The sequence below is a fragment of the Mobula hypostoma genome, chromosome 8 (assembly GCF_963921235.1).
Source record: "Mobula hypostoma chromosome 8, sMobHyp1.1, whole genome shotgun sequence".
Lineage (NCBI taxonomy): Eukaryota > Metazoa > Chordata > Chondrichthyes > Myliobatiformes > Myliobatidae > Mobula > Mobula hypostoma.
In genome coordinates this window covers 136,342,365-136,414,453 of record NC_086104.1, presented here as the reverse complement: position 1 = coordinate 136,414,453, position 72,089 = coordinate 136,342,365, and positions in this window count along the sequence as shown.

The window sequence follows — 72,089 nt, the reverse complement described above, 5'->3', positions numbered from 1 at the left end:
CAAATTCCAAATGTCATACATCTGCCGTCATGCTTTCTTCCTGATTAAATCAAAATGTTTTGTCCAGGATAGTTCTTCAATAAGGTGACACATGGGAACTTGAAATTACTCATCTTTTCCACGCTTAGGTCCTGATCCGAATTGGTCTGTGTTCCGTCGACTTTCTGAAGTGCACAATTAAAGCCTTACTTCTTTTACGATGAGTCAGAGTTGTTGCTATGATATTAAATATCCAGCCAATATCTGTCACTCATGGACGCCTCGTCGACTCCTTGAGTCATCGTCGTAATTATAGTTTTCGTTTGTGCTGTGACCTGCTACACGGTAGTGGATTTACTGAGAGTAGATCAGTGGGTTGGAGGGGTGGTGATACGTCTCTACCACAGATGGTGAAATGCATTCCTTGTTTCTGCTATCTAGCGGGTTAGAATTTGAAAGACGTAACAACTACATAGCTTCCTGAGCCCCAATAATGGTCACCAGAAACAGATGGTGGATGGTAGTTTCAGCAGTTGCAACCCCTGGTTAAGCCGCTGCTGAAGGCAGGCTGACAATATCTGCAGAATATTGATATTGACCAGTGTCACCAGTCTTTTGAAGGCACTATCGTAAAGGAGTCAATGGCAAAACAATTCGACAGCAAAAAAAAAATAGCAGGAACAATAATTGCCATGAGTCCATGATCGCCTACTTCATTGGACGCGGCACATAATAATTCAACATATGTATACAATGCTGGAGGTAATCAGCAGGCCGGACATTTATGGAAAATATTACAGTCGACGTTTACGGTCGAAACCCCGATGTACTCTTTCGCATAGATGCTGCCTGACCTGCTGAGTTGCTCCAGTGTTTTGCGTTTGTTGTTCAGATTTCCAGCATCTGCAGATTTTCTCTTGTTTGCGATGGCACATAATGCTGATGATCAGAACAGCGGGAAAGCATGCATCCTGGAGTTGTGCCAGGGATGATTGTCAGCGAAAGGGAAATTTAATTTCCTCTCCACAAAGATGTTTGTCTTTTGATGAGGAAACTAACGATCTTGTTACAGAGGGCGGTACTGAGGGCAGGATTCGAAGTTTGTTTTAACAGTATTGAAGATATGATGGTGCTGAACTCTGACCTAGAATCATAAACGGCAGTCTGCCAGAGGTACTGCTATTTGCCAGGTGATTAATAGACGAATAAAGAACATCCACTGTAGATCGATTTCGGCAGTAAGACATTTGTATCTGATTACTTCTAACCCTAATCCTCACTCTACACTTCAATTTTGTCTTGTACTCAATGCGAAGGAAAGGGTGCAAATGGGATTAGTTTTAGAAAATGATATCAAACTGTATTTGGGTCAATAATCTCCATTACGTGACTGTCGTGTCAGTTATCGAGTATATGCCCTACACCCTCCCCATTCCTGAAATTAATAAGTCGGATAACAACGATATATTTATTGATAATGTCAGAGGCCATGCAGGCGAAACAACTATGCAGACATTACAAAGCAAGAATCTTCTCTAAGATAATATATGACACTATCCTTTCACCAGTTTACGACAGATAGCTAACCTCATTTTACGCAATTGGCTCTCGATGAAGCGTATTTATCAGTGATCATACCACGGACCTCAGAGTTCCCAAGTAAACAGAAGTAGCACTCAAATCCAGAAATCTTCAACTTCGATTTAATTGCCGTTTTAATGACTTTCCCTACATTAAGACTCATAAGGTTTATAAAGACAAGAACACAGCGCTACATCACTCACTTGCGCGCTCTGCAGACTTACTGGATTTCGACTGCTCAGATAATAACTTTAAGTCCTTGTACTGAGGCATTGCTTAACAAAACTGCCTTATCACATCATTTCTATATATTTCGTCTTACGGTTTGATTTCATTTATTTTTTGCCAACAGAGCCGCCCGACTTACTCGGCCTCCTGCATGCCCCATACTTTTGATACAATATGTATCCTTTGGACGTTACGCTCCCAGCTATTATATTGTTTTAGCAACAATTCAATGCTGCAAACAACGGCTTGTAATGATGTTACATGATCATCTATCTCAGGGGTGTCAAACTCATTTTACGTCACGGGCCGGATTGGGTAAAATGAGACTTCATGCGGGCCGGATAAGCTGTGCACGTGCGCGTGCTCCCACAGCTTTTGTTGCCTGTGTTTTTTTCAACCATGCTGTCATGTGTCTCAGTCTCTGCTCTTACTGAAAAGTGTTTCACTTTCGGAATTTCCTTTCTTATGAAGACGATTGCCTAGGAAACATTATTTTTATGATTGGTATTAACTTACAGTCGTAGGCTACAAGAAAGTCGTGATGAGAGAGAGAAAAACGATGCTATTTTGGCTAAGATTGTTTTGGGAGCCACTGCCTTACCATTAATAAACCATTTGAATTCGAACATTAGCAGACACAAATGTACACCTAACGAAACAAATTGTAAATGTAGGCTATACAATTGCACCTATTTTTTTATTAGCCTGATTCCAACAATCAAACTGAGACAATGAACACAGTTAGCCTCTATTTTTTTTTATTGAAGTGATCACATTTACAATAATAGAATAGTCAGAAAATGAATGCATGACAATATTATAAGACACAATATTTCATAATGCATGCTGCTTACATGTCGCAGTGCATCAAACAGAGTCACTCATTTTACACTTGCTGCTGCCAGACACCTGGTATCTCTTGGATTTAAACAATCTGTCAATATCATGGACCATATTTTGGGCAGTTGTGATTTTTATAATGTCATTTAGACGCCTATCTGTCAGCTTCGAGCGCAGTTTCGATTTGTTACTTTTCATTTTGGAGAACGCCTGCTCGCAGAGATATGTTGTCTCGAACACGCAAACGATCTTTGAGGCAAATTATGTCATCTTGGTGTACACCTGTACCAGGTATTGATAAATGATTTCAGACCCACAGTCTCAAATTTATATTTTAAAGCCGAGTTACACTGAATTTCAATTAGTTCCATTTGAAGTTTGTCCGGAACATCTGATGCTGCATTCACGGCAAACGGCGAGCAAAATAGTGAGAATTTCTTCTCGATCTGAGTGAAGACTTGGAAACGATTCTGAAACTCACTTTTCAGCCGTGATACTTTGTCCTTGTACCTGTCCAATTTGTCATTATTCCCATGAGCGACACCCACAGACTGCAAAGAGGGGAAATGAGCTGGCTTGCTCCGGGTAGTTGCATCTCTCACAGGCCTAATTTCATTGGAAAGGCACGAATGCTGCCGTAGTATTCCGTCACAAGTTTGTTGCCGCCTTCCATGTTAACATTAAGCACAATTAAGTGCTCTGTTATATCCAGCAAAAATGCAAGATCATGATGACAGTGTGAGTCATCCACCTCTGCCACTGACTTCCCTTTCTCCTTCATGACTAGTCCAATTTCCGCACGAAATTGAAAAAAAAAACACAAACGTTTCAGCACAATCCCTCTGCTCAACCGGTGGACATCAGTGTGGTAGGGTAGGCAGTGTCCGGTATTACTTTCGCACAAAAGAGTGTCAAATTGCCGAAGTTTGAGTCCCTTGGCTCTAATAATATTAACCGTTTTGGTTAATAAATCCATGACATTGTCCATTTTCAGGCTCCTGCTACATAACGACTCCCTGGTGTATAATACAATGTAAATTCCCGAATTCCTACCCTGGATTCTCTGTTTGAACTTTCTGTCTGAGTTTCGCAACAACACCTGCCTTTTTGCCGAGCATAGACGGTGCGCCATCTGTTGCCAAGCTGACAGAGTGACTCCAGTCCACCCCCCCCCCCCCCCCCCCCCCCCAATTTGTCCAAGGCCTCGACGAGGCTGGAGAAAACGTCGTTCGCCGTCCTGGTGTTTGTCATGAACACCATCACCACATCCTCCTCGGTGATGGTCAAAGATATTTCAGCACCACGAATAAATATTCTTAATTGAGCTACATCAGTCACGTCGGTGCTCTCATCAATTGCACGAGAGAAGGCAACGAAATACTTCACTTTGTCTTTTAGTTGACTGTTCAAATCTCCTGCAAGGTCCCTGATTCTACTGCCACAGTATTTCTTGACAAGCTGATATTACCAAAAGCCTGTCTCTTCTCAGGGCAAACCAGCTCAGCCGCCGTCAGCATGTATGCTTTGAGTATTCCCCCTCTGAGTATGGCTTCGAAGCAGCAGCTATTTTGCTGGCAATAATACAGTTGGCCTTGACAGCTCCATCATAGGTCTCTCGACTTTTGGTGAACACTGAGTGCTGTTTTTTTTTCAGAGCTATCTCAAGCTCGTTTACATTTTGCTTTGAGTCGTCCTGCGTCCTTGGCATATTTTTCACCGTGTGACGTCTCATAGTGTCGTTTCATATTGTACTCTGTTGCCACAGCCACATGTTGCGAGCATATCAGACACACAGGTCTGCCGGTGACCTCACAGAAAGATAAAAAAAAACGATTTTTCCAATTGTCGTTGAATATCCGACCTTCGATGCCAACTTTTCTTTTCTAGGAAAGCATTTTCAACCGCATCAACAAACAGTTTCAGCCTTGGGACAGGTGTTACTTACCTGAGTACTCTGTGTGTTTATATTGTGTCTGACGACGTAAGTGAGGCCCTCGTGCTCTTCAGTGCAGGGTGGTAGGTGCTTATGCACAGCGGGTTGTTAACTGCCGCCTATTGTTTTTCAACACTGTACACACAACAAGCTGCCGGCGCAGCAGGTTGCACAGACAGTGGTGAGAGAGAGCGCGGCGAGGGAGAGAGAGCGGCTGCCGTACAGATACATTATAAATGGTCGTGAATATACTTTAACTTTCCCCAAATCTTCCGCGGGCCGGATTGGACCCGGATGCGGCCCGTGAATCGGTAGTTTGACACCCCTGATCTACCTCATTTCGCATGCTGTGTGCATTGAAATATAACACACTCAGATTTAACCTGTCATCTTTTTGGATTTTTCTCCATGTATATTGCAACATATTCTGTTCACTTCCATTTTTGACCTATTGTCAGCCTCTTTTTTCTTGCTGTCTAACTAGGCATTGCTCTGTTGTAAACCAACTACCCATTTTCAGCCCCAGCACTTCGGTTTCTATCCAGCTGCCAAATGAATTAAAACCCTCCTGAACTATTTTTTTTTATCAACCAGCCCGCAACGTCATTGGACCCCTACTGTTGAGGTTTAAAAAACTCCCCTTTCTACAGATCGTAGCTTCCCTAGAGGAGATCACAATAATACAGTAATTCTGAAGCCCTGATACGTGCACTAGTTTATCAGTCACGCAGTCATATGTAAGGTCACTCAAGGGGTGGGTGGCCAATCAGCCATTTCGAGATTACTGCCAAGGTTCCACCTAGAAGCCTACAATATCGCTTAAGGTCACCCTTACCTTTCCTCCGTATACGGTTGATGCATTACGTACGAAACATTCTGGCTGCTCACTTTCTCATTTAACAATAACAATACCGTGGACCTGATCCGGGACATCCCTGATTGTAGCACAAGGAAGTAACTTCCCATCCGTGTTCTAATTGCGTCCATAGAATCTTGTTTTTATTCACGTGACAATGTAATCATCTATCACTACTGCAGTCCTCTTCACTTCTCTTCGGAGCCAGAGCAGCAGACTCCATGTCAGAGACCTGATCGGTACAGCTCCCCGGGTAGCTGATTCCCCCGTAAACGTATCCAAAGTGACGCAGCTATTATTGAAAATAACAGATACAGTGTTACTCTGCACGGGCTGCCCGAATTCCTTCCTTCTTCTGACAGTGACCTGCTTCTTGCAACTTAAGGGAGGCTATTCCCTGTAGCTCCTATCTATTCTTACTCAGATTTCCCTGTAGCCGAAGGGTATTAATTTGCATCTTGTTGCAAATCTGTTTACGAGACTGTGGGTATTCCAGAGTTCCCATATAGCACACGCAAAATCAGCACAGTCCATGCAGCTATTCACACTGCACTAATTGTGCCGTAATAGAGAGGGAATGAAAAGTAAAGAAGAAGAAGACACTTAGCAGGCACTTGACGCGCTCAAGTCCGATCTCGCTTAAGCCTTTGACAGTGCCAAGCACTTCAGCTGGGAAAACACAAATGCGACTATTCGGATGATATAGGTGTTCCATGTGAAGATTCATAAGAAAGACTTAAAATGACGATTTACGTTTTGAGTCCTGGTATATAAAATCGATCACGTATTTCATTTGCCAACAGAAACCGGCATGTTGCAAGGTTTGGAGAGCGTACCTTATGAGCATAGGCTGAGTGTACCTGGTCTTTTATCCTTGGTGCGACGGAGGATGAGAGGTGACCTGGTAGCGGTGTATAAGATGAAGAGAGACATTGATCGTGTCGATAGGCAGAGACCTTTCCCCAGGGCTGAAGTGGCTAACACGAGGTGGCATAGTTTTAAGGGTCCTGGAAATGTGTACCGAGAGGATGTGATTGGTATTTTTTTTTGAAACAGAGAATGGTGCTTGTGTAGAATGCACTGCCGGCGGTGGTGGTGGAATCCGTCAAAGTATGTTCTTTTATTAGGCTCTTAGATAAGTACAAGGAGTTTAAGAAATAGAGCGCAATGCGCTAGGGAAGTTCCCAGCAGGTTTTAGAATAGATTTTATGGTCGGCACAACAATATGGGCCCAACGATCTGTAATGTCCAGTAAAGTTCTAAGATCGATGTTCCGTGTTCTATGCTCTATGATCCTATCATCGAAAGAAAATGTCTAAGAAGGGTAAAGTTATAGCCAGTCTTGCTCTTTATCACTTAGTTGCAGTAAAGTGCGAATACTTTTATTAATTTCGTCATTAGAGGTGTCATTCAACCGAATTGTGGCAGCACGAATTAGAGACGTGCCCACACCCAGCCCCCAACAAATATGATGGACACTGTCAAACGTTTTCATTTTGTGACCAGTCCATTATTAGATGAAAATAGTGGAAGTTAATTAAAATTAATTGTGTATTACTGTCATCGGGTAAGTTTACTAATAAAATTTGAGTGTTGACTGAAGGGCAGCTGATTAGAACTTCAGTAAAGAGCAAAGACTTGAATGCAATGCATGAGATGCTTGAATGGCGAAAGATGCGTTCGATTGAGTTAAACAAGCAAGGAAAGCGGGGGCATACTGCCACAACACTTAGGAAAGAAGGAAAATCATAAAGGACCAGAAGAAGTATATCCAACAGGCGATAATAAAACGGGCAATTTAGTTGGAAATAGTAAATCACAATACATTCTGGATATTAGACTTGCATTGAAGTAGGAGGGCAAGTGGATAACTAAGGAGAGCATAGAATCATATATCTATTTCATTGAGAATATATTCTTGAAAATGGAAGGTGCCACGAGGTAAAAAAAAAATCCTGTTTCCTGGTTATTCTCAAAGAATAAGAACATGGATGAAACATCATTTTTGGTCTTACTCATGTGCTAGGGAATTTTGTAAATAAAGTATGATTTGATGGAGAATCTCTGAACTATGCTTGCCTTCAATAGGCAGGACAGTAAGGCTAAGAATAAAATAGGTTGCAGATGTGCAAAATAATGGTTTGGATTAACTTGCATTTTTTGTTCATTCCATTGGAACAAATACGTGAAAGCTACAGTACAGACTTCCACGGAAGCAGACTGGGTGGAAGAGTGTGTGCTTTAAGTAGGTATGAACAAAATTGGTTTCCAATATGTAGACCAGAAGTGACCCCTGATAAATGTATAAAATTACGATAGCCATAGGTGGTGAACAGATTAGGAATCATGGTCAAGAAAGGTACATATTTCAGTTGAGAGGCCAAAGCTTAATGGCGGCGTGAGGGTCAGTCTTTTTTTGTTCTTTTGAGAAGGAGATAGAAAGTTTCCTGAGAGGTACTGGCATATGAAGTGGCAGGAATATGTAATACTCAAGGGCTCCTAGCTACGGCGTTTTCCATGTTATGATATCATGTCTTCTGCAGACAATGCTGATAATTTTGAGAAATCAAAACTTGACATGTGAAGTGTATTTTGGGTATAGCATTTGGAACATAGAACATAAAACAGTACAGCACACTGTAGGCCGTTAGGCCCACAATGTTCTGATGACCCTTTAACCCTGCCTGCCATATAACCCTCCACATTCAATTCCTCCATACACCTGTCCAGTAGTCTCTTAAATGTCACTAGTGTACCTGCCCCACCACTGACTCAGGCGGTGCATTACTTCACCCTACCATTCTTTATCTTCCTCACTGGGACAGTTTTATCTCTAATATGCTGCATGTTAACCCTAAACATCGACCACATGTCCATAGTACATTTCTCTGCAAAAACTTCATCCCAATTCACACCCACAAGTTCTAGAATTATAGCCTTATAATTTGCCCTTCCCCAATAAAAAAAAATTGTCCTGTCCTCTCTGATTATATCCTTCTCCATGATAATGTTAAAGGCCAGGGAACGGTGGTGACTCTCCCCCAGATACTTACCCACTAAGAGATCTGTGACCTAATCCTGTTAGTTATCTAAAGCTAGATCTAGTATGGCATTTCCCCTGGTCGGCTTGTCAGCATACTTTGACCGGAATACGTTATGGACATACTTAACACTTAGTTAGAAACTAAACTACACTGTAACTTGTAAATTCACTTTCTGAAATACACATCTACTACAAACGTTGGCCCATTTTCATTTATCTGTTTTGTCGCCTTTTCGAAAACTGAAACTGGGCTTCTGAAAAATAAAGGTATTGGAGAGGTGTCTTAGGAGGACACTTGAAGAGCGTTTGGCGAAGTATAACCGTATTAAATATAGCAGCATGGCTCACAAAAATGACCTCATCATGATGCCTAATTTGGAACGTCCAGCGAAGCAGTGACATAAGTGTCGTAAAACTGAATACGCGTCATGCTTCAAATGTTTCTGACACTTGAGCAAATATCACCTCTGCTCGTTCATATGAACATCACGAACATCATAGTATTATTTCAAGTTGAGAGGAATGGGTCTTCATGGTATTCTGACAAAATGATTAAAACAACTTGAGACGTATTCGCATTATAGTGCATTTGCCGAAGTTCCTGTGCAGAACGTTTTTATTTACATGGTGTGAATGTGTGCAGGATTGATCCAGGCCATTTTTGATCAAAAACAATTACCGCGGCAGCATCGTTATCTGTACTAATCTCGTTCGTCTGCATGGTTTCCATGTCATTCTATACTTCACTCATAATAGCTAGACTACAGGGCCAACACTACGAAGATTAAGCTCACATGACAAAGAAAAGGAAAACAATGATAACTACAGAAAATAATAAATCGTAATCAGGAAATGCGGTGCCAGGCTACAGTCGCGGAAAGCGCGGCGCTTTTACAGCACGGACACTGGAGTTCAGATTGGATTTCCGACTAAATCCTTCAGGAGTCTGTACGTCCTCCCCGTGGAGTGCATCGATCTGCTCCGGGTGATCCACTTTGCTCCAACAATCCAAAGACGTACTGGTTGCTTTGTTGATTGACCATTGTAAATTTTACTGTGGTGAACGAATGGTTGAACCGATTGTTTCTGTGACGACACGCCTACTATCCTATCACATATCTTCCCACTTCCCGTGAAATGCATTATAACTGTAGATACTAGTTAAACTTTGTATGGAAACTTCACCGTACGAATCATCTTTACACCACTATAAAATCTACTTAAAAAAAACCCTTTAGCTATAAGCAGTCAACACATGGAAATGTACTATGGATATGTAGTCGATATTTAGAGATCTCTTGCGGGATGTAACGGATAAATTTGTCTCGGTGAGGAAGATAAATAATGGTAGAGTGAAGGAACCATGGGTGACAAGTAAGGTGGAAAATCTAGGCAGGTGGAAGAAGGCAGCATACATGAGGTTTAGGAAGCAAGGATCAGATGGGTCTATTGATGAATATAGGGAAGTAAGAAAGGAACTTAAGAAGGGGCTGAGAAGAGCAATAAGGGGGCATGAGAAGGCCTTGGCAAGTAGGGTAAAGGAAAACCCCAAGGCATTCTAAATTATGTGAAGAAAAAAAGGATGACAGGAGTGAAAATAGGACCAATTAGAGATAAAGGTGCAAAGATGTGCCTGGAGGTTGTGGAAGTGAGCGAGGTTCTCAATGAATACTTCTCTTCAGTATTCACCAATGAGAGGGAACTTGATAATGGTGAGGACAATATGAGTGAGGTTGATGTTCTGGAGCATGTTGATATTAAGGGAGAGGAGGTGTTGGAGTTGTTAAAATACATTAGGACAGATAAGTCCCAGGGGCCTGATGGAATATTCTCCAGGCTGCTCCACGCGGCGAGAATAGAGATTGCTGAGCCTCTGGCTAGGATCTTTATGTCCTCGTTGATAACGGGAATAGTACTGGAGGATTGGGGGGAGGCGAATAGGATTTATAGGCATTTAGAGAATCATCTTCTGATCAGGGACAGTCTGCATGGCTTTGTGAAGGGCAGATCGTGCCTAACAAGCCTGAGAGAGTTCTTTGAGGAGGTGACCAGGCTTATAGATGAGGGTAGTGCAGTGGATGTGATCTATATGGATTTTAGAAAGGCATTTGACAAGGTTCCACACGGTAGGCTTATTCAGAAAGTTAGAAGACATGGGATCCAGGGAAGTTTGGCCAGGTGGATTCAGAATTGGCTTGGCTGCAGAAGTCAGAGGGTGGTGGTGGAGGGAGTACATTCAGATTGGAAGATTGTGACCAGTGGTGTCCCACAAGAATCTGTTCTGGGACCTCTACTTCTCGAGATTTTTATTAACGACCTTGATGTGGGGGTAGAAGGGGTGGAGGGTTGGCAAGTTTGCAGACGACACAAAGGTTGCTGGTGTTGTAGATTGTGTAGAGGATTGTTAAAAATTGCAGAGAGACATTGATAAGATGCAAAAGTGGGCTGAGAAGTGGCAGCTGGAGTTCAACCCGGAGAAGTGTGAGGTGGTAAACTTTGGAAGGACAAACTCCAAGGCAGAGTACAAAGTAAACGTCAGGATACTTGATAGTGTGGAGGAGCAGAGGGACCTCGGGGTACATGTCCATCGATCCCTGAAAGTTGCCTCACAGGTGGATAGGGTAGTTAAGAAAGCTTATGGGGTGTTAGCTTTCATTAGTCGAGGGATAGTGTTTAAGAGTCGCGATATAATGGTGCAGGTCTATAAAACTCTGGTCGGGCCACACTTGGAGTACTGTGTCCAGTTCTGGTCACCTCACTATAGGGAGGATGTGCCAGCATTGGAAAGGGTACAGAGGAGATTTACCAGGATGCTGCCTGGTTTAGAAAGTATGCATTACGATCGGAGATTAATGGAGCTAGGGCTTTACTCTTTGGAGAGAAGGAAGATGAGAGGAGACATTATAGACGTGTACAAGATAATAAGAGGAATAGATAGAGTGGATAGCCAGAGCCTCTTCCCCAGGGCACCACTGTTCGATACAATAGGACATGGTTTTAAAGTAAGGGGTGGGAAGTTCAAGGGGGATATTAGAGGAAGGTATTTTTACTCAGAGAGTGGTTGGTGCGTGGAATGCACTGCCTGAGTCAGTGGTGGAGGCAGATACACTAGTGAAGTTTAGGAGACTACTAGACAGGTATATGGAGGGATCGAAGGTGGGGGCTTATATGTCAGGCAGGGTTTGAAGGTCAGCACAACATTGTGGGCCGAAGGGCCTGTACTCTGCTGTACTATTCTATGTTCTATGTTCTAAAATGGGACCTGAGCCGGGCTGCTCGGCCGAGCTCCCGACAGGCCCGTAATTGGGGTGGCGGGGGTAAGGTCGGGGGTGGGGAAGGAATAGAGCTGGGTCCGGTAATGTAATTGGTGGAAACCCACATGATTGGCAACCACAGACATCAAGTTATTTTAAGAAGATATTATGACGTAATTACGTAATTACGTGAAGTAATTTTACTGTCTTTTGCTGCTGTGGTTCGAATACAATAGCTGCATTATTACTTTTTTCCTCAACATAAAGTGCCTCCATCATTTCTGTTTATGAAAGACTGGCTCGTCCGGAAAGATAGGCTGTACTTTTCCACAAATGCTGCCTGGCCTGCTGAGTTCCACCTGCACTTTGGGTATGTTGTTTGGATTTCCAGCATCTGCCGATTTTTTCTTTTATTTTTGTTTCAATCGAAAAGGATTAACATCAGGTTTCCTTCAATTCATCTTGGCAGGTACCACCTTCCGTCAAAACGACGGATTCGGCAGCGCTGTAGATACGATTATTGCGCTTGTGATTTTGCACATGTCAGCTAATTATTATTTAATCTTGATAGCATTTCAGTCCATACATGTCTTCGTAGTGCTTGTCGAGACATGGACATAGACACGGACATAGACACAGCATCACTTCGCTTCCTGCATTCCGTCGTGCCTGATTCAGGACCGCAGTTCATTTCCCGCTTTTGGAAGGCTTTCTGCTCTCTTGTTGGAGCCACTTCGAGTCTCTCGTCTGGCTTCCATCCCAATCAGATGGCCAGAGTGACAGAGTGAACCAGAAGTTGGAAATATCCCTGCGCGGTCCTGTCTCTTCCAGCCCCACGTCTTGGAGCTCCCAATTGATTTGGGCAGAGATCGCTCACAACAGCCTCCAGTCGTCCTCCACTAGCATGTCTCCCTTTGAAAGCTAAAAGGAGTTCCAGCACCCGCTCTTCCCTGTTCAAAAGATCGACGTAGGAGTTCCTGCTGCTGAACAGCTGATCTAGTGCTGCAAGCGCAACTTGAGACGAGACAGGGGTTCTCTCCGGCGTGCCCAAAAAACAACACTCCCGGCAGGTTGATCGGCACCCTCGATAGGTAAGGCCATTCAAGCCAGAAGAGGAGGTCTGGCTGGCATCAAGGGTTATTCCTCTGAAAGTCGAAAAGCGGAAATTGGTACCGCTCTACGTAGGGCAGTTTGTAGTGAGAAAGGCTTTTAACAAGGTCTCCTATAGATTGCAACTACCAGCATCACTGAGGAATCCCTCAGTATTCCATGTTTCCCAGCTCAAGCCGGTTACTACCTCTCCCCTGGCCTCAGTCTCCCCAGCTCCCCCTCCTCTTCGCCTGGTAGATGGATTCCGTGTGCATACTGTGCGGTGCCTCCTGGCATCTCGCCGGGTACGTGGTAAGGTCCAGAACCATGTGGACTGGGAAGATTAAGGCCCGGAAGGACGAACGTAGGTCCAGCGAAGGACATGTTTGACAAGATGCTGATCCTGGACTTCCAGCGGGCACAGGTATGTGACGCCTCAGGGGCTGCGCCAACAGAGCGGCGCCCGGGCACAGCCGCGGATCCTTCAGCGCAGTAGATACGACAATCGTGCTTGTGAATTTGCAAGTGTCAGCAAATTATTATTTAATCTTGATATTATTTAACTCCAAAATAGTCGTCGTTGTGCTTTTCGAGATTTGGGCATGGACACAGCAGCACTTCGCATTCCGACTTGCCTGATAAATTGAAGATGAAGACTAGAGATAGTCGTTTAATTCTCAGTTGTTCTTTTCAGCCGCAGAATAAACTTCGTATTCCATTTGAGAGTTTTTAGTCAACGACCCTGTTTGTCCTAGCGTTTATAGTTTTATTTCCCTGTATTGCTGTTCAATTAAAGTCTGGACTATCGAGCGGCGTCAGTGTCTCTCACCCGCACCTGGGTCGTGTCCGAACCTGGTGACACCATCAGTATGGGAAATTGTAACCGCTGGTTGAACCCAAGGAGCAGGGAGAAGCTAATAGACAATATTTACCGACTTCGAAAGCAACTGGTTCGATGCTGAGTCGAGGGTCGAAGCGTCGAAAAAGTTGGTGCGAGGTCGAGGCATATTCGAGACAAGGTCGGGCGAGCGTTGCAGACGAAATTCATGTCGGAGGAGAGACATATTCGTGGTCCATCCATCTAAGCTGAGTTTTGGTCGATCGAAGCACGAGGCTGACTTGGAAAGATCGGGTACAGGCCGAAATCTGGCGGCCCGTCCAGGCTCAAAGCGTATCGATTCGAGGGAGCACAGGCCTTAGAACAAGGAACATACCGATGTTCAGACGGTTTAACCGCCAGGCAAGATGGATTGAAAAGTCAAGGTGCTGGGTCTCATCCATCATTTAGAGGGCTGTAACCACCTCTATCACCGTTTGCTTTCCACCACCTCCTCACTCTCCAGTTTCAGCTTCCAGCGAGTGGTACACTCGGCTGATAGATTTCTTGGTTCTCTGCCACAGACAAAAAATAAATTTTGTTCACTTGAGCGAAGAAAAGAGATGAAAAAAATTACTGCCGACTCCAACTGCCCCAGCGGTGAGATAGTCACCAAATGCGATTTGAGAGACGCTATATGTCATTCACAACCAGGACTAAACCTCTTCTCCAAAACGTCCTTCCTGCAGCTACCGTGCTTCTCAACTCAACTCATTTAATTGTAATACCCTCAGTGTACCAGCACGGCATCGGTTAAATTGTCTCTGATGCTCTCCGAGTTCTATTGATAATTATTGAGTCTGTTCATATGTTCAAATTTATTTAAGATTAGCTGTTGATGTTTGCGCATGTGACTATCTGTTAATATTGGTTACTTATGGATGTTTGTACTATTGTCATCTACATTTTTTTTGCTGTTATGGTATTGTCCTGTGGCCTTTTTTTTTTGCTCAGTACCTACTACAATCAAATGTTGTATGTACTGTATAATCCACATACTAGCAATGAACTAATTTTGATATAATCACGAGGGGTATGGGGAGAAAATATCGATTTTCAGGGCATAACCTCAAGGCGCTGGTGGTTGTGAAGGTGGTGTAGTTGGAGACACTGGATGCAGCTAGTATAGAAATTTTTGAAAAAGCCTTTAGACTGCAATATGAAAAGAGGGAATAAACCATGTAGCAAATTGTAATTAATTTAAATTAGCATTATTACCGTCATTGACAATGATTTTTAGGTATTATTGTCCATAAGCATCGACATAGAATTCTGCATATTTTAGACTTCTTTTCACCTGAAGTCGCCCTGTTATTTATTGTTGTTACGGTCTAAAATATAAATACTTCTCAAATAACAGTATGTATACCTCAAGCAAGAGTAATTTTGGTGTATTTCCTTAAAGTATATGCACGATATTTTATAACAGCAAGCGGTATATGTTTCCAAACAACCCCTTACGTTCACCTTTGAGGGAGTATGTCAGCAATTCACTTTCATGAAGAGCAATTCAACTCAGAATTTCATTCCATACTAGTTGATCATTTATTTTGTTTCAAGATACAGCTCGGAATAGCTCCCTCGCCCCGACTCAGCGGCACCACCAGTAAACCAGAACAGCTCCGATTTGATCTTAACCAAATTAGGGAACAAATTGCAATGACCAATTAACCTGTCTGATATGCCTTTGGAATTTGGGATAAAAGCGGGGACCCCGAGAAAACACACATATTCTGCGGGAAGGATGCACGGAGATTTCTTCCAGAACATGTCGCGATTAAACTCCGAACCGAACTTTAATCATGCCGCGCTAACCAGTACGCTAACGCTGCTCCATTGTTTTAATAATTACGCTCTCTGCTTTATTTCTTGGGCATACAGTCCCATACAAGTGGATCTGTAACGACACATGAGCAGTGTGGTAACCAAGGAATACAACATGAGTTCCTTTATCACGGGCAACGTGCATAATTATTGGAAGTAGTCTTGTAGCTGTATAAAACTTTGAGTAGTCTACAATTGGAGTACCACTTTCGTTTCTGGTTGCTTCCTCTCAAAACGGATATGGAAGCATTAAAGAGAGTGAAAACAACTTTCACAAGGATGTTCTACAGTACTACTTCCAGTGAAAATCTGTACAACGATAAATTGTATCATTGAAGCATAGGAGGATGAAGGGTGACCTAGTTGAACATATTGAGAAACTTGGGAAGAGTAGGTGTTCAAAGGGAAATTCCAAACACTACAGAGCTAGAGTAAAAAGAAAGAAAGAAAGTTTAACTTAGTTTAATGAGGCAAACATATCAGTACAATACGAATTTGCAGAGACGTTAGAAAGTGGCTACAACATGCTGCCACAAGCTGTGTTTTAACAACGATGAATTAGATATGCTTAACATTCAATTGGAAAGAATTATGTGTATGCATGGAATCGTGAAAATTAATTTGTATTGCATTCAATTTGTATGGCGTTAACGAGATCCAAGTGTAATCTTGGTGCAGACGTCGTGGGAGTTACGATCTGTTCCTGTGACTTATGTGTTCGATGATATAATCATGTCCAAATACAAACGAGTTTTCAACAATGAATGAGTGACCGAGACACGGTTCATCCGAGAAAAGAGTAGTAAAATAAATATGCCATTTTATTAACAGCGCACACAAAGGGCTGGTGGAACGCAGTAGGTCCGGGAGCAGCTATTGGAAGAGGTACAGTCGACGTTTCGGGCCGAGACCCTTCGTCAGGACAAACTGAAAGAAGAGTTAGAAAGATATTTGAAAGTGGGAAGGGGAAGGGAAGATCCGAAATGGTAGGAGAAGACGGCGGGGGGGGGGGCGGGGGAATGGAGCTAAGAGCTGGAAAGTTGATTGGAAAAAGGGATAAAAGGCTGGAGAAGGGAGACGATCACCGGACGGGAAGCCTAGGCAGAAAGAAAGGGGGAGGGGTGTCATGATCCGGTCCATGAAATCCGCGTTCCGGTTCACGGTCCGGTCCGTGGACTCGGGACTTCGGGTCTTCCATCCGTCCATGTTTCAGTTGGGCTTAATCCTAGGCACCTGATGATCGTCTTGGGTCTCGGAAAATAAGTGGCCCTGGGTTCAAGTGTGGGTGCTGGCTCGACTCGTCAGTATCCCGTCCTCGCTTCAGTGGGGTAAGTCAGCCACCTTGCCGTTACCCTGCGTTAGAACTGCCCTTTCCTGTACTTGCCTCCGTTGGGTAAGCCAGGTCGTCCTTGCTGTTACCCTAAGGCTCGACTGTTCCCTTCCTTTCCCCTTCCTTCTGGAGCCTTGCCTGCAACCTGTGTCTGGAGCCTTGCGCGCAACCTGTGTCTGAAGCCTTGCCTGCAACCTGTGTCTGAAGCCTTGCCTTCAACTTGTGTCTGGAGCCTTGCCTGTAACCTGTATCTAGAGCCTTGTCTGCAACCTGTGTTTGGAGCCTTGCCTGCAACCTGTGTCTGGAGCCTTGTCTGCAACCTGTTTCTGGAGCTTTGTCTGTAACCTGTGTCTGGAGCCTTGTCTGCGTCCTGTGTCTGGAGCCTTACCTGTAACCTGTGTCTGGAGCATTGCCTGAAACCTGTGTTTGAAGCCTTGCCTGCAACCTGTGTCTGAAGCCTTGCTTGCAACCTGTGTCTGGAGCCTTGCCTGCAACCTGTGTCTGGAGCCTTGTCTGCAACTTGTGTCTGGAGCCTTGCCTGCAACCTGTGTCTAGAGCCTTGTCTGCAACCTGTGTCTGGAGCCTTGCCTGTAACCTGTGTCTGGAGCCTTGTCTGCAACCTGTGTCTGGAGCCTTGCCTGTAACCTGTGTCTGGAGCCTTGTCTGCAACTTGTGTCTGGAGCCTTGCCTGCAACCTGTGTCTGGAGCGTTGCCCACAACCTTGTGAAGTTCAACCACCCGAGCGAGACCGGAGCCTTACTGTGTCAAGATAAAGAACTGTCTATCGTGGAGTCGGAAATGTCTCTATGTCCAGGCCTTCAATAGGCAGGTCCGTCCGTTTGTTGCTACCTAGTGTTAGAAACCGTCTGGTCGTGTTCAGCATTTCGTGTGGAACGCCGGCCCGAAGTCGTATTCCCAAAGAGGGGTCCTGGGTCTGTGTTCTATGACCCTGTGTTCCTGTCTCTCAAGTCCAAGGCTCAGCGTCCACGTGCTCTAGACCAAGGCTTTGTGTTCCTGTCCTTCCCAAGAACAAAGCTCTGTGTTTTGCGTTGCTGTCGTCCCAAGTCCAAGGTTCCATGGTTTTGTCAACCCAAGTCCAAGGCTCGGCTGCTCCTGAGTATCAAGTCAAGGCTTCGTTTTGTCGTCCTGTCCATTTTCTTCGTCCTGTGTTGGACATCCCTCGTCCTGTACTGGAGTTCCCTCGGGTTGCCCAGGAGTCTCTCATTCTGTCCTGTAGACTTGCCTAGCCTTGTCTCCCAAGACCACGTCATGTCTTCGCCTAGTTCTGGAGTACGAACTCTTGTCAAGACCCAGGTTCTGGGTCCTTGTCCAGTCTCTGGATCGGAGTTCGAACACAAGCCTCGCCATGTCCTCGCTTTCGAAGAACACAAGCCATGTCCAGTCCTGTAGCCACGTCATTTCCTTGCCTAGTTCCCGGGTCCGAGCCCTAGTCAAGACCCAGTTTCTGTGTCTTTGTCTAGTCACCCTCTCGGAGTCTAAGCCCAGGTTCCTAGTTCACAGTTCCTTGTCTTGGTCCAACTTGCCTCGCCAATGTCCTAGCCCAAGTCTGTATTCTTATCCCCGCTCTCTAGTCAAGACCGGTTCCTACTACTTCAGTGACTCTGTCTTGCACTTGGGTCCGCCACCAGCGCCCTCTGTTATGACAAGGGGAGCCCAGAGGAAGATGGAGAGCAGCAAGGGGTTATAGTCAGAGGGACAGAGGAAGAAAAAAAAAGAGAGAGAAAAGGAGGGGAACATAAATAAATAAGGGGTGGAGTAAGAATGGGAGGTGGGGCATTAACGGATGTTAGAGAAGTCAGTGTTCATGCTATCAGGTTTCAAGCTACCCAGACGAAATATAAGGTGTTGTTCCTCCAACCTGAGTGTGGCTTCATCTAGGCAGTAGAGGAGGCCGTGAATAGACATATCAGAATGGGAATGGGACGTGGAATTAAAATGTGTGGCCACTGGGAGATTCTGCTTTCTCTGGCGGACACAGCCTAGGTGTTCAGCGAAATGGTCTGCCAGCCTCCGTCGGATCTTGCCAATATATAGAAAGCAGCACCGGGAGCACCGGACGTAGTATATCACCCCAGCTGACACAGAGGTGAAGTGTCGCCTTATCTGGAAGGACTGTCTGGGGCCCTGAATGGTGGTGAGAGGAAGTGTAAGGGCATGTGTTGCACTTGTTCCGCTTACAAGGATAATTACCGGGAGAGCCTTCGGTGGGAAGGAATGGTGTGGGGACGAATGGACAAGGGAGTCGCGTAGGGAGCGATCCCCGCAGATAGCAGAAAGGGGGGTGGGGAGAGAAAGATGTGCTTGGTTGTGCAATCCCTTTGGAGGTGTTGGAAGTTACGGAGAATTTGTCATAGGTGGGGGGCTGGTAGCGAACCCAAATGCAAAACACAGACACTAAAGTACTAGGAACAGGGCAAAGACTAGAGATAGGGACGTGACTGGACACAGACCAGGAGCTGGGACAGAAACAGAGACTTGTGCTAGGACTTTGGCTGGGATAGCGAGACAAGGATATTGAAACTAGGAGCCTGAGCTTGGACTTCGAGACAGAGACTGGACAAGGACACAGTACCTGGGTCTTGTCTCGGGCTCGGACCCCGGATCTGGGCGAGGACATGACAAGGATTGAGTATTGACTCCGAGCCAGAGACATGGCAAGGACTCAGAACCTGGGTCTTGCCTCGGATTCCGACTCCAGAACTAGGCGAAGACATGACGTGGTCTTGGGTGACAGGAACCTCGGAGCCTTGGACGATGACTGGACGCTCGGAGCCTTGGACGAGTACTGGACACTCGGAGTCTTGGTCTAGAGCATGGAGGCACGGAGCGTTGGACTTGAGAGACAGGAACATGGAATACAGAGCCGGGACCTCTCCTTGGGAGCAGGACGTAGGGACAGGGCTCATACACAGAACGCAGAGCCAGGACCCCTCCTTGCGAACAGGACATAGGGCCGGGATTCATACACAGAATGCTGAACATGACGAGATGGTTCCCAACACAAAGTAGCGACAAACGGCCGGACTTGCCTACGAAGGCGAGGGCACATGGAGACAGTTCCAAACTACGATAGACAGTTTCTTATCTTGACACAGCAAGGTTCTGGTCTCGCTCCAGTGGTAGAACTTCACGGCGAAACATGGAATGCTTCAGGCAAAGCTGCAGAAGGAAGGGGAAGAAAAGGGAACAGTCCAACCTCAACGTAACGGCACAGACGGCCTGGCTAACTAACGGAGGCAAGGACAGGAAGGGACAGATCCAACCGCAGGGTAACGACAAAGATAGCCTGACTTATCCCGTGGAGGCGACGACGGGATACTGGCAAGACGAACCAGCATCCACACTCGAACCCAGGGCCACTTATATTTCCAGCCCCAAGACGAGCATCAGGTGCCTATGATTAGGCCAACTGAAACAAGGGACAGCCGGAAGACCCGGAGTCCCGAGTCCACATACCGGGCTGTCAACCGCACGCGGACTTCATGTACCAGACCATGAAAGAGCTACATGTTGGACCGGGAGGCTGGTGGGCTGGAAGGTGAGGACAATGGGAACCCTATTCCTAGCGGGGTGGCGAGAGAATGGGGTGAGAGCAGATGTGCGCGAAATGGAGAGAGATCCGTTTGAGAGCAGAGTTGATGGTGGAAGAAGGGTAGCCCCTTTCTTTAAAAAAAAGAAAACATCTCCTTCGTCCAGGAATGAAAAGCCTCATCCTGAGAGCAGATGCGGCGGAGACTGAGGAATTGCGAGAAGGGGTTGGCATTTTTGTAAAAGACAGGGCGGGAAGAGGTTTGCAAGAGACAGGTTGGGAAGAAGTTTGCAGGAGACAGGGTTGGCGGGCAATTTAGTATTTTTAGGGAGGGAAATCGTATAATGCATATGCAGCTATTTGTAATGTTTGCAATACAACACTTAATCGTTCAGGGCATTCGGATTCAAGATCGAGTTCGCGAGATAATGAAGCAATATGGTCTTACAGAAACATGCGTGGAGTTATGAATGAGTTAAAATATTTAGTGAACCTTTTGTAGCCTTTCACTATTAACAATGGAAATCAAATATTTCCAGGATACTAACTATAAAACTATCCACTCGTTGTCTGCTCATAATACCTTATTGAAAATGTACTTTGATATTACTGTTTTGATTTGGCATATTTCACGACGCTAAATGCAACATCTGGATTTCAATGTACTTGCAGTGAATGTAGTGCATAATCTGATGCTTCAGCAGAGCTGCGTAAGGGAGTTGAGATGTGTGACCCGGTGGGAGGAGTGTGTGGTAAAGGGAAACAATCTGTTTGAAAGTGGATTTGCGGTGTGCAGGGTGAACTGAGTGGATCAGAAGGAAAGAAAGTGAGAAAGTGTTACCTGAAGCAGTAAATTCAAATTGCACGCCATCCATTTACAGACTGAGGACAGTGTGAGGTGTTGTTCATCCTTTTGAGTTTGGTCTCAATGCAATTCTGTACGACTTGCGTGGAAGTCCAATGGCTTGAAATTGGGAGAGTAATGGAAACTTTTGGGCTTCGGGCAGCGCTCTGAAGACTCTCTCCAATGACATTCTGGCTATGAGATGTTTGTCCTCAGAGAACTAGAAAACATGCTCCTTTGAGAGAGGTATCCTCAACACGGTGACAAAAGTATCATGTATTTTATTCCCTATCGGTTATTGCATTGAAAGGTACTGCAGTGTTCTTGTGTAGTATGCTGAAACTCTGACTAAACACCAAGTTAAACCGGAGCCAATGAAGATAGCTTCGTAGTAAGGTTAACCACTTACTGTTCACTATTGGACCTTAACATCGGATGGTGAAAACTGTTGATAAAATAATACAAAACATGTACAGTGTCTCTTTCAGTCTTGAAACCGCTTTTGCATCGTAAATACTTGTAAAACTAAAAACCTATAATAAACTGAATTGCAAAGGAGTCCAATCAAAGGCACAACATATAGGCAGAATCTGCTTAAGCATTTATGCAGTGTATTGACCATCAACCGTTTTCTGTAGAGTCCAACACGATTTTCCCAGCATTGCTTTGAATGGCACAAGAACATTAACCTCATCAGCCGTCGTTTCCTTTAACAGAATCCGAGTTAATAATTTTACTTCAACATGTCTCCTGTCATATGAACTTACGGCATAGCTTCTATAATGTTTAATTGTGGGTAGACATGAGCTTTTCACGTTCATGCTGCACGCGGGGACTTCCATCTTTCCCCTTTATCCGATCTGGGAGTTAACCCGCAAGACGCGGCGGAACTAGAGGTTAAGTCATCACGTGCCGCGATATAAACAATGTGTTTTTCCTTTTGTTAAACTGAAACGTAGTTATCAACCTGTAATTTAACTGGAAAATAGTTAGTAGAAACAAACTATTTAAAGCGGAAATTTAATGAATTTAAATAAATCCCTTAAGGAAAACACAGGCACAATCAACTGTGAAATAAAAGTAACCTGAATTAGTTTTCGACACGAACAGGTGAGGCTGGTGCATTTTGTACAAAAGTAAATTAGACGGGTTTCAACAACAGATTCGTAGTTTCAAAAATGCCATTAATGAGTGCACGTTTCCTTCCAGGTTAGCATGCTTTTTTTGAATTAAAATTGCAAGGATTAGGCACAAAACAATATTAGATGCCGGTGGATGCCAAATAAGCAATTTAACGGCTTAAAGAGTAAGGTTGGAAATTATTTATTTTTATAGGAAAGGAGAAGTTCAGAGTCTGGATATTGTTTATCTTTCATGAAGGCGAAGCCAGCTCAATAAATTCTACATGGAATGGTTGCAAAAATTAACTGTAATTGTATTAAATATATCATGTGCCAATTTAATTTGAATACCTGAGTACCCATACTGTTCCTCCATTAAATCATAAGATATGTTTTAAGTGAATATTAGAATGTCCAGAGTTAGGATGGTGAGTTCGTTCATAGATCTTAGAATTTGTAGCCTGTCACAATTTACGTTCCACCATTCCGTTCACACTGAGATTAATATTATAATAATGGCTTTTTGGATTTAGTGTCTGGAATAGAAATTAGACCCATTCACTTCTTGAGCAGAGCAGAGCCAGTTGCGAAATATAGATTCGGCATATTGGAGGAAATGATATGTTCAACAAAAGCCATGATAGTACGTGTTTCCTGCAGCTAATAGGATAGATTTTTTTTTTTTGCAGAGGCATTCTGATATCGGTACAGAATGTTGCACCAACTTTATATATACTTTGAATAAAATATTTAAAAAGTAGTGTTCAATGGTCATTATTACAATGCAGCTCATTTAGAATGGAAAATAAATGTACTGCATAAATGTTTTCCTAAAACATTCATTTTCATTGTTTGCTATGGTATAAAATCACAAAATAAACAATCTGCTCATACCAAATGGATAAATGCCGCATAACTGCCGGTATTTTGGAAGGTGCTGAAATGAAAGGAATGCGCGGAGAAGAGAAATGATGCTGAATTATGCCATATGCAGAGAAGTTTCTTATGAAAGTCTCGTTTGCGAAATGGGTAGAATGGCTTATGCCTTTTCCAAGTATTTATTCGGCAAAGTCCTCAGTTGATTTCAATAATATAATCCGAGTTAGGGCAGTGCTATGTCAGAAGGCATCATTTGAATCAACGCGGTTCTATTGATGAGTGTAGAACGATGGGAAGTACATTTGAGAAAAAAAAATGATTATCATTTGGCTATATCTGCTGTAGAAATGTATGGAAATTCATCTTCTACTGTGGACGTGGTACCACCACATTCCAAATTTTCGATTTGTCTCCATTTTATTTCTCTAAAATTATAATAACGCAGTCAAGAATATATAATGGTTACCTTGCAGGTTGAGTCTATGGTGAGGAAGGAAAATTCAATGTTAGCATTGATTTCAAGACTACCAGAATATAAAAGCAACGAACTAATGCTGAAATTTTATAAAGTGCTAGTGAGCCTCATTTGCAGCATTGTAAGTAGTTTTGTGCTTCTTAGCATAGAGAGGATGTGCTGGAACTCGAAAGTGTTGAAAGGAGGTTCAGGAAAATAATTGCAGGATTGAGCGTCTGATGGTTATGGACCAGTATTCAACATAATTCATAAGAATGATGGGTGTCCACTTTCAAAATTATCGAATGGTTAAACTCCTAGACAGAGTTGCTGTGGATAGGACGTTTCCTATGGTGGGAGTTTCTAAGGCCAGAAGACGCATCCTGTGAACCGAAAGGCGTCGTATTAAATGGGAGATAAAAAACAATATTTTCAGCCAGAGAGTGGTGATTCTATGTAATTGTTTGAGCCAGGCAACCTGGAGTCCAAATCTTCATGTATACTTAAAACAGAGTTGATAAACCTTAGATTTGTCAGTGTACGAAAGAAAACGGGAAGAAAGTAGTCCATTTCGGCTGAGAAGAAAACTGAATCACCTATGATGAAATGGCGAAGCAGAATCGATGGGACAAAAGGCAGAATTTTGCTCTTACAACTTATGGTGGCATACTCTCTTAAACATGAACGTTGGTCTGCTTAAAGGCAGAAGATTAAACATAAAGAGCACTTAATTAGTGTTAATTTAATCAATTTCCATGGGGATCAACAAAGTATAACTACTACTACTAGTAGTACTACTACTTAATAGTGTACAAAAAGAGAAACAGGATACTATACAATGATTGATGAATATGAAATATATAAATATCTGGAGTATCAACAATCAAAAGAGAATTGATAGTGTGATAAATCAGAAACTTTTGACAGAATTTATTTCAAGGCTTAAGAAAATCTGCCAATCTGAGCTTAACAGTAAAAAAAATAACAAATGCAATAAACAATGCCGCTACACCTATATTTATGTAATTTCTGGCATAATATCTTGGTTCCAAAACCATCTGGAAATTTTATTAAAAAATGGAAATACAATGATAAATTTTCGAAACATCATGTATATTCTAATGTGCTTAAATTGACACTACATTGGATGGGGGGGGTGAAACTAAGAACAAACATTTAAATTATAGGCAACCATCAGATGAAACTAAGAATATGCTTCCGTCAACGAAAATGGGAATCAACATTTCTCACAATCATATCCAATTCTAATCAAAGGTATACACCACTAAACGTAAATGACAGCACAACTCAGATCTATGAAGACATTGGCAATATGGAAGAAAAAAAAACATGGAAGTACCTACAAGAAATAAGGAAAATGCAGGAAAAATCTATTCCAAGTAAAAAGAAAACCATGAATGGAAAAATGGCACACATGTGGCTAACGAGAGATTTTAGGGCTAAAATAAAAGCAAAGGAAACAGCGTACAAGAAAACAAGAATTGGGAAAATATGGACTGGAAGACATTTAAAAACTTACAGAAGGAAACTAAGAAAGTCAGTAGGAAAGAAAAGGTGAATTATGAAAGGAAGTTGGCGATTACCATAAAAAATAATAAAAGTTTTGTTTCAATATATGAAGAGTAAAAGAGCGACAATGTTAGATACGGGAGCGATTGAAAATGATGTTGGAGAAATTATAATGGATAACAAAGAGATGGCAGAGGATTCGAATGAGTATTTTGCATCAGTCTTCAAAGTGGAAGACATGAGCAATATACCCGATAGCCAGAGGTATCAGGGAATAGAATTCGGTACAGTCAAGATTACTAGAGAGAAAGTGCTTGGAAAGCTAAGTGGACTAAGAATAGATAAGGCTCCGGGTCCGGATGAGTTGCACACAAGGGTTCCGAAGAAGGTCGCTTTGGAGATTGTGGAAGCATTGGAAATGATCTTCCAGGAATCAATAGACTCTGGCATGGTTCCTGAGGACTGGAATGCCGCAAATGTAGCTCCGTTATTTAAGAAAGGAAAGAGGCAGCAAAAAGAAAATTACAGACCTATTAGTCTGACATCAGTAATTGGTAAGAGATTGGAGACAATTCTCAAGGACGAGGTTATGCAATACCTCGAGGTGCATGACAAGATAGGACGAAGCCAGCATGGTTTCATGAAGGGAAGATCCTGTCTCATCAACCTATTGGAATTGTTTGACGTAATCTCGAATAAAATTGACAAGGGAGAGGCTGTGGATGTTGTGTATTTGGATTTTCAAATGGCCTTCGATAAGGTGCCGCATATGAGGCTGCTTAATAAGATGAGAGCCCATGGAATTATAGGAAGGATATTGAAATAGGTCGAGCATTGGCTGATAGGCAGAAAGCAAAGGGTGGGAATAAGGGGATGCTATTCTGATTGGTTTCCGGTTACTAGTGGTGTTCCACAGGGGTCGGTGTTGGGACCGCTTCTTTTTACGATGTATATCGATGATTTGGATTATGGATTAAATGGTTTTGTGGCTATGTTTTCGGATGACACCAAGATAGGTGGAGGAGCAGGAAATGTCGAGGAAACGGAAAGGTTGCAGAGAGACTTAGTCAGTTTAGGAGAGTGGGCAAAGAAATGGCAGATGAGATACAACTTTGACAAATGTACATTTGTACATTTCGGAAGAAGAAATAATCGGGCAGATTATTATTTAGTTGGGGAGAAAATTCAAAAATCGGAAGTCCAAAGGGACTTGGAGGTCCTCGTGCAGAATACCATAAACGTTAACCACCAAGTTGGATTGGTGGTAAGAAAAGCGAAACTATGTTGGCATTCAATTCAAGAGGAATAGTGTATAAGAGTAAGGAGGTGTTAATGAGGCTCTATGGGGCATTAGTGAGTCATTATTTGAAATACTGTGTGCAGTTTTGGGCCCCCTATCTTAGAAAGGATGTACTGATGTTGGAGAGAGTTCAGAGAAAACTAATGAGGATGATTCCTGGAATGCAGGGGCTAACATATGAGGAGCGTTTGTCGGCTCTTGAAATGTATTTATTAGAGTATGGAAGAATGATAAGGGATCTCATAGAAATATTTCGAATGCTGTAAGGGTTGGACAGAGTCGATGTTGAATGGTTGTTTCCCTTGGTGGGTGAGTCCAGGACAAAAGGCCATAGTCTTAGAATTAGAGGACACCCAGTTAAAACAGAGATGAGGAGATTTTTTTTTGTTACCCAGAGGGTTGTGGATTTGTGGAATTCGTTGTCACAGACAGCTGTGGAGGCCCGATAATTGAGGGTGCTTACGGAGAAAATTAACAGGTATCTAATTAGTCAGGATATCAAGGGATATGGGGGAAAAACGGAAATTGGAACTAGATGGGTGAATAGTTTAGCTCATGGGGGAGCTGCGGAGCAGACCTGATGTGCCGAATGGCCTACTTCTGCTCCTTTGTCTTGTGATCTTGCGAAGTACATGAGCGTGTATTTAGAACATCCACATGATCTTATGGTCTGAGCAGGCTGCATGTCGACAATAAGCGTTGAACGCCTGTCTCAGTGTTGGAGACCTATTCCTAGAAACAGAAGGGCTCTTTGTGTCAATAGATGACCTAGTAGATAACACAAAAAAATCAAAACACATGAAAAAATGACCAACAAATACAAGTCGGTAACGTCGAAAACGACGAGGAAAAGCAGAAACAATGCAAGACATTACAGGTTCCCGCAGCAGTTTCACAAAATCCGATTACTTACAGAGGTACTATCAAATGGACAGAATACATTCATCGAAATTTTGATTTAGAATACACTCTCGTTGATGGAATCACACCTCACTATAAATCTGGCCCAGTTTTGGAGTGAAAATACAACGAAATATATTAGGACACATCAGTTGTAATAAATAGGACAATCTATAATAACCGTGTGATCTAACAATACAGGATAAACAAGCAATAATATATTATTTAATAGACATATCCAAACCCTCTTGCCAGAGATCACTAAGTGATAAACACCAGAAAAATGCTAAATTTAAAGAGGAAATTGAACGACTTCGGAGCAAGAACCGGTGTTAGAGTTTCCTGATAGTAATATCTACAACTTGTATCGTGCCCAACGGCATCACACAATCGTGTTAAACAATTAGAGATACACATCAATATCTATGTAAATTTTCAGGAAGTTACAATACTGATCACCAACAGAACAGTCCAAAAGTTCCGAGAAAATTGACAAACTTGCGTATCCGACTATGCCTGTACCTCAGATTTTCCCAGGTTTAGATGATAATAGATAAATCAAAAATAATATTAATTAAGGCAAGTATGAAGTAGTAATTGGAATTAAATACATTTTTATTAAGTGTTTATTACCGAGTAACGGAACTTGCGAGTACTATACCAGCATTTAGCGACAAACTTCATCAATTTTCCGAAAGACATAATGATAAACACTACTAGAACAATCCGAGAGCTCCCATGTTATTGACAAATGAGCATGTGCGGCTTGAGCTGAGAAAAAATGGTAAAAAATGATAATAATGCTGATAATGATGATGATGGTGATGACAATGATGATAATAATAATCATGGTAAGAATAATTATTTACAAAGACAAATAAAAAAGGAAATTACAAAATTTCAGAAAACACGGGCTTTTGTCATGGTCCGGATTGGGGTCCCTTTAAATTTAGCTTGTTTATGTTACGATCCGGACCGTTGATTCCCTATTTTCCCGTGTCCCTCGACTTTGTTGATTAGAGACAATTTACACTCGGCTGAACCGATAGTATATAGTCTCCGGCTTTCAGCCGTTGAGTGTTGGAGTGTCTGTAAAGTCATCCAAGGTATCGTGTGCGGATGTCATCTGGCCGGAGCAAGCCTAGCCTCTGCCGAAGTGAGTGCCGGTAACTCACCTCTCCTTACCGTAGCAATCCTGTCCAGTTACCTTGCCAAAGCGAGCCTGCAAATGTTCCTCACCGAGTTGGGTCCGTCAGTTAACCTGCCGGAGGGAATCAAGAACCGCTGTCTACTGTTCCCGGACCGAGTCGAGAGCTCGCCACTACCCGGAGGCTCCAAGTCAAGTCCTGGCTCCGGCGGCATTCAAGCACCAAGTCAAGTCCTGTCCATGGCGGCAATCAAGCACAAAGTCAATTCCTCTCTCTGGCGGCATTTAAGCACCAAGTGAAGTCCTGTCCCTGGCGGCATTCAAGCGCCAAGACAAGTCCTAGTCTTGGCGGCTTCCCAGTTCGGAGTCAGGTCCTGGCCCTGGCGGACTGTGATTCCTGTCCTACCCCTTTGTCTGAATCCCTTCTCTGCCCCTCTCGCCTCTAGCCCTCGTCTGCAGACGCCGCTTGCACTTCGGTCTAGTTCCATCACCGGAGCTAGATGAGTACTGTCTGGTGTTCAATCGTGTTGGTCTTGTCTTGTCCTCGCCTCCGTGGGGTAGGTCAGGCCGTCTTGCCGTTGCCCCGTGGGGGGTCATGTTCTGTCTTGTCTTCCCCTCGCCTCTGTGGGGTAAGTCATGCCGTCTTGCCGTTGCCCCGCTGAGGGTCATGAGTCCCGGCCCTATGTCCTGTAGCCAAGGAGCGGTCCCGACTCTGCATTGTGTGTATGTGTCAATAGTTCCGTGTACCTCTCCCCGAGACTGAGGCTCTGTATTCCCATGTTCCTGCTCTCCCTAGCCCATTTCATGCCCTTGCCTGGTTTAGGGGTCCGAGCCCGAGACAAGACCCAGGAACTGGGTCCTTGCTCAGTCTCTGGCTCGGAGTCCATACCCTCGCCTCTTCATGTCGTCTCTAGTTCTGGGTGCCGATTCCGATTCCAAGCCCAGACCCTTGGTCCCAGCATATTCCTAGTCCTGAGTCTTGTTCAGTTCGCTATTTCCTGCTTCAGCTTTGCTCTCGTGGTATCGAACAATAAACTAAATCTAAGTAACCTCACAAGATGTGTCTTGCATTTGTGTCCACCCTTGTTCCCAATGCCCCGCCATTGTAACAGCTTTCGAATGTGCTTAGATTTAAACGACCTGGGCCAGTAGGAAAAGAGTAATAACAGAAATTACAAATCTACACAGTTGTCAGATAGAGCTATAGATTTTCATCGACTAAAACATGAATCAGCAGTCTGTGCAAGCAAATCCAATTCTGATAAGAGCTATACACCACTCAACTTAAATGAAAGCACAATGGGAAAAAAAAGAAAACATTATCACCACTGAACAAATGGAAGAGCATGACAGTACACGACCTCCCAACGATCTGAGCAGTCTAGATGTCTACAGGGAAGTGTCTGATGCCTGCCTTGGTGTAGGAGACGTCTTCTCAAGACACAGAAGGGTCCCCTTCTGAGAATATAGTATCCTGAAGTTAATAGATATAGCCATTTCAAATACACGTATACAAAAATCAAAAAGTGAAAAAAACACCAATAATATGTTCAATTATAAAAGGAAATTGAAGCACGTTTGAAAACACACCGGGTAGACATTGTCCCAATAGTAATAAATACAACTGATATGATGCTAAACGCAGTACAGATTACCATTACAGAGTTAGATCTAAACAGTAAACCGTCAGAAAGTTACATAACTAATCAACACTAGAACAGTCTAAAAGCTCTGATCATTTGACAAATTAACGTGCTTGTCTATGCCCATACCTCAGTTTTTCCCCAGATTTAGATGATAATAAATACATAAAAAATACATATTATTAATTAAGACGTATGAAGTGATTATTGGAAGTAAAGACATCCTTAGAAACTGTATATTACCGGGAAACGGAATTGCGAGTAATATAATAGCTGAGAGGATGATGATGTTGCTGTTAATAAAATAACAATAATAATAATAATAATAATAATAATTATTATTATTATTATTATTATTAGTAGTAGTAGTAGTAGTAGTAGTATTAGTATATAATATTAGTAGTAGTAGTATTAGTATATAGTATTCTTCCACCTCGACATCAGACAGATTCACTCACGCTGATTTAAGTATATTTCTATGTTACAATGACTGTTCTATTTATTACAAGGTATTATAAATTACTATGATTGCATATTGCACATTTAGACGGAGACGTAAAATAAAATATTTACTCCTCATGTATGTGAAGGATGTAAAAAATAAAGTCCATTCAATAATAATAATAATAATAATAGTGATAATGGCAATAATCCAGCCATGACTGTACCCAGATTAGGCGGTGCTCCGAGCTGCGTTTGCTTTCCCAGCTGAAGGCATAAAGTGCAAGACACTTTCGCTTCAGAAATAGAGAGATATCTACGTAATAGAGAGATTCAGCCACTCCCTGGATATCGCCAGGCCTTGTCTGGAGATAGCGCTGGTCACGACTGTCAGCAAACCAGTGATGGTGAATAGGCGGTAAGGCGTGGGGAAAACCAAATAACTTACTGCCGACGTTGAACGTAGTCTATCAGCAACAAAGGCTACGACTGCTGCAAGTGTCTCAGCAGAGTGGTCCGTTTACAACTAAGATCAGTGAAGCAGTTAAAAGAAAAAAGGCATCCATGAAGTTGTCAATAGTGTTAACCACATTGATAATGTATGTATAATACCGAGCAACGGAACGTGAGACCGATATGACAGGATACCGGGAAAACCTCATCAACAGTTACAAAGTAATATCAATGTATATCTGCATAAAGTGACAAAGAGAGGGAGGAGGAGAAGATGGCGGCGCGACGTAGCGTGCGCGGCCACTTCAGTGGTGATGTCTATTATTTGTCAAGTAGGGGACGGTGCACAATTCTGATTTGATGGAGACAGACGTAAGAGTACGGAGGAACAGCTGGAGAAACTTATGAAATGCCCGCTTCGCTGCCGCTGTTAATGTATGGTCCGAAATCTCCGGAGGAGAAGGTCCCGAATCCTCGGCTTTGGTTGTGTCGGCGGCAGGGCGAGGTCGATGGCACTCGGCTGCGGATGGCGCTCGGGAAGCTGTATCAGAGGGGCTGGTCGGAGGCTCGAAGTTTTCAGAAGGACGGACTCACTGTCGGCTGTGGTCGGATGCTTCCAATGCATCGGCAGTTGTCGGTGCCGAGAGCTTTTGGCAGAGAGTTTCTTACTTTGCCGCCTGCTATAGGGGACTGGGGAGTCGATCGACTCGGGACTTTGAGACGTTTTTTTATATTGCCCATGGTCTGTTCTTTATCAAATTATGGTTTTGATTTGCACTGCTGTAACTATATGTTATAATTATCTAAATCTCTCACTAACTCTTCCTTCAGTTAGTCCTGCCGAAGGGTCTCGGCATGAAACGTCGACTGTACCTCTTCCTAGAGATGCTGCCTGCCTGCGTTCACCAGCAGCTTTCATGTGTGTTGTTATAATTTGTGGTTCTGTCTGTATTAGTCTTTGGTTTGTCCTGTTTTTTTTTTCTGTGATATCACTCTCGAGGAACATAGTATCATTTCTTAGTGCATGCATGCATATCTAAATGACAAGAAATGAAGACTGAGTGTCGCATAATCTAATTTAATACTAAACACCCACAGAGCAGTCCGAAAGTTCCTAACAATTGACAAAAGACTGTGCTTGGTTATGCCTCTGCCTCAGATCAACATATTCAATACATTGGAAACAGACAAAACTTAGAGAAATCATTAAATTAAAAGCACCAGGAAAATGCTGTAATACCCGAGGAAATTTAACGGTTTAAAATCATGAACAGGTAATATATGGTTCCAATAGTAATATCTACAACTGACATGACCCCATAGTCATTACACAATAGGATTAATCAATTGAGCCAAAGCAGGAATACCTATGTGAATCTCCGGACAGCGTCAATACAAAATAGCACCGAAATAGTAGGAAGGTTCTTAACAGTTCAAAAGTGACTGTGCAGGTACCTCAGTTTTTACCAGCGAGAGCTAAGAAAAGGCACAAAATACAGTAGCAATAATAATAGAATACTAATAACTTTATTTATATAGCAACTTTTGTACATTCACGTATAGTTTCAGAGTGCTTTGCATGGATTGTAAATTAAATATTATTTGTATATATGCTTCTATCTGGATTTACAAAGCATGTGCGTCTTCTTCATCAGTTTCATTGCTCAACAGTTATTGGCTATTGCTCTGAAATCTACCTTCCAGATTCCAGAAAAAAAAAATCCTGGGTCAAAATCATACAAAAGAAGAGACAACGGAAAATGGTCCATTTTGGACATCGGCGAATCATATGGGAATTAGTATCATTACTGTAGATGCGAAATTTTCGTTACAGAGTATATATTTTTAGTCTACCTTCACATAGTAATAATCAGTATTAAAATAGCCGGCTGCACGGTTAAAACATACAACATAGAACATAGAATAGTACAGCACAGTACAGGCCCTCGGGCCACAATGTTTTGCCGACCCTTAAACCCGACTTCCCATATAACCTTCCAACTTAAATTCCTCCATGTACCTGTCTAGCAGTCTTTTAAATTTCACCAGTGTATCTGCCTCCACCATTGACTCAGGCAGTGCATTCCACACACCAACCACTCTCTGAGTAAAAAACCTTCCTCTAATATCTCCGTTGAACTTCCCACCCCTTACATTAAAACCATGTCCTCTTGTACAGAGTAGTAGTGCCCTGGGAAAGAGGTGTTACCTGTCTACTCTATTAGAAATATAATGCAATTTTCTAATCCCGTGAACTCAATTCGAGGCATTTAACCACTGACACAACACAACAATGTCACACTTTCAGAGTCTAGTAGCATTTAAGGTTCATGACTGACTGTACTAATTTGGTAGTAGGTCTTCCAGCTCAGTCAATCTCCAAACCGAAGACTGGAAATCTCTGTATGGTTTTATAATATTCATCAAATGTCAATGTTAACCATGTATATCGTATACCTGTTCCCTTCTGTGAATTCATACAAAGCGTTTTTTTTTTTACATTAGTATTAAGGCCGGCGGATTCGGATAATAAGGGTAACTATTCAGCTTTTTATTCGAAGCTTGTCAATATCTAAATTCTAATATTTTGTTCACGGGAATATACATATTAACCATAGCTTATTGGGTTAAGCATCTGGACCAGAAAATTGTCCCATCGCTTTTTTTTTAAGTTAGAATACAGCTTGCTACCAAATATAGATTCGGCTTTTGAATACTTCAGAGCAGAAAATTAAAAAAAAAAAATCCCCCATAGCAGGTGTTTCCTGCTAGCTCAAGAGAAAAACAGTTTTGCAGAGATGTTGCTATGCTGCTGTAGAATGGTGGAGCAGTTTCTATATACAGGGAATTAAATAAATGAAAATCAGGCAGTATGCTCAATTATTACTGCCACAGTAATTCTTAGATGTTACTTTGTAAGGGAAACAATACGCAGCTATCTTATGTTGAAAACATTTTAGTACTGTAAATCAAGAGTATGGATCAATGTATTTCATAAAATCCTTGTTAAATAACCATGAGTGCTCTAAATCAGCACCTTTGTCTTGTTTTGAAGAAGCTCTGAGAGTCAAATTTCTGTCAAAATTATTTAGATTGGGGAATTTTAGAATCGCAAAAATGTCTGATCAGAAGAGCCGAGTTAACTCGAGTGTAAAATCTGACAAAGGCAAAGTTTATTCAAAATAGCTAAATTCTATAAGATATTCCAAAATGTTATACTAAAATAACACACACACAAAAAAAATCCGATTCACATTGGTGATGTGAAGATTGATGCAAATATAAAGCGATCAGGCACACATTTCAGTTTCAGGTCTTTTTGTTGAAATTTGGCAAATGGGAAGTTGTAGTCGTACTTTGTAAAGGGATGGATGTATCTTCGGTCATTGCCAAATGTTGTGTGTGCATAATTCTCAGTTGATTTTCCTCATACAGTTACATGAAGAACACCCGTATGTCAAGAAACATTGAAGCATGGATGGAAAGAGTCTGAAGCAGTGTCCAAGAATGTATCTCAATTAATCTTGCATCCTGAGCACACATATTCCTGTTTTCTAGAATTTCCTGCATTTTATTTCCCAATGGCATGATACTGCATTTCGGAGCAAGTAATTTCTGTTCTCTTTGCCATTGCTCTTCTCCACTGCCTTTCGTTCTGAATCAGTATACTTCCATCTTTTCAAAGGGAACATGTCAGTCTTAAAAAAAAAATCATCATTGAATTCGGAAAGTTTAGTTTGCAAACACAGCTCAACTTTTAAAACGGTAAAATATTGTGGTGACCATTCTGTAGTTTTAAAGTTGTGTTACCCATTCCAGAACTCGTCTTCGTTCTTGCCTTTACACTTTTCTTTTTCAGTAGCGCACTTACTTGGAAACCTTCATATTGGTGACATTTCTGACAGGCTCAATAGTCCATGCGTGGCCTGTTGAGTGTTACTGCAATTTCATCCATGGTTTGTTCTACTTTCCCTTGCAGTGACTTTTATTTCAGCTGCGTATAATCGCTCCTTTCAGTTTAAAGTGAGATTGCTGCAAGCAATGTGGTTATGTATTAGCCAGTTCTAATTTCCAGAAAAACGTTGACAGTCATTAATTTTCCAGAGACTGCATTCCCACTATATTCCGCAAAATCATTTAACGGCGGGATGGAGGCACATTAACAAGCAAAGGACACAATCTTGACATCCATGGCTGTCACCATGTTCCAAAACAAGAAGGCAATGATGATGACAAAGAAAATATAGAGTACATACAGAAACGATATAAGTGGGATATTTCAGAGCATATAGAGGTTGGAATACAAATCTGCCAGACTGGTGCTAGAATAATAACCTCATATTTAATGTCAGAAAAAAAAACAAGGAGCTCACTATTGATTTCGGGAAATAGAAACCTGCGTTCCATGAGCTTTTCCTCATCTGGGGTTCAGATGTTGAGAGGACCAACAACCTTAAATTCTTCCCTGTCATTATTTCAGCGGATCTGGCCCGAACCCAGAAATAGAGAGCCATTATGGTGAAAGTACAGCAGCTTCTCTACCTGCAACGATTAAGCATGATATCAAAAACTTTGACAAGTTTCTATAGATGTCCAGAAAGGAGTCTATTGTTTGTCTGTTTGTTTGTTTTTTTTTCAATATGGCCTGATATGGAATGACCAAAGCTCTTGAACGGAAAATCCCACAAAAAAAAACAACAACAACAAAAAAACAGTCGATACGGCCCAGTCCGATACTGGTAAATATCTTATCATCATTGTGCACCTTCTTCCATCATCAAGGCCACCACCATACAGACCATGATCTCGTACAGCAGCTGCCATTACGAAACGTGTCAGCCATCCCATCCACTGATCTTACATTATCGCGTTTAGGAATTGATGGATTTGAACACCAGGATCCCTCTTTAAGATAATGAACCTGACCATCTGTCATCAAAGTGATACTTGCCGTTATACATGCCTGCCCAGAATGCAACACGTCACACTTCCCCACGTGGAATTCTATTTGCTATTTTCCACCAGGAAGTGTTAATGATCTATGTCCTGTTTTATCAGTTATTATATTGTTCGCTGGATACACCTTAATCATTTATATATCATCCTCCAAGTTAGCAACAAAACGTATTTTATATCAATAGCAACCGACACTCTGCAGACCCCTTCCATCACTATATTTGCCATTTATGTATATGCCGTTACAGAATCCAAACTGTCAAATAACTCTGCATTCCATGCAGCATAGTCTTCTTCATCAACCCAGTAAAATGGTTATTTTCAAATACATTGATAAGCTCCATGTGGACAACATCAAAGCGTCACCAGCATAAATTATATTGGTCACAATCTACAATCCTCTAAGCAGTTTTTAAAGATGACTTATCCCAGCGAACAGCATCCTGATAGCTACTAATATCGTGGATGGTGGTAAAAAAAAAGTAACTGTGATAAAACCGATCATTCGCACTCCACTCCAATAGTTTCAAAAGGCTAATATGAGAGTCAACATCCTCTAAGTTTCCGAATTTCCCTCTACTCCTTCTTAATTAAGGAAACAACATTGACCCCCACCCCCTTAACTACTCATTTGGAACTTTCCCCATTATCTCGCTTCACGCACACATGACCTCTATTATCGTTGAACAGTCAGTATCTCTCTATATTCAGTCTTCTGTTCTGAACTTATGATAAAAACAAATTTTGAATCTTTCCCTCTAAGTTGTAAAGTTCATGCATATATCCTTCGGCCTTTCTATTTTTATGTTCAAGTTTCTCGATTAATTCCAAAAAGGAGCTGTCCAATTTCATTTCATTGAATGTTACCTACACATGTTCTGGGTTTCTGTCGAGATATTGGGAGCCAGTAAATTCAATACGTCGAGTGTGACGTCATATTTTCAGCCTTACTATTTTGCATCATTGAATGTTTGTCTGTTCTGAGTAGAACTCTGACATTCCCTTTATTAGTCACAGAACGCACCCATCATTTTACTTCCGTTTATATCATTTCTGCCTGCTGAAATCCTTGACCAGTGAGCAGTCGGTCCCGTCCCAATCGCAACAACTTCTCTCTAATTTGACCAAAATCATAGTTCAATGCACTAATCGACATTCTACGTACAGCTGCCTTTTTCTTTAATTCTCACTGAGTTGAAATAAACGCCATATCAGTCCAATCATGCTCTTTTAAATTCCTCTGTCTGTCTTCTTTTTACACATAGTTCTACGAATCTTTACACTTCTATCGATCTCTCTATCTGACGTACTGTTTACGTTCCCACCCTCTGCAATCCGGTTTAAACCCTTCCGTGTACAAATTGTAAAACTCCCTATAATGGGGATTGGCGCCCTTTCTGTGGTACTGCATCGATTTTTTTTCTACATGTGTTGCAGCTGCCATAAAGGAATACCTAATACTAAACATCTCTAAAGCCTCCATACTTCGTCAGCTCCTGACACATTCAATGAACTGTACTTTTCTTCGATGATACGGTATACTTCAGCAGCACATGCCACAAGCAGTAGGCTTCCAATTTTAATCCTGATGTTCCTACTTTTTAACTCCTGCCCGAGTCACTAAATTGTATCTGAAGCCCGATAAATTCTGCCTTTTTCTTCGGTGCCAATTTTGCAAGACCAGTTGCGATACACTCTCTCCATCAGAATGTCCTGTGCCTGCACAGAGAGTGCTTGAGCCTGGGAACAGTAAGGAAGCATATAATTCTTGATTCTGTTTTGAGACCAGATAAACTGTTTCATTTCGCTCTGCCTTAAGAATTTCCTATCGTCCTAGCATCCCACAATTCAACAAGGGAAGACAAGATTGCTCGTTAATTCTGCCGCTTCTATTCTTCCTGAGGGGATGCCCCAACTGAACTCGTATGTGATACTTACCGTTCATATCTGGGAAGCTCCAGGATATTCTTGCAGTACATATAAGCCTTTCCTTTCAGTCACCCATGTCTTTGGCTGACTTTCTCCCTCCAAAAAATCTCCAGCTCTTTATGCCGGTCAGTGCGTCCAATTGATTCTCCAAGCAAATCATTCTTCCACAGACTAGTGGCAACTGGACATACCTCTTGCAGACATAGTCGGCGGGAACCATTGACTGAATCCTGATATTTTATCACTACAGGAGAACCGCATTCTATTGTATAGTATTACTGCTCCCAAATGAAATAATAAGTTTCTGAAATTAGAAGAAAACAAACAACTTAACTTCGGATTGCATTGTTGTTCTTCGTCCTTTCCCTGAAGTATGATATATTCATAGCCCTTAGTTAAACCCACCAGTCGGATATCCACCCCCAGGTTATCACGATGAAAATGGCTGGCGGCACTTTCTTTTTTTCACTTTAAATATGTCCTTCCTTACGAGCAAACTTCCAACCGGTTCAGATTCCTCGTCTATGCTGCATTTTCTATCTCAGTCGACAGTCTACATCGCATTGGAAGCTCTTTGCATCCTAGCAGTTGGCTTTCTCTCACAGCACTGCAGAAAATATTGGAAAATATTCGCAGACGTATCAGGTTGTCGAATCAGTTGCGAAATTGTCAAGAAAGATGAACTCTATGAACTGTGCATGTGGGAGTGGTGTAGAGGATGAAAAACTTTAACTAGGTTGAAGGTGAAGGCCAGAGAAGTTTCAAAGGGTCCAGTTCATTAAAATATATATTTCTGCGAAATTGCAAAATCAACAAAAAAAAGGACAATAATGGAACTATCATAGCTTACAAGCAAAAAAAAAAACGGGAAAAAAAAAGAAACAGGAGAGGCATCGGGCGTCAAAGCATCATTTCTTTTTTAATTTTACGTACTTAGCCTGTTTGGATGGAAATATTTACCACATTTGGTGTGACTATAAAAGATATTGATACATACAATAGAAGAAAAAATAAGTTATTTTTGTTCTTTTGGTGAAAGTCGGAGTATGGACAGGATTACTACCCACATTGCCGAAGTGGCCAACTGCATGATGTTGGGAAAGAAGGACATAAGAAATATGGTCTCAGAGAAAACCTACCGCATCAGAAATATTCGTGGCAATGTTCTGAATAACTTACTCCTGGACGTTAAGCTTCTATGACTTAAGATTTCATTTAGGATGTAAATGCTGCGTCGTTGAATCATTGCATTTTCAGATTATCTCAGTCATTTGCTTTCTCAGAAGAAGCCCAATGAAAGAAGACAAACGCATCAATTCCATTAATGGGCAAGTCCTTTCCCATTGGTACGTTTCAGCAAATTGCAAATCACGCGTTAATTGAGTGGAAATATACTGGATGCTGAGAGAGAAGTGCTGAATACTCGAAAAAATATCTTGAAGCATTTGCTTTCAGATCATTTATTAAGTTACGGCTGCGCCCACTCGTTTAACATACGGGACCGCGAAAATGCTGTGGTCTATCCTGGCAGTGATGTTGTTGCAGATCTGGAATTGTGAGTTTATCAAGAATACTGGGAATAATCGATAATCAATTGGCATGTTCATTATCATTAATGTCCACTCTTGCGTAACTTTACAACATTGCTACTGTAAGTTAAGTGGAATGGAAAGTAAAAATAATAAACATATATATATGTTCCTCTCTGTCTTCTAACTTTGCGATAAATCAATGCTAATATAGTATGAACAAAAGAGGAACATATCTTTCGCCCTGCGAATGTCCAGTAGAAATCAATGTTTCATGTACTTCAAAAATTGGAACATACTGTTGAATTGATCAGGAAAAAGGCACATTTGTTTCCAATAAATGACAACAGAACTGTGGCGTTGAAATTTAGTATTAACTTCACAGTTTTTGCTTTCGCAGTGTTCGCGAATTTTTATCTCTTACACTGACAGTATAAGTGCTTTTAGTAGTTACACCGACTTCTCATTGAATTTTTGTCAAAAACTTCAATGTAAAATTGCACCAAAAGCTCGAAGTATTCGTTCGGACCGAAATACGCTGTTGTTGCCATCTTATATTACAAACAAATTATTAATTAATGTTCATTAGAACTGGAATGTAGTCATTTTGGGGAAACAGCCAATCGGATTGTACAATATATTATTCAGTGAATTCGAGGAACAGCCAAAGTTTCAGCTGCTGTGCTTTTTTGAATGGTCGTGCATATTGCTATTGTTGGTAATTATTACTGCAGCTCTTTCTAACACTATGTTGCACAGCCAAGTGACCAAGTTTGACTACTGTATTTAGTCTCAGATCTTGGAAAGAAGTTTTTATATTTTACATTATTGAAATCCTTCTGCAATATAACCACTTTAATTAGTTATGCATTATCTTCAGTTAAGTAGTATCTTATATCAGCTTTAATACCAAATCTTGCTTTTTTTGTGTGGTAGGAGGGAAAAAGGCATTACCATATCTGATTCAGTGTGTGTTTTCGTGTTCCATTGCAAGTAGAAGAGAGATCGCCGTTCTTGGCAATTTTAACTCTTCATTCGTGTTCCTTATCCCGGTGAAACCTATAGTGCAGTCTTCAGTGGGAAAATGTTTTCCTTATATTCTTTGGCGTAAAAATACCTTTTGTAAAACATTTAATGCTTTACTGCTGTATAATGGAAAACCCTAGGAGAATATCAGGATGAATTGAACGAAAAAGAAAATGAACATTAAGGCAGAGTACACAGCATTTGTAGAAGGAGCAACGAACTAAAATGTCTTTTGTTTCTTTTGCCGCACATACATCCTAATCTGCCGCGTTTTTGACTTCCATCTTGTTTGCTGAATACTTGTTTGCTGATAATTACAGAAACACTGAATGTAAGTCATAAATCAGTTTACATTTGCAGATATTTTAAGCTGAGGGAAACAGTGAAGAGCAGGAAAACTCTGAAGGTTTTGACGATATATGTTTCCCTGAGTACCTCTTCCCTGGGATCCTAATTCCGATCGGGTAGTAAATTGTGTTAGGTAAAATAAGATCATATGAATATGAAACGTTTATACTTCAATCAGTGGTAAAATGGGATTCCAATTGAAAATATAAATTTTGATTAGAATTTCTAATTAAGCTAATAGCCATGCGAACTGAATATTGATAAATTATGCGTAATGGTCAATATAGGTTAAGATTTAAGTATACTCATATCGTGACCCTTTAAATGAAAAGCTATGGTTCCGCGTTATTTCTCGATGGAAATAAAGATTCCTTAATTTTACTGTCGGAAAGAAGAGCTATATAGTCATGTATACAGAAAACTCTCATTTGCTCCTTCCGGCCTTCGAGTCTGTGCCGAGCAGCAAACACCGAACTGCAATTGATTCCCATTTTAAGTGATCCTTCTCTCTAAATCTCCACCCATAGGTTCCCACAACCACCAACATACCGAAAGGTATGTTGTCCCTCGCCCCCACATGTGCAGATCCTGGGATATCTCGGAACGAGTCCGCAGCACCCTTGAGTGAGAAGCTGAACAGCCACAAGTGGTAGTCCATGTAGGTATCATTGACATAGCTAGGACAAGTTACGAGATTCTACATATGGAATTCAGCGAGTTAGATGCTCAGTTAAAGGGCCGAACTTCGACAGTTGTTATCTCAGATTGCTACACGTGTCACGTCTTAGTGAGATCAGAACAAGAAATATTGAACAGTTTATTTTGTGTTTAAGGAGTTTGTGTAGGAGGAAGGACATACGATTTTTGGATCATTGGGCTCCCTTCCAGTGATGGTGGAACCTGTACTGGAGGAAAGGTTTGCACCTGAACTGGAGGGAGTCTAATACCTAGCGGGAAGGTTTGTCAATGTAGTGCTTAAACTAGATTCGTAGTTGGTGGGAACCTGAATGTCAGGACACTCAGTGGAGTATATGAGGTGGCTATTGTTGGCATGACCTCAGACAAAATTAGGAATCAAGTGTTGTGAATGGTGCGACCAGTTTATTGAGCGTGTATATTTCAATGTGAAGAAATTCGTAGGAAAGACGGATGACACTGCTGATTATGAAGTAGCTATTTTACAAACAGAGGTATGTGCAGTAACGAGAGGCTGTTGATAGAGCAACATTTCTGTCAACTTGATGCGTTGAAACGTAAAAGCCAGACGAAATAGAAAAGAGTGAATGTGCTATATTTGAATCTGCTCAGCATGTGGGATAAGGTATATGAACTTGCATTAGAATTTCTTGATTGGCAATTATGATATTGTAGGCATTAGGGAATCATATCTGAATGAAGATCATAGCTGGGAATTAATTTAAAAGACTACACATTGTATCGAAAGGACAGGCAGGAGGGCAGAAAGGGCGGCTTGGTGATGAAGACACAATAGGAAAGCAAACATTAGAAAGAGTTGACATAGGGTAGGAAGATTTTAATTAACTGTGGATAGAGCTAAGGAGCTGCAATGGTAAAAGGACCCTGATGGAAGTTGCATACAGATTTCAACCAGTTGTAAGGATGTAACCTGCAAATTACAGAGGATGTCGAAATACATGACAAAAGGGAACATTTACTGTAGTCATGGGCGATTTCAATATGCAGGATGATTGAGAACATTATGTTTGTACTGGAATCCACAAAGCGAGATTTATTGAGTGATTTCGACGGGCTTTATGGAGCACGGTATAATTAAGCCCACTAGTGGCTCAGATATTCAGGACTGAGTGCTGTTCAATGAACGAGATTTTATCAGAAAGCAGAAATTACAATAATCCTAAGTGAGAACTGATCATAATATGATTGAATTCATCCTAAAATTTGAGAAGTCTGATGTCTTACTATTACACGGGAGTAAAACGAATTCTCGAGCCATGAGAGAGGAGTTGCCGAAAATTAATTGGAAAAGAACACTGGCAGAGCTGAAGGCAGAGTAGAAAAATCTGGCATTTCTGGAAGTAAATCGGAAGACACAGGATAATACATTCCAAAGATAAAGAAGTATTCTTAAGGAAATGTGATACAACCGTGGCTAACAAGGGGAGTTAAAGCTAGCGTAAAAAAACGAAGAGAGAGCATATAATAGAGCATACACTGTATCGTCAGACACCTAAGGTGTAAATAAGAAGCAATAATTGATATTCGACAGCTGGTAAAATAATCTGGACAGGGAATGATGGCTGGTAAGCAAATGGCGGACAAACTGTCTTAGCATTTTGCATCAGTCTTCACTATGGAAGGCAAGAGCAGTGTGGGGGAAGTTCCCTGTGTCAGGGGACATGAAGCGTGTGAAGCTGCCACTACTAAAGATCAGGCGCGTGACTAGAGATCCAAAGGTTTAAAAAGGTGAGGTATTTTCAACGGTCTTTGTTTTAAATCTAGCAAGAGGCCGACAGTGAAGGAGTAATGAATCTCGGACAGAAGTCCTTTGTTTTTTGTTTTTTTTTACACTGCTCGGAGAAAAGATGTTATGCTGCGCAGGCGTGTGACGTAGAGCGCCAAAAGATTTTTTAAAAAGACCACCGTATACATTGGGCAGCGGATCAGAGGGAGCAGAGTGGGTATGGCTTTGGCTCAACAGGCTTCGGCGTGAACAGGCAGAGGAGAGGGTAGGTTCTGATAAGTTTTGTTTTGTTTGTTTAGAGTAGAGTGAACGACGGGCATAATGTTGGAATGCTCCTCTTGCAAAATATCGGAAGTCAGGGGGGCCTCCGGTGTCCCTGACATGACACCTGCAAGAGGTGCATCCAGCTGCAACTACTAACAAAATGCGTTAGGGAACTGGACCATGAAATGGATGACCTCTGGATCAATCGGGAGAATGAGGTGTGTATAGATAGTCGCTTCAGGGAGTTAATTACGACAAAGTAGCAGCTCACAGGTAATTGGGTTACCGTCAGGCGAGGGAAGGGGAATGGGCAAGCAGAGCAGGGCTCCCGTGTGGCCATTCCACTCAAACAACAAGTATACCGATTTGGATACAGTTGCGGGGCATTACTTATCTGGGACAAGCTGCGGCAGTCGTATCTCTGGCACTGAATCTTGTTCTGCAGTGCAGAAGAGAGTGTGGAAGAAGAAGAGAGCAGTAGTGATAGGGCACTCGATAGTTAGACGTATAGAAAGGAGGTTCTGTGTTTGTGACAGAGACTCCCGTATGGTTTGTTGCCTTCCGGGTGCCAGGATCAGGGAAGTCTCTGATTGCGTGCATAGCATTCTGAATTGGAGGGTGATCAGCCAGATGTCATGGTACACATCGGTACCAATAACGTAGGAAGAAAGAGTGAGTATAGAGAGCTTGGTAGGAAGTTAAAAAGCAGGACCTCGAGCGTGGTAATCTCAGGGTTTCTACCTATGCCACGTGCCAGTGAGGGTAAGAATAGAATGCTCTGGCGGATGAACACGTGACTGAGGAACTGGAATAGGGGCAGGGTTTCAGATTTCAGGATCATTGAGACCTCTTCTGGGGTATGTGGGACCTGTACAAGAGAGATGGGTTACACCAGAACTACAAGGGGACCAATATCCAAGCAGGCAGGTTTGTTAGTGTTACTGGGGAAGGTTTAAAAATTACATTTGCAGGGGGGATGGGTACCAGAGTGCCACAGCAGAGAGAAGAGCGGGGGTTATAATAAATGATGTTAAAAATTCCTGCAAAGACACAAATAAGAAGGGTTATGTGTGGTGGTAATAATCTTCTGTGGCGTGTCTATTTCAATGCACGGAGTATTGTGGGGAATGCTGACGAGCGAAGGGCGTGGATTGACACATGGATTTACGGCATTATAGCCATTAGTGAAAATTGGCTACAGAGTGTGAAGACTGTCAGCTTAATGTTCCAGGGCTTCAGACGTGATAGAGGCAGAACAATAAAGGGTCGTGGGGGTGGGGGGGGGGGGGGAGAGCTGTGGCATTGCTAGTCAGGGAAAATATTACAGCAGTGCTCAGGCGGAATAGATTAGAGGGCTTTTCTACCGAGGCCATATGGGTGGAGCTCAGAAACAGAAAAGGTATGACCACATTAATTGAGTTGTATAATAGTCGACCCAATAGTCGGCGAGAATTGGAGGAGCAAATCTGCAGAGCGATAGCACGTAACTGCAGGAAACATAAACTTGTGATAGTAGGGTTTTTAATTTTCCAATATTGATTGGAACTCCCATACTGTTAAAGGTCTAGACGGGTTAGAGTTTGTAAAGGGTGTTCAGGAAACTTTGCTATATCAATATATAGAAGTACCGACTAGAGATGATGCAATATTAGCTCTCCTATTAGGAAACGAGTTAGGGAAGGTAAAGGAAGTTTTTGTAAGGGAATACTTTGGTTCCTGTGATCATAACACCTTTAGCTTCAACTTGATCATGGATAAAGATAGATCTGATCCTCGGATCAGGTTCTAAACTGGAAAAAGGCCAAATCTGAAGAAATGAGAAAGGATCTAAAACACGTGGATTGGGACAGGTTGTTCTGTGACAAGGATGTGATTGGTAACTGGAGACCCTCGAAGGAGACACTTGGACAGTCCAGAGTTTGTATGTTCCTGTCAGGATTATAGGCAAAGTGAATAACAATAAGGAGCCTAGTTTCTTAAGGAATATTGGAACTGTGATAAAGAAGAAGAGAGAAATTTATGACATGTACAGGAAACAGTGATTAAATAAGTTATTTAGGAGTATAAAACGTGCAAAAATACTTAAGAAAGAAATCAGGAGGATTAAAGGAAGACATGAGGTTGCTTTGGCAGTCTATTTGAAGGATAATCCTAAGATCTTCTACAGGTATATTAAGAGCAAAAGGACAGTAAGGGATACAATTGGTCCTCTTGAAGATCAGAATGGTCGGCTATGCATGGACCAAAAGAAATGGGGGAGATCAGATTTTTTTGATTTTTTGCGTCTATATTTACTAAGGAAACTGGCATGGAGTCAAAGGGAAAAGAAAAAAAAGAAAACAAGTAGTGAGGTCTTAGAACTTAAATAGATTGAAGAGGAGCATGTGCTTGCTATCTTGAGGCAAATCAGAGTAAATAAATCCCTAGGACGTGACAGTGCAATCCCTCGGCGACTAGTGTTAAAATTGCATGGGGCCCTGGCAGATATATTTAAAATGTCGGTATCTACGGGTGAGGTGCCGGAGGGTTGGAGTATAGCTCATGTTGTTCCGCTGTTTACAAAAGGCTTTAAAAGTAATCCGGAGATATATAGGCCGATAGATTTGACGTCTGTGTTAGGTACATTATAGGAAGGAGCACTAAGAGATAGGATCTCCGTGCATTTGGATAGACAGGGACTTATTAGGGACTGTCAACATGGCTTTGTGCGTGGTAGGTCAAGTTTAACAATCGATTAGGGTTTGTTGAGGGGGTTACCAGGAATGTGGATGAAGGCAAGACAGTGGATGTTGTCTACATGGACTTCAGTAAAACTTTGACAAGGTACCGCATGGGAGGTTAGTTAGAACGATTCAATCGCTAGGTATTCATGGAGAGGTATTAAATTGGATTAGACATTGGCTCAGTGGACGAAGCCAGAGAGTGGTACTGCAGAACTGATTCTCTGAGTGGAGGCCTGTGACTAGTGGTGTGCACAAGGATTAGTGCTGGATCCATTGTTAGTTATCATAGATATCAATGATCTGGATGATAATGCGGTAAGCTGGATCAGCAAATTTGCTGAAGATACAAAGATTGGAGGTGTAGTGGACAGTTAGGAAGGTTTTCAAAGCTTGAAGAGGGATTTGACCAGCTGGAAAAATAGGCTGAAAAATGGCAGACGGAGTTTAATACAGACAAGTGTGAGCTATTGCACTTCGGAAGGACAAACCGAGGTACAACATGCAAGGTAAATGGTAAAGCACTGAGGAGTGAAGTAGAACAGAGAGATCTGGGAATACAGATAAAAAATTCCTTAGAAATGGCGTCACAGGTAGATAAGGTCGTACGACAGCTTTCGGTATATCGGCCTCTATGAATCAAAGTATTGTAATATAAGAGTTAGAATGTTATGGTAAGGTTGTATAACACATTGGTGAGGCCGAATTTGGAGTGTTGTGTGCAGTTTTCGTCACTAATGTACAGGAAGAATATTAATAAGGTTGAAGAAGTGCAACGAAGGTGCCGGGAATTGAGAAGCTGAGTTACAGAGAAAGGTTGAATAGGACTTTATTCACTGGAGCGTGGAATAATGAGGGGAAATTTGATAAAGGTATATAAAATGATGATGGGTATAGGAGGTATATAAAATGATGATGGGTATAGATAGAGTGAATGCAAGCAGGCTTTTTCCCCTGAGGCTCTGGGAGAGAAAAAGAAACTCATGACATAGGTTAAGGGTGAAGGGGGAAAAGTTTAAAGGGAATATTGCGGGTGGGGAGGCTTCTTCACACAGAGAGTGGTGGGAGGGTGGAATGAGCTGCCAGATGAACTGGTAAATGCGGGCTCACTTTTAACATTTAAAAACAGAGCTTGGACAGGTACATGGATGAGAGGTGTATGCAAGGATATGGTCCAGTTGCAGGTTAGTGGCACTAGGCAGAAAAATGATTCGGCATAGCCAAGAAGGGCCAAAAGGCCGTTTTCTGTGCTGTAATGTTCTATGGTTCTATGGTTCTATGACACTTCAGAAACTGAGAAGTCTGATGTTAGGTAGGTCACTTGGAATAAATGGTGCACACTACATGATTCTGAAGGATGTACCTGAAGAGATTGTGCAGACATTATTAATAATTAGTCAGCTATCTCGAATTTCTGCAATGATTCTGGAAGAAAGGAACATTGGAAAAGTCACTCCGCGTTTCAAGAAGGGACTCCACAGAGAAAGGAAGCAATAGGACAGTTAGCTAGCCTGAGTGATGAGCAATTATTTTGAGGCTATTCTTAAGGCAGGGAGGGTAATGGAAAGCACATGATAAAATTGGCAGCAGTCGGTAAGTTTACTAAAGGGGAAATCTTCCCTGACAAACCTAGTGGAATTATTTGCAGAAATAACAAGCAGGGTAGACAAAGGTGAATCGCTTTATGTTGTGTACTTGGATGTTCAAAAGGCCATTGTTAAGGTGCCACCCACGAGGCTGCGTAACAGCTTAGTAGCCCATGGTTTTACAGGAAAGAATTTAGCATGGAGAAAACATTGTCTGATTGGCAGGAGGCAAGGACCAAGAATTTGAGGGAGCGTTTTAGAGCTGGCTGCCGGTGACTTTGGTATTCCGCAGGGGACTGGGTTCGAAACTTTTTTGTTTTTATGTTTCATGCCAATGATATCGATTATGTTATTGATAGTTTTCTTAGAGTTTGCAGATGATATGGATACTGGTGGTGGGGCAGGTGGTTTGGAGGAATGGAGAGGCTATAGAATATCTTTGACGGATGAGGTGAATGGGCAAAATGTGGCAAATTAAATAGTGTATCGAAAAATGTATCGACGTGCACTTTGTTAGGTGAAATGAAAAGACTGATTAGTTTCTAAATTGAGAGAAGAAGAAGAAAAAAACCTGAGGCGCAAAGGGGCTTAGGAGTCCAAATCCAGGATTTCGTGAAACCATTTGCATATTGAGTCTGTGGTGAGGAAGGGAACTGTGAGATTAGCATTCAGTTCAATAGGACTAGAATCTAAAAGCAAGGGTGTATTGCTTAGACCATATAGCAAAGGGCAGACCGTACTTGGAATATTGTGAGGCTTTTGGGCGCTTTATCTTAGAAAGGATGTGCTGAAGCTGAAGAGGGTTCAAAGGAGGTTCAAGAGAGAAAAAACAAAATCAGGATTCAACGGCTTGACATCGAAGAGTGTTCGATGGCTCTGGGCGTGTACGAACCAATACAGAAGAAGGAACCGTGACCTAATTGTAAGCTATCGAATGGTGAAAGGCATTGACAGAGTAAATCTGCAGAGAATGTTTCCAATTATGGGAGATTCTAAGACCAGTGGACACAGCTTTTTAAAATGGATAGAAAGAGAAAGTTATTTTGCCGGAGATTGGTCAATCTGTGGAATTCTTTGCCACATTCAGCGGTGGAAGCCAAGTCTTGATTAATATTTAAGGCAAAGCTTGAAATATTCTTAACCTAGGAGTGATATGGAGAGTTGGTAGGAGATTGGGGCTAAGAAGAAAATTGGACTAGTCATGATGAAATGACAATACAGACTCGAAGGCCCAAATCTCCTATTTCTGCTCGTATGTCTTATGGGCTTTTGGACATATCCCAGGAGGAATTTATAGTTCCCAGTTAACTTAAGATGAAGCTTCCATATGGGAAGTGGGCAAAGGCCGATTATCAGATGGATACGTACTATATCACACAGAGATTACCTCAGTTTATAGCAGAACACCGATTTCCGGTGTCTGAGTGCAATGTCTCTATTATTGCAACGTTGCAGAAGTATCCGTTACGTTCTAATCTGTCCTGCTGTAACTGCGCAGTTGTAGAGACGTGATTATGATTCTAACCGACGATGCTATGTGCGAGATGTACAGTGTATATTTTCCCGTGAGCTTGACTGTTTCTCCCGGTATTATGGGATCTTGCCAGAAGCGATACCTTTCCGACTGTTTGTTTAATTGGAGACCATGAACTGTTGCTTAGTGGAACCTGAACTATCATGCACAGGACAGTTGATGGGATGCCGTGAGATGCAACAAATGCAGGATGAAGGAAAATAATGAGAAGAGGAACTAAACTGTTTTGTTTTCTTCTTTTGAAATGTCCGTTGATTAGAGTTTGATTGATTTCTTTCTTATCGACAGCTCAGAAAATAATTATAAGTTTAGTTTTTCCTCAAAAACAATAACGAGGTTTAGTCAACAGCATCAGCTGGGGTGATAATGTTTCAAACACCAAAAATAAAGATATGATCATCTTTATTTATTTGTCATACATAGTTCGAAACATATGAGATATAAATATGCTGTTTGCGTCATATTCAATCAGCAGGTTAGGGCTAGGCTGCGCAAAAATATCACTACGCTTATGGAGGCATAATTGCATGCCCTCACAACTCACGAACCATAACCGTCACATCTTTGGAATGTGGTAGGAAACCGGCGGGAACCCCAAGCGATCAGACGGATAACATAAATCGATGCGCCACAGGCTGAGGTGCCGACAAATTATATAAAAAAAAAGTCGTCATGATTTCCCGTTCTGAGATTGACCATAATTTATAAATATTACGACTTATGAGAAAGAAACCTGACGTAATGAGCGTCAACACTTACTTATTGACAGCATAAGTTGAAGAATGTGTTTCAACTGGAACCAGGCTGGAGAGTGGTTCAGTTCAATAAGTTATGACAGTGACGTTGAATATAACTATGCAGTTTCCACTTGTTAGAAATTGATCACAGGATAATAAGAACGCGTCACCCAGTCCCTGTCACAGGAACAAAGTTGATCGGAATACCCAGACTGGAAGTAAACCGTAATCCGTTTTTGCAGCGCACCCAGTTTACCAACAAAAACATTTATAGATATTAGAATGTCTTTCTATCGGCATCCACAGACAAATATGAACAGACAAATTATCTTTGTTGTGGCTAAGTGTAGAGAGTGGAAAACAGGATTATTTATGAGACGAATAACGTCATTATTCCGCATTCAAATTGTTTTTTTTTACACAGAAGGAAAATTTCAGCAAGGAGACTGTTACGCAATTTAGTGGAAAGAATAACGTCCCGTCATTTGTACTATGTGGAAATAAATGAGTAGCAGCGTGCAGTTGGGTTAGATGGATGTCTGTCAAAGCGATAATTTCAAATTGTTTTGCGTTTGAAATTTATTGTGAGAATTGCAGCTGCGTCCTCAGAACCACATAACAAGTAAAGAGCCTAGATGGCCGGGTTTTGGTGGGGGTGGGTGGGGCTGGGAGGAAGGTGGGGCATGTATTTGTGATGAGGTGACGGGGCGGGTGTTCTTACCATTGATTGTTATTAATTTGGTATCCCTCTTACAATTACCTCCTAACGCCACAAGTGCACTCCCCAACAGCTACGCAGACAAATCTAATTGTACATTTCTCGTTTCAGGCCGCCCGGAAGACTCTACGTCTGAGCCGTCAGGTAACCTAGATAAATTTTCAATAAGCGATGTGCTGTTTTTTTTTTAACTAATTGTTACCGAGGATCTGGCAAAAAGGCGACTGCTCTTCTCATGGAATTACGTCGATCAGTAAACATCATGCAGCGCAGTTAACAGAGAAAGAATTTCTGCTGACTTTATTTATTGCGAAACGTTAAGAAAATCTCCTATTATTCATTCTTTTTATTGCTGAGCTGACGTCTCATTTCGACTCTTTGTTTCCAATGGTGCCCAGTTCCAGGAAAGTTTGCACAACTCCAATAAGATTTCGATCTATTACCCGAAAGATGAGCTGCGGACTGAGTAGAGTAGGGGCACTGTAAAAGTAGCCCTTCAGCAGCTCTCCGAAGAGTGAAAACGAGCTAGTAGTCAATGTTCCCTCTCAGCTGCGTGAGAGTGCAGCCGGGCAGTAACTGAAAACATTCGCGCACCTAGTCTTTGTTGACGCGCAGCTGGAATTTTCCTCACATTTAAACATTTACAGTGATGCACAGCTTGGAGGACATGTAAAACTTTTCATATCCGAGCAATGGTTGGCATGCAACGCTGTAAAACATATTAGGAGGAACGTTAGCGCAGATCATCTCGGTTTCCTGGGAGACACGCATTTAGTCCCCTGGAATAACTGGCTGACTATCAGTTCTCCAGACGTCATTTAGTTCACTGAGTGCTTTCATTACGTTAAGCAGCACATTCGGGGTTTGCCACAGTCTGATGTCCCTGTTGTTCATGTAGAATTTGAACGTTTGGGAAGGTTTAAGTTGTCGCTAACCTATGATAGTCTATTTTCTGTTTTTTTTTCAGAAAGACTAATGTTCAGATTGGTCAATGGTAGCAGTCCATGCGCTGGGAGAGTAGAGATTCACTACCAGGGAGATTGGTGGACTATGGCTGGTGATATTTGGGATTGGCGGTTCGCGGCTATGGTGTGTGGGGAGCTGCACTGTGGCGCCGCGCAGAAAACCCTGGAGAATGCTCACTTTGGAAAAGGGTCCGGACCCGTTTTGACGAAGCATCATCCATGCGGCGGGATCGAGGCCTCTCAGCAGGAGTGCACAACTGATGAATGGTTGGACTACAATTCACACAAAAGCGATGTCGGCGTTATTTGCGAAGGTAAAAGTCAGACTATAGTATCTGCGGTCTCGTAATTTGATTGTTGTCCGGGATGTCTCCGATGTCTAATACCCGGTAGGGACCGCTCTCCGCATCTTATGTCGAACTAAATACAGTTTATGTCGGGTTTCACCGTATGTTGGATTAGAACTTCGTGTTATCGTACTTCTATTGTGTTATTAATTAATTATCAACAGCAAGTGCATATATACTCGACAGTCAGCTTATCCACTTGAGCAGCGTCGAGCAGCATCTGTGGTGGCAGGTAAAATGATGTCGTCAGGACTGCACCCATCTGGACTGGACCTAAAACGTCGGGAATTTCTCTTCCCCCCACAGATCATTTCCTCCAGAGTCTGTTTGTACATGTTCCAGCGGCAAGGATTTTGCAACTGTAAAATAACAGCGCAATATGGCACAGACTGTCATAAGAAGGGTGGCTTGGAACGGACCCAAGTGTAAGACACAGACACTGAAGTACTAGGGACAGGACTAGGATACAGGGCGATGGAAAGGACATGGACAGGAAAACCAGGAACCTGGAACAGGACTGGACAAAAGAGCTAGGAGCCCGGGCTTGGACTCCAAGCCAGAGACTGGTCAAGAACCCAGCACCGGCGTCCCGCCTCTGGGTCGGACCCCAGAACTAGGTAAGGACGAGGCTTGGCTGGCAGGCAGGGCGGGGCTGGAGTCTTACAGACTTGAGGCAAGGCTTGGCAGGAGGCCGGAGGCCAGAGAATTGAGGCGAGGCTTGGCAGGAGGCAGGAGGCCAGGGAATTGAGGCGAGGCTTGGCAGGAGGCAGGGGGACAAGGACGAGGCGAGGCTTGGCAGGAGATGGGAGGCCAGAGACTTGAGGCGAGGCTTGGCAGGAGGCAGGAGGCTGGAGACATGAGGCGAGGCTCGGCAGGAGGCAGGAGGCTGGAGTATTCAGGCTTCGGACTAGGTAGGGGCTTGGAGTCTTCAGGCTTGAGGATATGCAGGAGGCTGGAGTCTCCAGGCTTGAGGCCGAGCAGGGAGCTGGAATCTTCGGGCTTCAGGCCAGGCAGGAGGCTGGAGTCTTCGGGCTTGCGCCTAGGCAGGAGGGCAGAGTCTTCAGGCTTGAGACTAGACAGGAGGCTGGAGTCTTCAGGTTTGAGGCTAGGCAAGCTCCCCCTGGGAGGGCGCGGCACTCCTGGGCAGGGCGGGGTACTCCCGGGCAGGGCGCGGATGACCTGGGCAGGGCGCGGTACTCCTGTGCAGGGCGCGGTTCACCTGGACAGGGCGCGGTTCACCTGGACAGGGCGCGGTCCTGCTGGACAGGCCGCGGATCTCCTGGGCAGTGCGCGTTCTCCTGGGCAGGGCGCGATTCACCTGAGCAGGGCGCGATTCACCTGTGCAGGTCGCGGATCACCACCCGACGGAGGCATGGAACAGGAAGGGACAGAACCAACCGCACGTAACGGCAAGACGGCCTGGCTTACCCGACGGATGCAAAGGACAAGAAGGGCCAGAACCAACCGCAGGTAACGGCAAGACGGCCTGGCTTACCTGGGCGGAGACAAAGGACAGGAACGGAGCTAGGTACAGGGTGGCTCCAGTACAAGACTGCAGGCGAGACGAGGCGAGAGTTACCAGCAAGACAAGGCAAGGCTTCAGGCAATGCAAGGCGAGACGAGAACTTCAGGCGAGGCGAGAGTTACCAGCAAGACAAGGCATAGCTTCAGGCAATGCAGGGCGAGGCGAGAGTTTTCGGGAAGACAAGGCAGGGCTTCAGGCAAGGAAACAGAAGGCAGAGGAATGGATACAAGGATTAAGGACAAGAACAATCTAGCAGCCACACCCTGGTCTCTAAGGTATTTATGCAGCCAGCCCCTACGAGCATCAGCTGACTCAATTAGAGCTCAACAAGCCAGAAACAGGGTAGTCAGGAAAACCTGGATCATGGGTCGATGGACCGGACCTTGAACCGGAATATATACTTCAGGGACCGGACCATGACACAGAAACAGTCCTGCCCTATCTCCCTCCAAATATTTTCTCTCCAAGTACGTCGGTGAAAAGTTCCCTCTTACGTCCTTCTGAATTATTTAGTCCCTCACGTGAAACCCATGGTTTCAGTTTTGATGTCTTTTCATTAAATATCGAAAATTCCTCTTCCCTGACAGATGATAGATACTCTTGCCTCCGAGTTCCTCCAAAATTTATTTTCAATTGTTCCGGGATCCAGTACATGCAACTGCTGGTTAGTAGAGTGAAGCAATACGGGGACAGTTCTCCCACTCTCATCCCTTCTCGCCACCCAAAAAAAAAGGAAAACAGATAGCCCATGACGGCCAACATGATAAGCTGCGTTAGTTGATCATGTGAGTCCTTATGTCGATCAAAAAAAATCCTGTCCTTAATCTGTCGAAGTGGTTTTCAAACATTGTCACTTTACCCGTCTCAATCACTTCCTCTTGCGGGTCGTCCATCTACTTACCACCGTTTGGATGAAGAACTTGTCCTTCGAGTCCTTTTGATGTATTTCCTATCTCCGCGAAACATATGCGTTCAGGGTTTGATATATCATTTCTAATATAAATAACGCGTGTATTCACCATATTTGTACCATTCTTGTATTACAATCCTCTATAGGAACACAAATCCCTTGTCTCCCCGGTTACCGAAGAACAGTGAGTTAAGCAGCAACTGCGAATAGAGCTGACGATGAGAAACTATCAGCTCCCAAGAAACGAAATAATATCAGAAAATGTTGCAATAAATCCGCAACTCGGAAAGAAAATGTGGACTGAAAAACAGAATTCACGCTTCTTTTGCACCATTTTCTCTGCAATCTATGTTTCCTTTAATATTTCCAGCTGCAACACGGAGGACTCGGGTGAACAAATACAGTAATTCTATACGTACGCCTACAAATGTCACCTGAGATGTGGAGCATGTCTAAGATTTTGGTTTAACATCTAAATTATAGCAACTGCAGTTTGAATTCTCATGTTGACATGACACTAGTTGAGTGTCACCGAGTGTGAAGCCCCTACGGGAATGCATTCAGTGCAATTTTCATCTCATTGCTAGATTTTCTCTGTCAAGTTCGCATCACAAGCGCACTCGCAGTGTAGTAGCTTGTTACCTGCTTGAAATGTTGTTGCTAGATACTGTATGTTTTAGTGAAATATTTTCAGGACGCCTTCAGAGTGATGGTAAAAAAGAAAAATGGTATATTTGCTTGTAATGGTGGCATGTGACTCCCTGACCGGGCTCCCTTATAGCAACGATTTTCTGTAAGTTCAATGGAGTTGTTTTCAAAACCCTGCATCGTAAATACCATGAAATTGGCCAATGTTGACTTTTACTCTCAAATCCTATGGTAATAATGACAATTAGCTCACAACCGGGTAGAGCGACTGCTTAAGATGGCGGATATGAAGTCCATAAGACCATAAGATATAGGAACAGATGTAGGTTATTAGTCCCACCGAGTCTGCTCCGCCATTCAATCATGGCTGATCTAATTCTTGCAGTCATTCCCACTCCCCTGCTTTCTCCCCATAACCATTGATGCCCGGCTAATTAAGAACGTGTCTATCTCTTCCTTATATGCAGCCAATGATTCGGCTTCCACAGCCACTTATGGCAACAAATTCCAGAGATTTACCACCATCTGACTGAAGTAATTTCACTGCATCTCTGTTCTAAATGGACGTCCTGCCATTCTGAAGTATTGCCATAGACTCTCCTACCATGGGAAATAACTTCGGCATATCTAATTTATTCAGGCCTTTTAACTTTCGGAATGTTTCTATGAGATCCCCCTCATTTTCCTGAACTCCAGGAATACAGTCCAGGAGCTGGCAGACGTCCTTCATACGGTAACCTTTTTATTCTTGGAATCATTCTCGTGAATCTTCTCAGAACCCTCTCCAATATCAATATATCCTTTCTAAAATAAGGAGCCCAAACTGCACACACTACTCCAAGTGTGATCCCACGGGTGCTTTATAGAGCCTAAATACCACATCCCTGTTCTTTTATTCTATACCTCTAGAAATGAATGCTAACATTTTACTTACCTTCTTTACCACCGACTCAACCTGGAGGTTTACCTGTAGGGTATCCTGCCCAAATACTCCCAATTCCGTTGCATCTCTGCATTTTGAATTCTCTCCCCTTCTAAATAATTGTATGCCCGTTTATTTCTTCCACCGAAGTGCATGATCATTCACATTCCAACACTGTATTTCATCTGCCACTTCTTTGTCCATTCCTCTAAACTATCGAAGTCTTTCTGCAGGCTCTCTGTTTCCTCAACAGTACTCACTTCTCCACCGATCTTTGTATCATTGGCAAATTTAGCCACAAATCCATTAGGCCCTTAGTCCAAATCATTGACATACTGTGCAAAGTAAAGAGCAACTGTCCCAACACTGACCCATGTGAAACTCCGCCGGTAATTGGCAGACAGCCAGAATAGGATCCCTTTATTCCCACTCTCTGTTTTCTCCCGATTAGTCATTGCTGCACCCACGCTACTAAGTTCCCTGTAATTCCATGGAGACCTATCTTGCTAACCTGCCACATGTGCGGCACTTTTTCAAAGGCCTTCAGAAAATTCAAGTACACAACATATATTACATCTCTTCTGTTTACCCTGCTTGTAATGTCCTCAAAAATTGCAGTAGGCTATTCGGGCAGGATTTTCCTTTCGGGAAACGATCCTGCCTCCATCTTGTCAGACAGATTAGGCATTTGTTCTAATATTCTAAACGTCATTGAGTATTATCAGGGCTGATCCACCGATGCACTGCCAGATAATCATGCGTTTTGACGCCGGTAAAAGCATGATATTGTAGAATTAATTGTAAGGTACTGTCGCTAATGCTGGGACAATTTACAATGCCCGATTATCCAACGAACCGGTAGGTCTTTGGGATGTGGGGGGAAACCCGTGCATTCACAGGGAGACATAGAAAGTACTTACTGTGGACGCAAGAATTGGTCTCTAAATTCTGACACCACGAGCTTTAATATAATTGCGCACTGCCGTGTAAGCGCCCCTGAAAGGCTCTTCTGAAGTGGTAGTCACAGCATTTGGGATTTTTAGTCCGTGCTGTGCGCAATTTGACTGCGATGATACCGATATCATGATGGATAGGCTCAGAATGTCACAGCAGGATAACAACAAAAGAATATTTGTACTATTTGCACTATGCAGCAGTTATACTGATCGCATGAATTATCTCACACTTAATGGCTAATTCAGCCCCATATCACTTAAAACAGCATTGAAGAAATTATCAGTCAACTTAGCTGCTTGCCAAGAATGAAGAAAAATGTTGTTAATTCTGCAAGTACTAAGAAAATTGCCTTAATAATTTGCAAAGTGTCCCGAATATCAGTGCGGACAATCCTTTATGGCATACTTTGCAAAAGGGCGATATATAGACAACAAAGTCTATAAAAACGGCGAACAGGGGAAGAGAGACAGGAACAGACACAACAGTATGTGTAACTTAGAAGATGCTAAGAAATAGCTGCTGCACAGTGCGAATAGAATCTGCACGGGTGGCATGCAACCATCTCTATACAAGCTCTATATGTGAGCTTCAGTGATTTTGTTTTGCATCAAAAAAGAAAGTTTTCATATTGCGAAGAGTAGACACGTCAACACTTTCTGGCTCTCTCTCTCTCTCTCTCTCTCTCTCTCTCTCTCTCTCTCTCTCTCTCTCTCTTTCTCTCTTCCCCTCCCCACACACCTCGTTTCTTTCCAGCATTTCCCATGGCAGCAATCCAGTTTCATAGCTTCACAGCTGGCATACCTGAACTACCTGAACGACCTGCAACACACATAAAAGTTGCTGCAGAACGCAGCAGGCCAGGCAGCATCTCTAGGAAGAAGTACAGTCGACGCTTCGGGCAGGGACCCTTCGTCAGGACTAGCTGTTTAGTTCAATAGGGCAGGGCATAGCTGGGGAAATGTATTCTCGTGATTGACATACAACAGAGCAAACATATGTTATGATATTTCCCTGACATCAGGAATTATAATGTGTGCATTGTTATCAATAAAATGTAATTGATTCGTTTCAGCGTTTCTTAAGTATGAAAATACCTTTTTAATAATATTGTTAAAATTGTTCAGGTCGCTGTGCAACCATTGTCTGGCCTACTTCTTGGCTTCTGACGAAGTGGGCCAAGGGTTGGTATTCAGAACAACAGTACAGTATTTGTATTCATCCAGATGAAGCATAACTGGAAATGCAGCTGCGGATTGGATTATTTGTCATAGCTTTGTGTGAGTTAATCACCTCTCACTAATTTGTTTGAGTGCTTGAGGAGTATTTGAGAATATTGATCCAGGCAGAAAAGCAAAATTTAATAATGCCTTTTCATAATTTTGCACGGTAATATCTCTGAAATGTTAGGCGCATTGTTTCAAAGTCCAGCTAGTTAATTAGTTAGAGAATGTACTGCACATCGGAAGAAGGACTGAAGAATGATTTTCGTGTTAGCAAATTGACCAGCGCTATACCTCAGACACTGGTGCTGATAACTTTGTTTTGTGTGCTATATATCAATGAGTTGACATAAATACTGGTGGCATGATAACTATCTAGGAAATACTGGTGGAAAGAAATATTATATTTGGCTACACGTGGATAAAGAACAAATTGAACGTGGGTTAGAACGTTAAAAAAACTGATCCGAAACAATTGAGGTAATGTTTTTTTTTTGTAGAAAACAGCGACAAGACATATACAACAAGAAAGAGTGTTAGGTGACATATTGACGATTTTTTTGATGTACAGAATGCTGTTTCACCATACTCCCCTGATCTTACAATGGAGGTGGACAATGGACGAAATATAGCATATGGCTTTATGCTCTCGAGGTGACAATGTAAAATTAAGGAGTTGAGTCGTTATGACGCAACACTGGGTCGGCCACACTTAGAGCATTATCTGCAGTTCTGCTCGCAATTTTGAAAGAAACATGAGAGTTTGCACGAAGAGTAGAAGAAGAGATGAATGAAAATTGTGCCTAAAACGCTCGATTTTACTTATGAGGCTCGACAAACCCAGTGCTTCTGGCCCAACGGGAAGTAAAAAATGAATGATCATCTAATAGAAATATATAAATTATCAGATAGAAAAGCAGTCAGGTATTCACATTCAATTAAAACCTGAGCATTTAAGTTAAATAGGATATGACGGAGATGTTGCACTGACAGAGTGAATGACCTCTGTAATGCGCTAACAGAGATCAAATATTAAATGTAAATGTTTTGTATGCTATCACCGAACATTACGAGGAACAACTGAACAATTGGAAAACACTGCAAAGATCCATGAGATGAAATCTGTACTTCTGTTAGGCATGTCTGAATCAGTAAATGATTGTAGGCTTGATAACTCTTCCCTTTATTTATGAAGGCCTGAAAGTACCAGCCATCAAATTGAAGACTGGTGACCCTGACATCAACCAATGTTACGTTACTGGAAGAAAATCGCAAGACGGGGAAAAAAAAAAAAAGATCTGCATTGGTATAATCGAACTAGCTACATCCGTGGAAAATCGGGTGCAAAGATTTAGTTTATGCTATACAGTATATAAAGCTGATCAAGTGAATTGGCAAGGGTGTAAATGTTTTGGACTTTAATGTTGGTTGAACCACCTGAGATCAATAGTGAGGTAATTCACCACTTATTGGTGATAAGAGACATGTTATCCGTCATATTATCGGTATTTGAATGACAATGCAGATCGCATGATTTTTAAATGTACAGTGACATCCAAGTACTCAGTGTAGTCGATAGTCAAGCAGGCTGTCCATCGGTAAAATCGGATCTGGAGCAAACATAAGGTTGTATAAAGGCACAGAAGTTCCAATTTAATCACATATTTGCGAAGAGATTATTTTGGGAAGTTAGGAAAGGGAGAAAGTGAATAGTTGTTAAGTTTTGTCGAACAGAAGGAGCAAGCACTATTATTTTTTACAGCAGAACTTGCAATGCAAACAGACCGGATTGTGAAGAAGGCATATGGTAAGTTTGTCTTCACTGGCCGAGGGTTTTAATACAGCTGTTGGGACATCAGGATGGATATCCATGCCATGTTAATTCCAATGCACTTTTGGTATCATGTGCAGTTCTGATCGCTACAGCATGGAAGAGGTGTTATTAAGCTGTAGAGGGAACAGCAAAGAACCAGGAACAGGTTCCTAGGACTCGACCGCTTTAAGTAAAATAAACTTTGGACCACATTCTGTGATGTTAATTGAAGATGGCAGGACAGATTACCTTATTGAGGTTTGTAAAATCATCAGTGTCGCAGGTAGGACAGTATTTTAGTGATCGATCTCGAAGGGTGGAATAGTGTGCAGATAGAATGCAAGCTGTCAGTCGAAACTCGGGACGGCGAAATAGGCTTAGGAGACTTGTTTTTTTTTCCACAGAGAATGTTGTGCATATAGCATGGTCTGCCAGTGGAAACAATAGAAACAGATACCTTTATATAATTTCAAAGGCACTGGAACGGGTCCCTGAGTAAGAAATGCTTGGTTTGATATGGAGCGAAAAAAAGAAATTGGTTAGCTCAGGTAGACTTCTTGATGGGCAACGAGAAGTCAGTCCTGATAGGGTGTTTCTATACACTCTGTTTCAAAGACTTAGTCAGAGAAGTTTGGCGATATTTCTACTGAGGCGGTGTGACCATGAGTGTCAATGAAGGTTAATTCGGTAAAACGCCTTCCAATTCCTGTACGCAATACAGCTGGAGACAACAGTGGCTAGTGTAGAACGAAAAGGAGCTCGTTAAGTGAACGATCATTCATTTGGCCTTAATTATAGAGCACGGGGACTTTTTTGCTGAGTTCTGATATCCTGATGTCAAATTGGATGATGTCGATAAAAAGGCAAACACACCTGCGATAAAGATTGTCTGTTATTGATTTTAGAATATTCTCGAACCTGATTTTACTAGCTGCTTTGTTCTTACACATATTAGCTTCAAAACATGGTTGTGCAAAAATGTACGTTAAAATAAATTCATCAGAAATGAATAAGAACGGTGCAATCTGTTGTCGGATAACCAGGTCATCTCTCGGAGATCAGACTGGAACCCCATGCCTTCGGAACATGATAAATGCTGAACGCAATATGATTTGACTGTACATTGTAATAATTTTCATTCTCATATTTTCTCTTCGAATATTTCTCAGGTCACAGAACTGCAAGATTGGTGTCTGCAAATGACGAATGCTCGGGAAGACTGGAAGTGCAGTTTGGTGAAACATGGGGAACGGTGTGTGATCTGCACTGGAATATGAATAATGCCAACGTAGTGTGTAATCAACTTCAATGTGGAGTCGCTGTTTCTGTGCTAGGAGGAGCTTATTTTGGAGAGGGAAAAGGACGTATATGGAACAATATCCTTGAATGTCAAGGTAATGAGTCGAGCCTATACGACTGTCCATATTTCACAAGGGCTCATCAGTGCAACCACAAGAACGATGTTAGCCTGACCTGTTCTGGTGAGTAACGGATTTCAGAACAAATCAATAGCAAGCCTTTCTTGCACTTGGAAAGCAGAGGTCAGTTATCCATAATTCTTCTTCATAAAAAATAAGTTGTCTCAGGACAGAATCGTTCGATATTATTTTGATGTGAAATTGACTGACAGTTTAATAAGATGGTGGTGAAATATTCGTAGAATTGGTCATTGGTCAACAATAATGCCTGTGTTGAATGTGGGGTTCTTAAGGAGGATGTTAAGAATACTTATATTTGCAAACCAGAAGGGCCGAAAGAAGAGTCTCTCTCAAAACCTCATCAATAGACTGATAAATTACAAAGGAGCAGAGCAATGACATTTAGCATATTTACAGAGTATTTCGGCATTTAAACACTGAGTCCTTAATAACTAGCGATGTAGCTGCACAAAAAGAAACAAACAAATGCTGGTGACTGAAGAGGGAGGCAATGGGAATTTGTGCAGCAATTCTATCGTCTTATCGACGGACGACATGGTAGAACATATTACAACTGTAACAAAGTAGAGAAAGGGGTGCAAAAAACACATACGAACAAATACACAAAAATATGCTGCGATTTTATCTTTAGTTGGAAGGAACTTTTTCAGGAAGCACTTCTAAATTGACTGGAAGCACATGGAAATATTTTCAGAAATATTATTCAAATGAATTCAGAAACTTAAAAAGAATGAAAGGCACAAAATAATAGTTCGAATAAAACTAATCATCCTCAATGCGAGTGTCACAACATTCCCAGCCATCTCTCCACTGCATTATATAGGAATGTAATTAGGTCGAGACACTCTGTGGATTTAATAGCAGAGTTTCCCGCAACGGAACATAAGAAATGTCATGTTACGAATTGTAACATTTTAGTAACGAACCAGCTGCAATAGATTATACGAACCAGCAGCAATAGATTATACACTGAGTCAAGTTTCAATGTTAAAACCACAACTTTATTAGTATCCACTCATTATATAGTAACCTAACGAGATAAACAAAAGTTGACAGTGTTATGTGTATATATGTGTAACTATCAAGCTTAGGAATAGTTATTAAAGTCTTACGATGGTAAATTAGAAACTTTCAGTAATTCACGGAACAAATGATGGAGAGAGTATTATTATTATTTTTTGTAATCCACGCGGTAATGCAGAGAAAAGGTAAGTACGAGGCATTCCACAGGTTCCACGTAAGTTAAACAAAGTAATAGTCGCCGAAGATGTTGTCCGTAGAATCCGTCCATATACGAATTATCACTAAAAGAAACCTGTCCCAGGAATATCATCTTTGCGTGGTTACCACACAACATATCCAGGCAAGGGTTAACACAAGTGGTCCCACAGGATATTACCAAAATCCACTCCTATGGATTACACAAAGTGACAGTCACACATTCGTTGTTGCTAGTATCGTCGATTAACCCAAACTTTTGGGTAATGGGAAAGCTTTAGCCTTCACCCTTTCTGGAGCAACCTTGCCCCGGCAGTTCGTAGTTCCATCCAAGTCTTGCGTAGAGTTCGTAGTTCCATCCAAGTCTTGCGTAGACTATGAGAGTAACGTCTCTCTCTTCCCCCCCCCCTCTCTCTCTCTCTCTCTCTCTCTCTCTCTCTCTCTCTCTCTCTCTCTCTCTCTCTCTCTCTCTCCCTCCCTCTGTCTGTTTAGGTCTACAGCAGGCTGCCACAGCCTGTGATGACGCCATAGTCCCGCCTCAATCAGACGATCTAAAAGTAACGCTCACAATACGACCTCAGGCTCATTACACTTCCCTCAAAAAAGGAAACATGTGATCTAAAAGAGCAAAATGTTAACTGCAAACTTCAAAATGTGAAATACATGTACGGTTATTGTATAGCATACTACGGCCAAATATAACACATTACAGAAGCTTATACATCAAAATAAAGTCCACTTCAGTCTTAAAATACATTGTAAGCTTAACATCTAGAAATGTAATCCGCAATGATATTATATTATTTGCCTTTACTGTGAGTTATCATAATATCATATTGCTGCAAAATCAAACTTGATTAATTGGAGTTTAATTTGTCTTCTTAACCATTTTCCTTAACCAAGCCCTGACCTACAACATAACCAAGATAGGTCACAGTGGCATGATCAAGTTCACTCTCAGCTAAGTTAACTGTAAGGTTGGCCTTCGAGAGCTTTTCAAACAACTCTTCCACTGCAGGGACATGTATTTCCCACATGTCACTCCCTGTGGCTAAATCATCAATATAGCCATCTGTGTGTTTTAACCCTGCAAATACAAAATTAATCATTCTCTGGAATGATCCTGGGGCATTTTTCATTCCAAACTGCAAAACGTTGTATTCATACAACCCAAAAAGCGTTACAAATGCAGAAATTTCTCTACCTTTATCCGTCAATGGAACACAGCAGTACCCTTTTAATGGATCAATCTTTGCAAGAAAATTAGCTTTTCCAACCTTGCCTATGCTATCATTCACTCTGGCGATCGGATAAGCATCTGTTTCTTTTTTTTTATGATTACAGCATACACCTTTTTATGATCGCTGAAAATCTAACACGACCATCTGGTTTAGGCACAATAACACGAGGTGAACACCAATCTGAGTTAAAAGGCTGATTAATACCATTTTTCAGCATATAAACAATTTCATGTTCAGCAAGTTTACATTTTTCAATATTCATGCGATAACCATGTTGTTTAATCGGTTTAGCATGCCCGACGTGGACATCATGGGAGGCTATAGACGTTAGTTTCGGGACATCAGGAAATCCTTAAATTTGATAACTGACTGTTTCATTCCAGTCGCTGCTGCGGCTGTAAGTGGGCCAATTTTTCATTAGTCAAATTCAAAATACTCGAGTTCACTCATTTAGCTGAAACAATGTTTGGTTTGTAGTAAGCCTCAGATGGGTCAATTTATTCGTTCCCAGGGTTGCCAGACTCATTGTTATTTTCCACCCTAGTCACAACTGCGCATTGTCTATCAAAATATGGTTTGAGCATGTTTATATGACGTAACTGAGTTGGCTTCCGTCGGTCTAGAGTTTTGACACATAATTAATCTTAGCCAAACCTCACAAGGACCATCATATATCGCCTGAAGTGTGTTCGTCTGGACTGGAGATGACACAATGGCTTATACTCCCAACTGGATTTTTTTCACACGAGCCGGTTTATCATACCAGCATTTCCTTTTGTCTTAAGAAACCATTAAGTTTCCCACTGCTAAGCCGCAAGCTTTGTGTAATCTGTCTTTGAATTTCAAAACATAGTCTAACATGTTGATATGCATGACCTCATTAATTCTCTGTTCTTTTAACAGGGTCAAATATCATTGAACCTTATGACCAAATAATGTTAAAATGGACTAAAGCCGAGTGATTCCTGTATTGACTTCTTTGCAGCAAATAAAAACAAATGAACTTTCTCATCCTAATCCTTCTGCTTTTCACTACAGAATGACTTAATCATTGTTTCAGGGTAGAATGGAATTTTTCTAAAGCCACATTTGTTTCTGGATAATACGCAGAAGACATAATTTGCTTAGATCCCAGTTTATAAACCACCTGCTGAAATAATCCTGACATGAAATTACTTACAAAAACATCAAAGTTGCTGGTGAACGCAGCAGGCCAGGCAGCATATCTAGGAAGAGGTACAGTCGACGTTCCAGGCCGAGACCCTTCGTCAGGACTAACTTTACTTAAATTTACTTAGTTCATCAGACTGAATTTCTTTAGGCAAACCTGATAAAGAAAAAAAAAACAACAACTTTGTAAGAGCCTTTGCCACAGTTTTAACTTTTATATTTCTGAGAGGTATTGCTTCTGCGAATCTGGATGTGGTACAGATAATAGTTAACAAAGACTGACTTCCAGCTTTAGTCTTTGGCAATGGGTCCACATAATCCACAATAACTTTAGAAAAGGATTCACCAAATGTAGGAAAAGGCTTCAGTGGGGCCACTGGGGTGACCTGATTAGGTTTACCCACAATCTGACAAGTATGACAAGTCCAGAAAAAAAATGTTACAATGTCTTTCAATATCTTTTTCTCAAACTAGGTCAGGAGAATTTTTTAAAAATCTCGTTCACAAATTTATTCATCCCTAGATGGCCACCCAAGGCCTTACTATTTTCCAAATTTAAAATATCATCCCTATACAGTTTAGGAACTACAACGTGGTGAACAATTGCCCATTCCTCACTTGCAGGGATGTAAGGTGATTTCCACGTCCTCATTAACACTCTATCTTTGATATAATGCCAAACTGGCCTTGCTCAATCTCATAACCTCAGAGAGCTTTTTCAGAATGTTCAGAATCCTGTGGGTTTATGGGTGATTCAACATGTTCAACACAGCCTTCTGGATCGCCCCACTTGTTCTTTTTCTTCTTTTTCCTCAGAAAGAAACAGTTAGCCATAACATGACCAAATTTCCTACAATAGTGGCAAGTAAGACCAGAATATTTCCCCTTCACTTGCTTCCCTTCATCATTAGCTTTGTCACTAGACACGGATTTAATTTCTGGTTTACCCTGACTGTGAATACTACACTTTTGGAACGTCTGACTTGGGATAAATTTTAAATTGTGGGTTATGGAATACTCATCTGCTAATTTAGCAGACTCCAGCAACCTGGCAACAAACTTCACATCTAAATATGCCTGTATGTCACTAGGGACGCACCTTTTAAATTCTTCAATTAAAAACAACTCTTTCAAGTTGTTAAAATCACCATCTACTTTTTTAGATCTACACCATCGCTCAAAACATACAGACATTTCTTAAGAAAATAACATATAAGTCTGGTTCACAGATTTCTTCAAATTCCTAAATCTTTATCTATGGGCTACTGGAACCAGTTCATAGGCTTTAAGCTCAGCCTTTTTCACAATGCCATAATCAGCTGCATCGTCATTTGATCAGGCAGAATACGCCTGTTGAACTTCTCTTTTAATTACACTTTGTAAAGGAAGAGGCCAACCTCTTTTTGGCCACTGTAAATTCTGAGCAACTTTCTGAAAATTCTGGAAGTATTTATTAACCTCAGCCTCACCAAATGGAGGAACCATTTTAACCACCCTGCAGGCAACAAACGGTACAACCAATTCCCGAGAACCTGAAGCTTGACTCTCGTGCCTCATCTTCTGCATCCCTATCTCAAACTGCGTTTGTTTGTCTGTTTCTTCCCTCTGTTTTCCTGCTTCTCTGGCATCAAACTGCCTGGTCTTTTTTTTTCTGAGTCTCTAATTTACGTCTGTCAAACTTCAGTTGTTCCAGTCGTAAACAGGATCTCCTCTTTACTTAGAGGAACCCGCTTTAATACCTCCCTATCAAACTCCATCGTAGATATATATTGCCCAACTATTTTCCTCTCAATCTCTGGCTTTCTTATAGCCCGCTTTATCTCAGTACGGTTCAGTTCACTGGCAATGGCCAATAATTCATCCTTTATGGCTTTCTCCAATGCCTCAGTGTTTGGCAATGCCAGAAGTTGCCCAACATCTATTGCTGCAGATTTACTAACACAAGTACATCAAAAGGGACTGTGTATTTCACTTTTCCCTATAAAATCGATATTTATTCAATCATTAAGCTCAACATTAGTTCAGATCCCGCACAAGCCCCTAATATCCTTTACGAATTGTAACGTTTTATGAACGAACCAGCAGTAATAGTTTATACACTGAGTCAGGTTTCAAAGTTAAAACTGCTATCTTTATTAGTATCTACTCATAATATAGTACCTTAATGAGACAAACAAAAGTTAACTGTGTTAGGTGTATACATGTGTAATTATCAAGCGTAGGAATAGTTACTAAAGTCTTAAGATGGCAAATTAGTAAGGTTCAGTAATCAACGGAACACATGATAGAGAAATATTTTGTTTTTTTTTGTAATCCACGTGTTAATATAGAGAAAAGGTAAGTACGAAGTATTCCACGCGTTCCACGTCAGGTAATCAAAGTAATAGTCGACGACGATATTGTCCATAGAATCCGTCCATATACGAATTATCAGCAAAAGTGACCTGTCAAAGGAATACCGTCTTCGCCTGGTTACCACACAATATACCTAGGCAAGGGTTAACGCAACTGGTCCCACAGAATATCCCCTAAAGCTACTCCTATTTATTACACGAATGACAATCACGCATTCGTTGCGCTCTGTATCGTCGATTATCCCAATCGTTTGGATAATCGAAAAGCTTTAGACTTCACCCATTACGGAGTAACGACTCTCGATCTCTCCCCACCTATCTCTCTCTCTCTCTCTCTCTCTCTCTCTCTCTGTCCCTCTCTCTCTCTCCCTCCCTGTCTCTCTCTTTGTTTAAGGCGGAGCGGGCCACCACAGCCTTTCACTGACGTCATAGTCCCGCCTCACCCAGGCGCTCTTGAAGTAACTCTCACAGTACGACCACAGGCTCATAACAGTAAGCATTGATCATGCATGGAGGCGAAAATGAGAATTCAGTAATATAATCGGCAACACTGGACAACAAATATTTTGCTTCCTGAACACCTTTCGTTGCAACTTATGAATTTCGGGCTACTGAACATCAAAATCACCATTAAATTTTCCTATCAGGCTCCAATTTAAATAAACTTTTGTTTATTATTTCATGGTATAATTCAATTCAATTAAAATGTTGCCTATGTGTAAGCTGAAAAGTTTCCTATCTTATCCAGGCATGCTTGAGCATCCTTAGGCAGCGCGGCTGCTGCAAGGCAGGACAGGGTTTAGTAGTAATTATTGGGTTCAGGACTGTACGGGTGGAATTTGCTGTCACAAGGCACAAAAAAAATGTCTATGAAGGATTTTAATATTTGAGAAAGCATTTTTGATGGTCCATAATTCGAACAAGTCACCAATCACAGGCAATTTGAAGAATTTCCAGTAGGACCGGAGAAAAGTACATGGAAGGCATTCAAGGAGGTTGTTGATTTTTTTTTTATCGGCATCTATAGAGCACCAAACTACATGCAGCTGCTTGAAAACATACTTCAAGCATATCAAACCGTGAAATGCAACATGTCACCTAAGATTCATTTTCTGCATTCCCATTTAGACTTCTTCCCTGCCAATCTTGGTTGTGTTAATAACGAACATAGTGAAAGGTTTCACCAGGACATTGCGGTCTTGGAGAAAAGATGCCTGGGCAACTGGAATCCATCAGTGCTGGCAAATTATTGATCGACACTTAAGCAAGAAGCCTCAGATACTGAGTGCAAATGAAAATAATTGACAAAATACTTTTAACTTAGTTGAACTATTGCAAAGCATCAGCACCATTATGCAATTAAACACATTATATTCAACTAAAGTTAGTTTGTTGTTTCTCCGAATTCCTACGTGATACAAGTAGTCTGAAATTATACTTATGTTCATATTCAAACAGTCTGTCATAAACAAAATATATTGCGAGGAAGCAACACTTGCAAAAAAAAAAATGCCCAGTGTAATCAAACAAGTGATAGCTTATGAATTCCCTAGAAATTGGAATCAGGACGGGGAATATTGGTGGAATGTTTTCGAAACCATAAGACGACATAGCCATTAGATATCGAAGCTGAATGAGGCCAATCAGCACATGGAATCTGCTCTGCAATTTCTTCTTGTCTAATCCATTTCCCTTTTAGCCTAAAAACTGTGTCTTTGCCCCATATCCCCTCATGCTCTAACTAATTCAAAATCTATCAACCTGCCTTAATTATACACAAATACTTTGATTTATGTGGCCTGCAGCAACAAAGACCACACATTCACCTCTCTCTAGCGAAAGAAATTGCTCTTCATACCCGTTCTAACAGGACATCACTCTATTCCAATGCATCATCCTCTGTTGTTAGACTATCCAAACATAGGAAACATCGTCGAGAACTTTCAACATTCGCAATCAGATTCCTCAGTATCCAGACCTGTATCTTTTACACTAGTCAAATTCCTAGCCATTTTATTCAGCCCTTTCCATTCCTGGTTGCACCTATCACTTTGCAGTTTAATATCTCCAGTCACAATTGTTATGAATCTACAGGTTTTTTTTTCAACCCTGTTGAACGTTCTCGTCCCAAAACACCGTCTGCACTATTTCCTGTAGTGTCTCCAGCATTTTGTGTGTGTTGCTTGTATAGTCAATCTTTGCAAAATTTGTCATGTTTATCATAGAATCACAGAAGAATTTTACAAAACTTAAAACTGAGGTATTGGAACCATTTCTTTATAGCTCGACGAGATGAACATGTCTTCATTGTACAATTCAATGTGTTCCTTTTCAATTAATCCTCCCGCACAGAAACTATTGTAAGACAATCCTCTTGTGTAGAAGATGAAAAATCAAACTGTTTCTACATTTTCTTACTTTACTCTGCTTTTATTGAGAGTAATTAACTGCCATCACTTATTACTGAAACAGGGAAGAATGGACCACGCTTGGTTGATGGGGAGAGCAGATGCTCTGGCCGTGTGGAAATCCTGCACGGCAACCAGTGGGGGACACTTTGTGATGCATACTTTAGCCTGGAAGATGCTGCCGTGGTCTGTGAACATCTACAGTGCGGGGCAGTAAATGCAACTCCTAAAGTTGCTAACTTTGGCGAAGGAAAAGGGCCATTGTGGAAGGATGACTACCGTTGTCTGGGGAACGAGTCCCGACTAACCGATTGTCCAGTCTCAGCCTGGGGTCAGTTTAACTGTTCACATGTGAATGACGCTGGTCTGATCTGCTCTGGTGAGTCACAAAGAATGTCGAACAGAAATAAACTGCTGTTTAGTGGTACAAATTTACATAACGGTGACGTTTTAAGTAATTCCGAGAACCTGTTGTTTAGTGGTGACCATGTCTGACTGAGATTAAGAAGTCAGTTGCTGTTCCTTATTTTCGTAAACAAAGTCCATGGAACCATTCTCGTTGTGTTGTAAATGGACAGCACTTTATTATACAGTGAATAATTTTCAAGTTGGAGAATAATTTTGCGCAAGGCTGCAGAATGATGACAATCCATTTATTAGCGTAGTAGTTTCTGGCATAATGTACAACTCTAAAAACATCGGAATATAATATCTGTGCAGAAACTACCTGCTTTATAGATTTTATTGGTGATTTGACGAAGGGCAATATGAAGGGCCCCATTACAATTGGGTGAGTAACTGTAGAGTTTGGAGTTGTTACTTAGAACATAGAATATTGCAGCAAAATAATATTCCTTCGGCGCATTATGTTTTGTCGACCACTTTACCTACGAAAGACTTCATGAAAGACCCGCCGGCGCCAATGGATTAGCCTTGGTCAGGGATCAGAACAAGTAAAACACTCAGTATTTATCAATATGTTCAAAGTTTATCTTGTATGCCTCATATTTCCAGTTCAGTTTCTGACATGAAGTAGAAAAATCGTTTTATACCTCAATAGGACCGACAAACTTTACAAATGTTGGTCGCAACCTGCGTAGCAGGTGCGGACATTACTGTATAAAATCAACCCTGCAGTAATAAACATTTTGAATACTTTCGCTTGATATTAACTGTTAATCTAACTTTTTCGTAGCTGAAATGTGGTCTCTGAGACTGAGCGATGGGTCAAGCCGGTGCGACGGTCGAGTGGAGGTTTATAATAACGGCACCTGGCATAGAGTGCAGGATAAGGTTTGGAACCTCAATGACGCAAACGTTGTTTGTAGACAACTGCGCTGCGGCTTCGCCACATCCGCCTACATCTCCTCAAGGCACAGCGAAACCGAACAGTCCGTGTGGGTGACCGAAGTTCAATGCGAAGGAAACGAGCCACATCTCCGAAACTGCAAAACATCGGGGTTGAAAATGCATTCTTCTAACATCACTGGCGTTGAAGTCCGGTGTTCAGGTGAATATTGTGAAAAAGGTGGCAATGAGAATGCTTAAACTGGTTTGGCCATGAATCATGCATAGACAAACTCAGAGTCATTAAGGCATACGGATAGGTATTTAGAAGTTCCCTATTAAAGGATTTCTGTTTTATATGACCCCAGATCTACCCTATCACCGACCCCTTTCACACACACAGAACTCCGTCCGAAGCCCCGCTCCACAGACTCTACAACATATTTTGATATCAAAGAGAATTTACAGTAGTTAATTAGCCTATCAGCGCACCAATCTACACAACATGGGGAGGTCAGTGAAAATCTAAATACAGAGGAAATGAACCTGTTTCCGGGCAGAATACACAAACTTCACACGGAGAGTCGGTATTTAATCTGTTTCAATAGATCTGTAACACACCAGCATTAGACAATAGACAATTGTTGCAGGAGTAGACCATTCAGCCCCTCGAGCCAACACCGCCATTCACTGTGATCATGGCTCATCATATACAATCAGTACCCCGTTCCTGCCTTCTCCTCATATCCCTTGACTCCGCTATTATTAAGAGCTCTGTC